This window comes from Delphinapterus leucas, chromosome 19 (assembly GCF_059928025.1).
Source record: "Delphinapterus leucas isolate spDelLeu-1000000601 "Yukka" chromosome 19, BTC_Dleu_Yukka2, whole genome shotgun sequence".
Classification (NCBI taxonomy): domain Eukaryota; kingdom Metazoa; phylum Chordata; class Mammalia; order Artiodactyla; family Monodontidae; genus Delphinapterus; species Delphinapterus leucas.
The window spans coordinates 50,439,221-50,491,818 of NC_143147.1; the positions used below are offsets into that span (position 1 = coordinate 50,439,221).

At 55.3% G+C, this 52,598-nt stretch overlaps 4 protein-coding genes across 6 annotated transcripts; all 4 read right to left on the reverse strand.

Annotated features, from left to right (window-relative positions):
- Positions 1 to 2,021: 2,021 nt before the first annotated feature.
- KRT36 (keratin 36) lies at positions 2,022 to 5,909 on the reverse strand. Its single transcript, XM_022558242.3, has 7 exons — positions 5,359 to 5,909; positions 4,570 to 4,652; positions 4,153 to 4,309; positions 3,430 to 3,591; positions 3,203 to 3,328; positions 2,814 to 3,035; positions 2,022 to 2,426 (listed from the first exon to the last, which is right to left on the reverse strand). The coding sequence occupies exons 1-7, from the start codon at positions 5,815 to 5,817 to the stop codon at positions 2,256 to 2,258; spliced, it is 1,380 nt and encodes a 459-aa protein (XP_022413950.3). The 5' UTR covers positions 5,818 to 5,909; the 3' UTR covers positions 2,022 to 2,255.
- A 12,085-nt stretch (positions 5,910 to 17,994) lies between these two features.
- LOC111166317 (keratin, type I cytoskeletal 13) lies at positions 17,995 to 22,625 on the reverse strand. Of its 2 annotated transcripts, XM_022557909.3 has the most exons (8): positions 22,053 to 22,625; positions 20,875 to 20,957; positions 20,176 to 20,332; positions 19,828 to 19,989; positions 19,613 to 19,738; positions 19,299 to 19,519; positions 18,685 to 18,707; positions 17,995 to 18,337 (listed from the first exon to the last, which is right to left on the reverse strand). In XM_022557909.3, exons 1-8 carry the CDS (start codon positions 22,548 to 22,550, stop codon positions 18,255 to 18,257), a joined length of 1,353 nt encoding a protein of 450 aa, XP_022413617.2. In that variant the 5' UTR covers positions 22,551 to 22,625; the 3' UTR covers positions 17,995 to 18,254. The 2 variants fall into 2 exon arrangements, with proteins under 2 accessions (XP_022413617.2, XP_089757368.1); XM_089901242.1 differs by lacking the exon at positions 18,685 to 18,707.
- A 7,092-nt stretch (positions 22,626 to 29,717) lies between these two features.
- LOC111166410 (keratin, type I cytoskeletal 15) lies at positions 29,718 to 34,695 on the reverse strand. 2 transcript variants are annotated; one of them, XM_022558076.3, is made up of 8 exons: positions 34,015 to 34,675; positions 33,105 to 33,187; positions 32,865 to 33,021; positions 32,229 to 32,390; positions 32,018 to 32,143; positions 31,620 to 31,840; positions 31,143 to 31,168; positions 29,718 to 30,452 (listed from the first exon to the last, which is right to left on the reverse strand). In XM_022558076.3, exons 1-8 carry the CDS (start codon positions 34,474 to 34,476, stop codon positions 30,358 to 30,360), a joined length of 1,332 nt encoding a protein of 443 aa, XP_022413784.3. In that variant the 5' UTR covers positions 34,477 to 34,675; the 3' UTR covers positions 29,718 to 30,357. The 2 variants fall into 2 exon arrangements, with proteins under 2 accessions (XP_022413784.3, XP_089757366.1); XM_089901240.1 differs by lacking the exons at positions 29,718 to 30,452; positions 31,143 to 31,168 and having other exon boundaries at positions 31,175 to 31,840; positions 34,015 to 34,695.
- A 5,017-nt stretch (positions 34,696 to 39,712) lies between these two features.
- On the reverse strand, positions 39,713 to 43,354 carry LOC111166411 (keratin, type I cytoskeletal 19). Its single transcript, XM_022558077.3, has 6 exons — positions 42,920 to 43,354; positions 41,305 to 41,387; positions 40,921 to 41,077; positions 40,453 to 40,614; positions 40,215 to 40,340; positions 39,713 to 40,083 (listed from the first exon to the last, which is right to left on the reverse strand). Exons 1-6 carry the CDS (start codon positions 43,337 to 43,339, stop codon positions 39,829 to 39,831), a joined length of 1,203 nt encoding a protein of 400 aa, XP_022413785.1. The 5' UTR covers positions 43,340 to 43,354; the 3' UTR covers positions 39,713 to 39,828.
- Positions 43,355 to 52,598: the final 9,244 nt, after the last annotated feature.

Consider the following 52,598-nt stretch of genomic DNA (forward strand, 5'->3'; position numbering starts at 1 on the left):
CTTTGCGACCACCTAGAGGGGTGGGATAGGGATGGTGGGAGGGAGATGCAAGAGGGAGGGGATACGGGGATATACGTGTGCATATAGCTGATTCACTTTGTTATACAACAGAAACTAACACAAGACTGTAAAGCAATTATACTCCAATAAAGATGTTAAAAAAAAAAAAAAGAGCAGGGGTTCCTGAACCAACACAGATGCTCTGAACAACTGGATAAAAAGGTAGAGAAAGCTGCATAAATAAAGCACCTACCACACACAGGCTGTTTGAATGCGTGTGATGAGGCTGTGAATGCACTCCGCAAGCTGTAGAATGCACATAAACAGGGAACACACCGTGTGGTTCGAGGAGCTGACAGCGTGATTGTCAGGTCACAAGCCTGCACCACCTGTCTGCTGTTTCCACGCAGGAGCCAGGCAGCTGGAACAGTGGCCAGAACAGAGGCTCAGCCCACTGCCCAGCCCCTGGCTATTTCTATGGAGCAGCACCCTGGGGTGTGGTGCGCTCTGCGCATGCCCGGCCTCCCACCTCTCGTCTGAACCTCTGCCAGAGCCGGAGCTGCAGACCTCAGACCCCAGAGCAAGAGTGCGGAGCACAGAGAGCGGCAGGGCAGGGCTGAGACCAAGTGGACTGGCCCTGCTGCCCGGCCTCTTGCCCCAAAGCCAAGCAGGTCTGAGGTTGAGCCCTTTGGGCTCAGCTCTGAGGGTGCTGCTGGAGGGCAGTATTGGCCCCGCCAGCGTCCTGCCGTGTAACCAAGCAAAGAGCTTGAGCCCACCTGCTGGGCTTTCCCATTCCCCACTCTCCGCCCTGGGACTCTTCATTTAATACCAGCGCTCATAGCTACCACTTCCGGGCACTGTGCACACATTGGAGCCTCCCCCACCCCCATTTTACAGATGCACCAGCTGGACCAGAGAGGTCACGTGATGTGGTTAGGGTGCACAGCCAGCCCGAGCACTTCTTCCCCTAAGGTCCAAGATGTGTTTGCTGCACCTCTGGCTTGCCAAGCAGGTTGAAGATTCATGTTTAGCACCAACTACCTGGTGACATAGACAGAACCAGGTCTTTCCCATGGGTCTTGGACTCAAGTAAGAGCCCAGAGGTAGAGAAAAGAGGGAAGGGGGTCGGGGAGAGACAGAGACAGAGAATCTGTGTGCTGGGAAGAGTGCCCGAGTTAGAGTCAGAAGAGCTGAGCAATGGCCTCATCCCTACCACTCACCGCTGTGTGGCCTGGGGCAAGTCACTGCCCTCTCTGGGCCTATATTCTCAACTGAAGAATGAGGTAGGGGGACAAAGGAGGCACGGGGCCCTCAGACTTCTCACAGGCCATTCTTCTCTGATCAGAGGGGCGTCCAGGTTGAGCCATGCCCAGATGAGCATGGCTCAGCCAGTGGAATCTGAGGCACTCTGAACTTTGCTCCACAGTGAGGTCTGGCTGTCCCCTCCCCCTTCCCCACTTCACTGTCCCTGCCGCCCTTCACTTCAGCCCTGTGTCCAGTGTTAGGGACGTGGGTTCACCCAACCTTCCCACCTGCATCTCCCAGCTCACATAACTCCCCTCCCTGGAGTGGTTGGCCCAGGCTGGCTGCTTGGAGTTTGCCTCTCTGGGTGGCACCCCCTCTCCTAAACTGTCCCCAGTGTCAGGCCTGGAGGTGGTCAGTGAGGTGACAGGAGCTGGACAAGGGAGGAGAAACTGAAGGGAAGAGAGAACCACCAGACCAGGCAGGGCTACCGAGGAGGACGGCTTGGGAGACTTTGCCTCTCCTGGGGCCGCCCCAGGTGGTCCCCATGGGCAGAGTCAAGCATGTAGGTTATGGCCAGCAGCCATCGGATTAGGTCAGCGTCTGTTCTCATGGACCAGGCCCTAGGGTATCCCTGTTATGAAATAGTTTGAATCATTCTGTCACATCTTACCACTCAGAGCCAGAGGAGACAGACCTGAAACCAAAATCCACACCTCCGCAGCAAGCCCAGATCAAACACCCCCAGTAACTAACCACAGAAGATCGACAGAGGCAAGTTTGCTTTGCCAAGAGAACACACTTTATTGGGTAAATTTCCAGGGAAACGTAGCTTTACAAAGCATAGAAGCAGTAAAGGTCAGAAACACAGTCCAAGAAGTATTTTAGGTAGAAAAATCTGTTGAGCAGGGAGTGCCTCTAGGGAAGGGAGGGGGGGATCTTTTAGAGCCGGGACCCAGAGGGGTGTCCTCCTTCCTGTGGGCCAGGGCCTGCCCCTTGGGCTGGGCAGCTGGTTACAGCGGCTGCACGTGCTTCCTGCTGGAAATGACTTTCCCATCTCTGATCTCCTCCGTGATGGTGCAGATCTGGGTGCTGATCTGGGGAGCCGGGGTGCAGGGCACACTTGAGATGTAAGGAACTCTAACGGCAGGCTTGCATTCCGTGGCACAAGGGTGGGCAGGCAGCTTGAGGAAATGAGATCATACCAGGGTGTTTGGCATTGGCCATTGGGCTGACATTTGCGTTAAACGTAAACAGGGGTCAAGTGAGACAGGTGGGTGACAATGACAAAGGGCTCAGACAGTGCCTCTGAAATCCCCAAGGGCTGCAGGGATGAAGACCAGAAACTCCCAGCCAAAAACAATGGTTGGAGAAGCACCATGAATGGGGCTGACTTGTCCCCCTGCAAAAGCCCAAAGCCCAGGGCTGGAAGGAATCTCTCTGAAGATGCTTTGATCAATCCCCCTTCATCTGTGCAATAAACACTCTAGGACTGATGCCCTCACCGTGGCACTGAGGGTTGGGCCCAGGTGAGCCCTTTCCACAAGCCGGGACCTCCGGAACCCACTCACCTGCAGTCTTTCTCCCTCCAGCAGGCAGCGGTAGGTGGCGATCTCTGACTCCAGGCGGGCCTTGACGTCCAGGAGGACCTGGTACTCCTGACTCTGCCGCCCCTGGTCACAGCGGATCTCAGACAACTGAGCCTCCACGTTGCAGATCAGGCACTGCATCTGAGCCAGCTGGGAGCTGTAGCGGGCCTCGGTCTCCGCCCGGGTGGATTCCAGGGAATTCCTCTGCAATGGGAAAGAGGAAGCACTCCCAATGTGAGGGAATCCCACCCAGAGACCCACAGCCCTGGGTATCTGGGTACCACTTGCGATCACACCCCGTGATAACCGAGGCTGGTGGATCAGGGTACCTGCCACGAGCTTGGCCAGCCACTCAGGCAGGGGCCACTCACCATGTTGTGCTGGGCCTGCAGCTCGATTTCCAGGGCACTGACGGTGCGTCCCAGCTCAATGATCTCTCTCTGGCAGCATTGCAGCTGCTCCGAGCCGGACACCACTTGCTGGTTCAGCTTGTCAGTCTGAAAAGCATGAGAGGACCCAGAGCATGGTCAGAGCAAGTGAAGCTACTGTCAAGGGTGACCCCTCCCCAGGAGCTTGTCCTGGGCTGGCCCGACCCCACCTGGGTGTTGAACCAGGCCTCCAAGTCTCTGCGGTTATTTTCCACGAGGGCCTCATACTGGCATCTCATCTCATCCAGGATCTTGCTGAGATCCACTGGCGGGGCAGCATCCACCTCCACGTTCAGCCTGTCTCCGAGTTGGCATTGAAGTGTGTTGACTTCCTGCAGAAAGGAGGCAAGATGGCATAAGGCTGTGAAAAGGATGCTGGATGAGGGTTCGACTGACCTGGGTAAAAACCCTCCTCCTTCAGTTGCCAGCTGTGTGACATTAAGCAGGATACTTAACCTCTCTGAGCTTCAGCCTCCTCGTGCACCTCTACCTGCCTCCTCAGAGGATTTGGGAGAGTAAAGTGAGACAATGCAAACACCAGGCAAATAGAATCATTATCAGGCACTACCTTCCAAATGGAGATTTAGTGTCATGGGCAGGAGTCTGGGATCTGTGTGACATTAGGCAAGTGACTTAACCTCTCTGTGCCTCGGTTTTCTCATCTGTAAAGTGGAGCTTGTAATAGTATATGACTCCTGGGAGTATCGTGAGAATGACATGAAGTGAGAATGAAATGCAAAGTGCTTCGTATAGTTCCTGGCACACAGTGGGCCATCAGTAAATGTCAGCTGGGGTTACTGTGGAGGTGGTTGTCATAGTTGTTACACCCAAGGGTCAGCAGTGGCTCCCTGCTGGATGGAAAACATCGAGAGGGTGCGTGGCATCAACCTCACCTCCTCATGGTTCTTCTTGAGGCATATCAGCTCCTCCTTCAGGGACTCCACCTGCATCTCCAGGTCGGCCTTGCACAGAGCCAGTTCGTCCAGCACCCTGCACAGTCCATTGGTGTCAGCCTCCACCAGCTGCCGCATGCCCAGCTCCGTCTCATACCTGCACGCACAGAGCCCTGCTGAGTCTACAGCAAAGCAGCCATGCACAGGCAGGGCCCACTGCCCTGCTGACCAGCTGCAGTGGCTGATTTGGGGTCAGCATCACTGTGGTCCTTTCCCTTGACCCGAAAGGGATCCAGGAGCGATGCCACATTTCCCACGTACAGCTCCATCTGGCCTCACTCCCACCCACCAGCTCTCAGAGGCGGGGGACAGAGGCAAGGGAGCAACACAGAAACATTCCTAGATCAGGCCACTCACTTGGTTCGGAAGTCGTCAGCAGCCAGCTTAACATTGTCAATTTGCAGGACCAGCCTGGCATTGTCAGTCTTGCTCAGCAGGATCTGGGGAACAGGGGGTGTCCCATGAGCTGGGGAAGGCCCAGCAGTGTGGGGACAGGTGGGGAGGGGACAGCCCAACTTTCGGATGCCATGCTTCTAAGTACCACCAGCACCTTTGGCAGTTCCAGCCCTGAACATCCTGAGCCCAGGTGTAGAAGGAGCATCATTCCCGGGAGGGGCATCACAGGGATGTCAGTGGCCCTCAGTCCTGACATCCGCAGCCCCGAAGTGGCCCAGTGGGTGAGTGGAGAGGTGAGTGGAGAGAACCAGGCCGAGCTGGATTCAGGTTCTGCATCCAACACCAACAGGCTATGGGATCTCGGGCAAGTTGCTGCACCTCCCTAAAATTCAACTTCTGCATCTGTTAGATGGATCCAGTAATATCTATCTCTTTAAGATGAGGAATAAACAAGCGAAAGGATAGGAAGTTGTCAGGCACAGTGCTTGTGTCCAGTAGGGGCTTGGTGCATGTGACTGCCCTATCTATAGCTGAGACAGCGGAGGGAGGGGAGGAATGGCTGGATTGGAGGGGAGGTTACAAGCAGCAGAGAGGTCTGGGTCCCCCAAGAAACCAAGACCCTAGAGAGAAAAGCTGGCCCTGATAGGAGAGAGAATCCCCTAAGAGCTACAGTCCCATCTGTAGTGGGACAAGACAGACCCCTCCCAGGGTTTGGGCTGCTGGGCTGGAGAAGGGCCAGGTCCCAGTTACCTTCTGCTGGAGCTCCTCAATGGTCTTGAAGCAGGACAGGTAGTCTGGGCTGATGTACGGGATCTGAGACTTGTACCACTCCCTGATGCGGCTCTCCAGCTCTGCGTTGCCCTGCTCCAGCTGGCGCACCTTCTCCAGGTAGCTGGCCAGCCGGCCGTTCAGGAACTGCATGGTCTCCTTCTCGTTGCCATTGAAGGAGCCCTCGCAGAACCAGCCCCCGCTCCCAGTAAAGCCGGAGGAGTGGAACCCAGAGGACAGGCAGGAACGAGGCAAGCAGCTCCCAAGGCCGGAGAGGCCCAGCCTGACAGAGGAGGCTGACCCCCCAACACCAGAAAGGCCAGGAAACCTGCAGGATCCCACAGAGCGGACACAGGACACCTGAGAGACACCACCTGTGGTGCCACAGAGGCCTTTGATGGACCCAGAGGAGAAGATCGGCGAGCAGAGCTGGGTGGCCATGGTGCTAGCCGAGGAGGTTGCAGCTTAGCAAGGAGCTCAGGTTCTGACTCTCATGGCCTCTCTGGGGCATTTATATACACTTTCCGTGGGGTGTTGCCATGTTACTCTTGGGAAAGCCTGTTCCTATTCCAGGAAGTTAGTCTCGTTAAAATGTGATTTTTTGCTACCCATCCAAATTCCTTGCCTTATAAAAAAAAAAAAAAATAGTTTGCTAAGTCAGGACTCTAAGCTGTTGTCATTTCCTAGCAGAATATGAATTTTATTGCCTCCTCAAAGTTCTTGCACCAGATCCCATGAATCAGAAGTGGCCTCACAAATGACATTTGGCACCTGCCCTGTCTGCATGCTTTTCCCGAGGAGCCAGGTATTTGTCACCTCTGTCCACTACCCCAACCCCCCTCGTAGCTGCTCACCTCTGCCTGGGCTCCTGGGATGGTGAGAAGGGAGCAAAGGGAACTAAAATTCATGGAGCAATCATCATGGCCAGGCTCGTAGTTATTTCATTCACACCTCACAACAGTCCTGAGAGGTGCCCAGTATTATTTCCCTTTCACCAGTGTGGAGACTGAAGCTGAGAATGGTAGAAAGAAAAAGAAAGAAAGAAAAGAAAGAAAGAAAGAAAGAAAGAAAGAAAGAAAGAAAGAAAGAAAGAAAGAAAGGGAAGGAAGGAAGGAAGGAAGGAAGAGAAAGAAAGAAAAGAAAGAAAGAAAGGAAGGAAGGAAGAGAGAGAGAGAGAAAGAAGGGAGGGAGGGGCAGGGAGAAAAAGAAAGAAAGAGGGAGGGAAAGCTTGCTCGAGATGAACAGACAGCGAGTACAGATCTTGGATCTGAAACCAGGACTCTCGGACCCCAAATCCCATGCCCTTGTCCCACTGCTTCCACCATACAACCAAGGTCAAGTGCAGGCACCCAGAATTTCGAGACAGGAGACCTAGGTTCAAACCCTGGCTCTGTGATGATGTACCCTGTGATGCTGAGCACATCACTCCCTCCCAGGCATCCTCAGGGTCCTCGCTGGGACAGTACAGGTCATCAGCCTGCCCCGCCTGCTTCACACAGATGCGAGGAGAGTCAAACCAGGCCAGAAGTAAAAGTGTTTTAAAACCCATCGGGTGCCGTAGAAAAGTTGGTTGGGCTAAGAGGACAGCCTTTGATGATGGTTTACGGCTGTGGCTGGCAAAGGGTCGTGGCTGCTTTGGAGGGAAGTTTCCTTTGTGACCCCCAATTTCCTGAACCTAAGAGGGTAAAACCAGGACCCTGGACACCCCACGGGTGCCTAAACAGGTTACAGAATCAGTCAATGCAGCAGACCCTTTGGACAGGGAAGGGAGGAACAGATGACACACTGCCAGAGAGTTAAGCAAGCCAGGAGGAGAGCCTGAGAATTAAGGACCAAAGGTAAATTCCGTCTTCCACCCTCAAAGTGGGTTTTCCCAAGGCTTGAGCAACCTGCTCACTTTTCGCCCACACAGACACACACAGCAAGGCTGGCATTTACAGAAGCATGTATGTGCTTCTGAAGTTGTAATTTACCAACCTTTTAAAACGCATTATAGGGCTTCCCCGCTGGCACAGTGGTTGAGGATCCGCCTGCCAGTGCAGGGGACACGGGTTTGAGCCCTGGTCCGGGAAGATCCCACATGCTGTGGAGCAACTAAGCCCGTGCGCCACAACAACTGAGCCTGTGCTCTAGAGCCCATGAGCCACAACTACTGAGCCTGCGAGCCACAACTACTGAAGCCCCCGTGCCTAGAGCCCGTGCTCCACAATGAGAGAAGCCACTGCAATGAGAAGCCGGCGCGCCGCAATGAAGAGTAGCCCCCGCTCGCCGCAACTAGAGAAAAGCCCGTGCGCAGCAACGAAGACCCAACACAGCCAAAAATAAATAAATTAATTAATTAAAAAAAAAAAAACACACACACATTATAAACTTCTCTCTGAAATTACTCAGGAGGGTTGGCTGTGGTGCACACACCTCGCCCAGTTCAGTGGACACCTCAACAGGATGCCCGAGAGCCACCTGATGGGCTCCCCGGGGTGCACAAGCCGTGCGGTCCCTCCTAAGACGGACAGCCGGGGCATCAGGCCTCCAGAGCTCCGCTACCTCAGCAATGGTTCCTTATGGCTGCCCATCCTCCCTGCTCTCCCTGCAGGGCCTAGGATGGGGCTGTCCTGAGGCTTCTCAACCTCGGCCCTGTGGACATCGCAGACTATGTAATTCCCTGCGCAGGGGCTCCCTGTGCATCGTGAAGTGTCAGCAGCACCCCTGAACTTTACCGCCAGATGCCCGTAGCAACCTCCTCCCCCAGGCGTGACAACCAAAAATGTCTCCAGAAGCTGCCCAATGTCCCCTGGGTGGCCCACTGGGCCATCAGGACAGGGAGATCTCTTGTAAGCGCCTCCTTTGTTTTCTAGGACAACTAGTAAAGAGTCTGGCTGTCACTGTAGGGCCCATTCAGGCAAGTCCTTAATGCACCCATGATCCAACTCACTTCATTTGTGACACAACATGCTCGCCCTGAGGGTACCACCTCCTATGCCCCTGACACGGCTCTTCTCTCTTTGGGGTCTCTGGCTGCTGGAATCTGAAGTTAACGTTCTCATTTTCTTTCTTTTTTTTTTTTAATCCCTCCGCTTGTGCAATCTGTATCTGAAGCTGATTCTAAGTTTCTCTCAGGGCAATTGAGTGAGCAGCTGTCTGCTGCTTCGGCTGTGTCCCGTCACTCAGTACGTACCTCCAGAGGGCCACTGTGGGCCAGAGTCCAGACAGGTGTCTCCAAGTCTGTGAAGAGAGGCACGTACCTCTTCTGGAGCGAGTGACAAGCTGGCCAGAGAAGGTCTTTCGGTCGCCCTTGATCCCCTGCCTTTCTCCATGGTGTAGACTGCAAGGCCACCTGTTGGAGGGAAGTGTGGTAGGGGGGCCTCATGGGAGAAATTCCTCTGCTCTCTTTCACCTCAGAAGCCTGGACCATCACAGGATGAACTGAGGCCCGAGAGGAACAAATGCTCTTCCTGTATCAGAGGAGAGAACCCAGGTTTCATAGGGCTGCTCACCTCCCGAGGCAGCTCAGCCCACACCCACCCATGGTGGCCCTGGAGAAAATCCACCTGCTCAGCGTTAAGTACGTCAGGGGTACCCAGGCATCAGGTTTTATTTCAAAATAGGGTCCTATTCTGAGACCATCCTTTCTAACATGAATCAAAAGTACACTGGGCTAAGAGTCAGGGGACCTGGACTCCAGGCCGACCTCTGCCTCACTCTGTTTGAGCCTCAACTTCTCTGGGCCCCAGGGCCCCATTCTGAACAGGAAGGGCCTGGACAGGGGGAGCTCAAGGCCCTTGCATCTCAGACATAGGATTTAAGGCCCAAATGTTTCCCATGGAGCCGGCCAGGAGTCACCTGGACGTGTCTGTGACTCACTCACCATCAGCCACTGTCCCTTCTCTGTCACTGACCACAGGACAAAGTGGAGTTATGGAGGTTCAGCCTGTGACACGGTTGGGTTTTCTCTTCTTTGCGGTCCCCATGGAACTCAGTCTCCCTTTGCCTCTAGGCCTACTGTATGGCTGTTAGCATAACGCCATCTTGGGCCCTTCTCGTTCCTCCTGTCCTTCTGCTGACCCTACCCAGCGCTGTGCTGGGCAGTAAATCACTTCTCTGTCATCAAGGACTTTGTAGTTAATAGATATTGTCTAATAATCATTAGGACCGGGTGGCCTCTGTGCTCTGTTAGTCCCCAAACAACGATGAAGACCTTCCATGACATATTCCCGGCATCCATGAGACTAGTTACCCATTCACAAATCTTGACTCAGGAATGCACGTTCCGTCTCCAAGCTCCTATCCCCATACCCTAAGTTAACTATAAAGTTGTCCCAATGGCGCCTCGGTGGTACGGAGTACAGCTGCAGGTGCTTCCAGATCGCTGTCAGCCCCATCCCACCCTGTGAGTAATAAACTGATCCCATGGATTAGATGGAGCTGTCTGCCTCGCTTTTTGGTCTCAAGATGCCTTCTCAGTTCAGTGGGCACTTATCCTTCCTGCTATCCTCTGACATCCTCCAACACCTGCACACCAGGAAAACGCAACCTCTCGGCTTCCTCCCAGCCTCCCTCCATAGGCAGAGGCCACATGAGTCCACCTCCCAAGGCTGGTCCCTAGAAGGGTCCATTTGGAGGTGCAGTGTCACCAGGACATTAGTCAGTCATCCCAGCATGTCCAGGCTGAAATGATATCTCTGGCCAACTGAGCCAACTAAGACTTGGCTTTGCAGAAGAAGGGCTTAGAAAGTATCGGGCAGGACAGCAGGGGCCCTGGGCCTGGACTCAGCCAGACCTTGGTTCGAGCTCCTTAATTCCTTCAAGCCTCCATTTTCCCAAAAGTTGAGTGGAGCTTATAATGCCATATCCACAGGATTGTGACAACTAAGTTGAAACGTGCTTGACAAACAGGAGCTCACTTCACAGATTTAAGAGATCAAAACTCTTCTTAATGGAGTTCCCTGGTGGTTAGGATGCCAGGTTTTCACTGCTGTGGCCCGGGTTCAATCCCTGGTTGGGAAACTGAGATCCCATGAGTCGCATGGCGCAGCCAAAAAAAAAATCTTCTTACAGCCCTCTGAGCCCCAGCTGAATGCTATTTCCAGGGCACAAACTGCTCACCCAGGTTTCATGGGGTGCTGATCTGGATACCTAACCCAGCCGTGCAAGGAAAGACAGCTGCTCAAAGAGGTTGTAGCTGGGACTGTGTCCAGAACTGCAGGGGCCCTAGACTGTATCCAGGACTCTCTGGACTCTGACCTTTACTGTAGAAGCTCCTAAAAGTTCCCTGACCCCATCTATTGCAGACACAGGTGCCAGCTTGGGGGCTACAGAGCTGACAGGATGCTCTCTGACCACCATGACCTCAGCTTGGGGGGCAGGGGGAAGAGGGAGGATGCTGCTGCAGGAACAGAAAACACTCTTGCTTTCCCCAAGGCCACCTTGGAAAGTCACCAAGTTCAAAGTCAACGGCTGAGTTCGCGACTCCTTCTTTGGTAAAAATAGGTCTCCACCCTCAAATGAGCTTCCATTTGAAAGCCAAGGTTCTCCGTGGGCAAAGACCCAAGAAGTCAAGCCTGAGTCTTCTCTACCCAGCTCTGAGCTGTCTCCCTTCGATGTCGAAGGCTTCAGGCACCGCCTGTCACAGTGTGCCCAAGGAGCCCTGCTCCTCTGATCTGTGGTCAGAGTGTGCCAGCACCCACAGTGCCCCAGTGGCACTGGCAGAAGCAAATAGTGGACCATGGGGCAGCCAGATCACCTACGACTGGGCAGCAAGGGTAACAAGACCATTCAAAAAGCCCAATAGGGGATTCCCCTGGTGGCACAGTGGTTGGGAGTCCACGTGCCGATGCAGGGGACACGGGTTCGTGCCCCAGTCCGGGGAGATCCCACATGCCACAGAGCAGCTGGGCCCGTGAGATCTAAGAAGGGCTGACCCCGTCTGTGTCTTAAACTTTTTAGACTCCTACCCACAACCCACCCAGAACAAGGGAGACCCACACTGATCTCATTCCCCTCAACACTCGTGCTTTTTCCTTGTAACAAAGAATTTGTTCAAGCAACAAATCACTCAGGATTCCCGGCCCCTCCCTGAACAGCAGGGTTACTACATACTCTGTGTCAAACAACCACATCAAAACTCCTACCAGATCTCCTGCCAGCTGATGCTAGATTTTAGTACAGACAGGCAGGAACAGGTCCACAAAGTTGAAGGAAGCATTATGGCAGGGGAAAAAAAATCTTCAATTATGACATTTCGAGCCGCCGATTTAATGTGTCCAAAGAATCAGAGAAAGGTCTTGCTTATTTGGTTTTGATGGTGGAAAACTCAGGGCGGTTTGCAAACCTGCTGAGGGTAGGGTTGCCAGATTTAGCAAATAAACATACACGCAACATTTGGGACATATGTATACTAAAAGCTTATTCATGTGTATTTGCAACTCCAATTTAACTAGGCGTCCTGCCTTTTCTCTGGTAATCCTCACTAAGGAGCATCACTGTTGGAGAACTTTGGCCAAACAAGACACAGCTGTTCCTTCCCTCCTTCCCCTGTGACTTGTCACCATGACTGGCTGGTCTCAGGAACAGGTATAATGGGCTTCCCTTGGGAAATCGCAACTTTCCATCCTTTGTCCCCTGATCTCAGTGGCTGCCGTTTTTGCCCCCACAGGCCCTGTGAGCAGTATTCAGAATAGTGCTAAGGTGTCCTTTCTGTCTCCTGGACACCTCAGTGACGTTCCACCCCAATGGTAGCTGCCTTCAGCGGGGTGACTCAGTCCTTCCTCGGCAAGATTTGGCAAGTCCCTCTCGCCTCCGTTTCCTGGTCCCCCGGCCTGTGCCCCCAACTTGCGCCTAACCCCTGCTGTCGCCAGGCCTCACCAGCCTCAGGGCAGTCTGAGTGCACACACTAATTGACCATGGAGGTCTTCCCCACTCCCTGGCTGCCCCTCTACAGGGCCCAGAGCCAGTGCTAGGGGCCTCAGGAGAGCAACGAGGTGACCACGGCCCTTGGCTTCTCCCAAGACTCTAGGGCTCTGCCAGGTTCCTGAGCATCGAGTTTCTCAATGTGCTGCTCCGTCGATGGTCCTGAATCCCCACTGGGCCAGGACCTGACTCTAATTAGGCCTCGAAACTCCCCCTTTACCAGGCCCAGAATCACCCTGGAACCCTCATCTCCCCCCAAATATAAAGGTACTATCTCTCGCCCTGGGGTATGGTTTTGGCAATTGTCCAGGGCTGCAGGATTCTGCCCCAGACTGTTCTTGCCATTGGGGTGGCCCAGAGAGCTACCCTGAGCCCAATCGTAAGCCGTACCTCTCCAGTTCTCTCACACCAAGCTCCACGCTCTGCATCCTAGGGCCACTTCTGTCTCGCCTACAGGCCAGCTCTTCCTGCACAGCTGCACTGGCTGACCGCTCCTGTCTGTCTGGAAGAGTCCAGGACCTCCTGCTCTGGTCCACTCGGTTGCTAACTACCCCCCCCCCAGCTTTTATGGAGAATTCCAGAGCCGTCACTGCTCTCCCTGATGTTCTTAGAGAACCTGTGGTTTGTGGGAGACGCACAGACCCGCTGGGAGAAGAAGCTGGTGCCTCAGTCTCCCATGTCCCCTTGATTCAGGTACCACTTAACTGGACCACAGAACAAGTTCCCCAAACACCCTGTTTGATTGGATTCCATCGTCTGCATTTACAGGGGCTGGTGTTGCAGTCGACCTCACTCTCTTCCTGCTAACGACATTTTGTCTGCAAAACAGACTATGGGCTCCAGGCAGTAATTAACCAGGATTTATACTGGGGGTTCTACTTTCAAACTCATCTGAGATGAGTTGGATGAAAGAAGCCACAGAGTTATTATGGCTGTTCATCAAAGTGGGCCAGAAAGAGTGAATACCAGCTCCTTGCCAACTCCCCCAAATCCCCACCCCCTCCTACAGGTGCCCGCACACCTGCTCCCTCCCAAGCGCTGCAGGAGGGTGGAGAGGCTGATGTGCTCAGCTCTTTGAGAGCCCCCAAGGACAAGCTGCTCAGAAGGATGCGGTCTGCATACCCTGCTCCTCTCCAGCCCCCAACAGCTCCAGGAACACCATCTAACAGGGGGCAGGTCCCAGCCACCCCGAGATGCACTGTCCCAGGCCAGGAGGGAAGAAGGGCACAGCCACTGACATGGGGAAGCTGGGACAGTACGTGGACCACAGCCCTCCTGTGACATCTCTTCCTCTCTTCCCTCAAGTGAGATTCCCCTTACTAGGAAGCCCCAGGCACCCTCATCATACTCAGGGTCTTCTGTGGACCCTCGAGGCTGCTCCCCAAAACAGAGGGACAACAGGCACCCGAGGGGTCTCGGGGCTGCAACCCCGCCCTTAGCCATGGCCTGCTGCCCAGCTGCCCCACTCAAGGCTGGGGACTGGACAGGGTCTCATGTCGGGACCAGGTTTAGTACCCTGTCCCTCCACTCCATGTCACAGCAAGTGGCTAAAATGCCACTGACATGCTTTCTGGAGTGAGCCCGCCCCCTGCAGGGCCCAGGCAGGACACACAACCCCATTAGGGAAAGCAGAGGTGCACTGGTCCATCCACCCAGGGTGGAGCCTTTGGGAGAGGGAGGCACCTCGTGCCTGGCGTGAGGAAGAGGCTGACTGTGCAGCCAGGAGTCACACAGCAATCAGCCACCTTCGTGCAGCACTGCCGGGAGGAGGCACATCCCTCCCAAGCCCTGAGGCACTGGGATGCTATGGGCACATTCCACGGTGACGACTTTGTCCCCTAAGCATTGGGGCTTAAGTGAGAGCCCGCTTCTGCCGCAGTTTCCAGAGCTGAAACTTTGGCTTTGACCGAGGGCCAGCCACAGTCCTGGAAAGCGCGTTGGAATGTGGGTCCCGGCTCTCCTGCCGGGCAGGTCTCTCAACCAGTCTGAGCCTCAATCTCCAGATGTGTAAAATGGGTGCAACAGTGCCAACTCGGGGTTGTTGTAAAGATGAAATGAAATAAAGAATAAAAAAGAGCCCTAGGGCTTCCCTGGTGGTGCAGTGGTTGAGAGTCCACCTGCCGATGCAGGGGACGTGGGTTCGTGCCCCGGTCCGGAAGGATCCCACATGCTGCGGAGCGGCTGGGCCCGTGAGCCATGGCCGCTAAGCCTGCGCGTCCGGAGCCTGTGCTCCGCAATGGGAGAGGCCACAACAGTGAGAGGCCCGTGTACTGCAAAAAAAAAAAAAAAAGAGCCCTAGACAAATGCTGAACACGTTACTTTCCCCTTTATTGGCAAACCCTCTATTTTGGCATTTTTGCATTAACTGGCAACCATTGACATAGAGGTTAGTCAGCCTCCATGGACAGGGCTGTTCCTCACAGCCCTGGGAAGCAGGGGTGTTGAGCCTGGGGGAGGGGTGGGGCACGTGGGCACCTGGCCAACCCCAGGGAGGGACAGTATTGACCAAGCAGGACTGATAAAGCCGCCCTCCCTTGAATGGTCGCCCCATGCAGATGACTGAGGGGATGAAAAGAGTCCTGGATAGAAAGAGCAGATTGCCCTCCCCTCCCCCAAGCCTCTCCCACATCTCAGACCAGAGCCCTGAGGTCACCACCCCTGTCCAGCTCAGGAAGTCTCCCGGATTAGCTTTGAGAGAAACACCCACCCCCATCCCCCACCCCAGGGTCCCCTCCAGGCCTCCTCGGGATTCCTGATAGGGCCACAGAGATCCTCGGGCGGAACGCAGCTTCTCGGGTATCCTCCCCGGGGTCTGGGTGAAAGGGTCCCAGGCCAGAGCCCCTACCAGGCCCGGGGTGCATCTCATTTCACTGCTCCACATGGGCAACTAACCCCACACACCACCAAGCCCCCCAGCACTGGTTCGGAAAAGGAGGGGCCTGCTCCCTACACAGCCTTGGCCTGGGTCTCGGGAAGAGGGGCTGCTCCAAGCCCAGAAAGGCCTGGGAGGGCCATGCACCAGCCCTGGGGCTCAGCTCTCAGGACCTCCTCCAGCCCAGTCCCCTCCCTCACGTCTACAGGACAGTGTGCTTGTCTACCTCTTTCATTACCCAGAGTTTGTCTTCCTTGTCAGCTCTCATTGCTCCATCCAACACATTTACTGAGCTCCTTCAACAGCCTAGTTAGGAGGATGGTGATGAGGACAAACGATCCCTGCCCTGAAGGTAAAAGGACAACAAAGCTTAATTTACTGAGCACTTAATACGAGCCTGGACTGTTCTAAGCGTTTGACTTTCATAACTTCCGAGGGAGGTGGTACTTAGCAGGTAGGAAAGTGAGCCCACAGGGTTCAGTGGTTTGGCCAGCGTTACAGATGGAATCAGTGGCAGAGATGGGACACACTCCAGGATAGCGCGGCTCCAGAGCCTGTGGCCATCGCGCCCTGCCCTCCAATAATGGCCATGACGGCCATCAGTACAGGGGGCCTTGAGGACATACCGGGGAGGGTGGGAGTGGTAGGGAAAGAGCAGAGATCTGTGGCAGAATGTGAACCCTGAACTGAGCTTTGAAGATGGCAATAATTTATTGTTGCGGGTGTCACCTCCTACCGCCCGCCAGTCTGTGAACTCCCTAAAGAGAGAGGCTGAGTTTTTGCACATCTCTTTCTCTCCAGGATCCAATACAGTGTCTGATACACGGTGCACTCAATTAACAGCTACTGATGAAATAGATTAACAAAAAAAGTAACCGGGTTTGGGAGTGGAGGTCATGTCCTCTTTGTCTTTGATCTCTGAGCTCCTAGCACAGCTCTGGGCATGTGGATGACAACTGAGCCGCACCTCGTTCCTCAGTGGGGGGTGGGATCTGGGATGAGTGGATGGTGACACCTTTCCCCTGGCTTAGCACGATGGGCGGGTCACTTCTGAGCGACCACTGTGGACTAAACCAACTGCCCAGTGCCCAGGCAGGCTTGGGGTGGAGAAAGATGAAGGAGGGCAGTGGCGATGCGGACAGGGGGGTGGGAGGGGGAGGGGAAATGAGGAAGGGGCAGGGAATGGGCAAGAGTGGCAGAACCCCCCTACCCTCTGGCCTACTACCCTGTGACAAAACTCAGATGGCATCCGAGGGGCACTCCCCCAGTTCATTCACTGGTGTCTCCCCTCAGTAAGCACTGGCTGAGCCCCAGCAGTCGGCTGGACGCAGCCCGGCTCCCTCAGTACACACAGTCTACGAGTCTACGGTCAATACCCGGGCAGGAGGGCACAGATGTGCCAACACCTGAGTGCACCCCACTCTCTCTGGGTGCCACAGAGGAGGGGGTGTCCATCTCAGTCGGAGTGTTGAATAAAAATCTGGTGGTCTCCAATAAAACAAAGAGAATAGGAGAGGAAGCTAGAGGAAGCTCAGATCGAACGGAGGTCACTCATTGAACAAGGGCCTGAGGGGTCCAGCCATGTGGCTGGCTCACTGAGAACAGTTTGGAGTTGCAGGACCTCTGGGTGGGCGGGGAGAAGCCAGTGTAGAATTAGGGCCAGAGAGAGGCCGGAAGTAGCCAGACCCCGGTGGCCTCTTGGCTGGTGAGGAGTCTGGACTTTCCTCAGTGGCCTGTGGGGAGCTTTTGCAGCATCTCTAAGCCAGGAGGACTTTCCGTTTCCAGCAATGGCCCTGGCTGGCGTGTGAAGCACGGATAAAGGGGAAGCTCAAACTGGAGGCAGGGAGGCCAGGGAGGCCACAGAGGCCATGGCAACCTGCCCAGCAAGTTAAGACATTGAGGACATGAGCATCCACGGGATGGACTTGTGAGGGGGGGTGAAGGAGAGACAGAACCAAGAGGAACCAAGGCTCCTGGCTTGGATTCCTGGGTCCTCTGGGATGGAGGACCAGGAAGGCCCAGATCTGGGAGAAGGAGGGATGCTCCTTCAGATGAGTGGATCTGAGGAGGTGATGGCCGGCTCATTTGGGCATGTGAGACTGGAACAGAGGAGAGCGACCTCGATGAAGAGTCATCAGGACATACTGGTAATTGTGACCATGGATATGTCCCAGATGGCCCAAGGAGGGGCGGGGCGAAGAAGCAAAAGAGAAGACTGCCTACGTCAGAATCCAGGGGACCCGTCCCCGTGAGGAGTAAGCAGAGCCAGAGGAGGCTGCACGTGTAAGCTGGGATGTCCAGAGAAGCAGGGGGAACAGGGGTCCAGGGGGGAGGCGGGGAGGAGGGTCACCATCAGCCCAGGCTGAGGTCACTCCTTGAGTCGTGCATCTGGTCACTGAGTGGCTTGGAATGGCAGGACCTTGGGGCAAGCAGAGGGGTGGGGGGACTGCAGGTGAGGGCGTCCAAAGGAAGCTGTCTCCGCAGAAAGCAGGAAGGCAGTAGCTGGGGCTGGAGTAATTGTCCTAGGCCTCTTTCTCCCCACACCAGCTCTGCACTAGCCCCTTGCATTCTGCCGCAAGCCCTCTGTACCTCTTTCCCGCATGTCCATGTTTGCAGGGCGCCATCACCCGTGAGCCACCTGTGGCCCTGTGTTTGTCATTATCGACCCCGTGGCTGACGGTCGGCCCAGGTGCCTTGTGTCCCTCCCATCTGGGAGCTCTCTGGGCCGGGCCTCGTCAGGGTGGGCCGTTCAGCCCGATCTCACCCACCCACCTCCCCCCACCGCCCCCAGTCAGGGTCTTGGCAGGTGCCACCCTAAAAAACCAAGCCAGAATCAAAAATACATTTGCAAGAAAGTGGGAAACTTTATTGAATTAGCTTTTCTTTTTAGTAGAGAAGCTGAGGAATCAGAGGAGGCAGGTCAGGGGGAAGAGAAAGCAGACCCAGAGAGAAGGGCGGGAAGTGGCTGCCCTTGGGAGGGTGCGGGCTGAGAGCAGAGTGGCCGAGCCTCGGGTCCTGCAGTCCCTCCTTTGCTCCTGCAGGGAACCGTCAGCTCTCTCCTCTGGGCACTGAAGACAGAGCGAGGGGCTGCCCGGCAGATTTAAGGCCTATTTTTTTCTGAAACGCGGCGAGTGGAGGTGGTGCCGCTAGTAGAGATGGTGCTGCCTTGGCTGCTGATGGTTCCTGGGCAATGGAAGAGGCAAAAGAACTTCAGGCTGGAGAAGACCCAACTCAGGCCAGCTCAGACCCCCCAGGAGGGCCCCAAACCCCTAGTCAGTCTGGTGGCGTGGTGGGTAGTTGATGGGGACTCTGTGTTATTGTCTGGGGGACTGCCTCCATGACAGCCCCGTCTGTGGGGCTGTGGGGACAGAGCCACCTATTTTGAAAGGAAAACAGAGGAGCAGGTGACCACTTCTGCTCCAGTACCATTCCCCGCTCCCTACACTGGGGAACCCAGCGCTGCCGCCCAGCCCGCCCACAGGGCCGTAAGCAGGAGTCTCATCACCTCTCCCACTAGGTTATTTCCTTACCTCCTTTGGGGAAGCCGGGAAGCCTGGGAGAAAGGAGAGAGGCAGCCATGAGCGGAAGGCAACTGAGGACAGCCGCCTACCTGTCCTCAGATGGAGTCTCTCAGATCATCACTTTGAGCCCCTGAGTTGGGCTCTTTTCCCAGCTGTGCCCCCAGCCCACAGAGCAGCAGCGTCAGGCGACTCCCAGGCCTGTGCTGTCTGTCTGTGAAGCCTCAGGAGGAGATATTAGGCATTCGCTGGGTGTTTTGTCCTCCCTGTGCTGCACTCGACCCCTCCCCTCCCTTGATCCCACAAGGATGGCCTGACCCCCACAGATAGTCTGAAGGCAGTTAAATCTCTATTTTAACAGCTCTGCTGGGCTGCCCTGAATCCAAGCTAACACTTTTCCAATATGAGATATCTTCTCCATAGTCCCTAGTCCTGCCAGTCTAACCTGGAGGCCCGAATTAAAAAGTTAACGGAAATGCCCCTACGGTCTGATGCCAGAAGACAAGAAGGAAGCGCTGGTCCTGGATCCTGGTCCAGGCTGTTGAAGCTCAGACAGGTGTCCTTTCCTCCCAGACACAAGGGCCTGACAGCCCAGGGTCCTGCAGTCAATTTCCCACATGACCTACTTGGCGTCCTGGCCCTCCAGCAGGCTGCGGTAGGTGGCGATCTCCTGCTCCAGCCGCGCCTTGATGTCCAGCAGCATCTTGTACTCCTGGCTCTGGCACTCCATCTCACTGCGGAGCTCGCTCAGCTGGGCCTCGATGCTGCTGATGAAGCCCTGGATCTGCTGCAGCTGCAGGGCGTAGCGGCACTCGGTCTCCGCCAGCGTGCTCTCCAGCCCGGCTTTCTGGTGGGGCAGCAGAGGAGAAGGTCAGAGGGGAGCCGGGCCAGGGGGAGGGGCCTAGAGGGGGCAGCCGCTGGGCAGGGGCAGCAGGTGTACCATGCTCAGCTGGGACTGCAGCTCAATCTCCAGACCCTGGAGCGTACGCCTGAGCTCCGTGATCTCCGTCTTACTGGTCTGGATAATGGCAGTGCTGGAAGACACCTCCTTGGTCAGCTCTTCACTCTGGAATTCAAGCAGGACCAAGGTGATGGAAGAGCCCATCTGGAGGGCCCGAGCACCCCCCGGCTCAGCGAGGTTAGAGGGCCAGCTACCTTGCTGTTGAACCATTCCTCGGCATCCCGGCGGTTCTTCTCCGCCATGGCCTCGTACTGCTCCCTCATCTCTGCCAGCACGCGGCTTAGGTCAATGCCTGGGGTGGCGTCCATCTCCACACTGACCTGGCCGACCACCTGGTTTCTGAGCTCCTTCATCTCCTGTAGGGATGGAAAAGGAAGATGCATGAAGCTCCTCAGCCTGGCCCTCCTCGGCTCTGAATGCTACTGGAATGTTCTGGAAAGTGCTTCCAGGTCCCACAGTGGAGGGCTGAGCCTGGCAGCGGCAGAGGGCTCCCCTCATCACTGAAGGTGATTCAGCCATGGCAAGCACAGCCCACCTCTCACCTCCTCGTGGTTTTTCTTCAGGTAGGCCAGCTCCTCGTTCAGGCTCTCGATCTGCATCTCCAGGTCGGTCTTCATCAGGGTCAGTTCGTCCAGCACCCTGCGTAGGCCGTTGATGTCGGCCTCCACGCTCTGGCGCAGGGCCAGCTCGTTCTCATACCTAAAGGATTTTTAAATTGAAAAAACAACATAGAAGGCTTCCCTGGTGGCGCGGTAGTTGAGAGTCCGCCTGCCGATGCAGGGGACACGGGTTTGTGCCCTGGTCCGGGAAGATCACACATGCCGCGGAGCAGCTGGACCCGTGAGCCATGGCCGCTGAGCCTGCACGTCCGGAGCCTGTGCTCCGCAACGGGAGACGCCACAGCAGTGAGAGGCCCGTGTACCGCGAAAAAAAAAAAAAAACACACATAGAAATGGTATTAGGAGTTTGGGTTTTTGAGCACAAGTCACTCATTCCCCTTACTTAGCCCTGCAATAAACTTTTCTCTGCTCCAATAAAAAAAGGAAGGAAGGAAGGCAGGGAGGGAGGGAGGAAGGAAGGAAGGAAGGAAGAAATGGTATTAGACACTCCACTACCCCTGCATTGGACTCTGCTACTTCCGCAAGACCTTCACTCCTGGGATGCTCTGGTTACATTGTTCAGAGGGGCATTTGTCTAAAACTATAACTGCTGGGAAAGGGGAATGAGGGAAATAAACTCACTTGAGCCTGAAGTCGTCGGCAGCCAGCCTGGAGTTGTCAATCTCCAGAATGATCCGGTTGTTGTCAATGGTGGCCGCCAAGATCTGCAAAATACAGAAGGTAACCAACCGCTGGAGGGTCCACAAGCTTGGGGAGCAGGACTGAGAAAACACGGGCAGGACGGGTGGCCATGAGACTCTGCCTCTTCTCTGCCCCTGCGAGCTGGGACAGGGCACTCCTCTCTGGGCCTCAGTTCCTCTTCTGTAAAGTGAGAGACAGGACGACGGGTCCCCTTGGTTTGTTCTGTCACTCCATCATTCTATGTCTGGTCATGGTGGGAAAGATCGGGATGTACATTTCAGGGGAACGACCCCACCAAGAACATCTGTGGTTAGTCACATCTCTGCAGCGTCAGACTGGCAACCTCTCGTGGCCGCTGTCTTGAGGGCCTTTCTTCTCCTTAAGATCAGGACAGAATCAGCCTGGCCCCCCACAGTTCATAATAACATCACCGGAGCTGGCCTCCCCTCTGAGCAGGGTGGAATTCCAACAAATATTCCCATCCATTTGAATTTCTCTTCTAAACTTTTGTTAGACATTTAAACCAAAGCATTTAGAATCCACCCCACATAGCTGGGACTCAGCCCAGGCAGATGGATTTCTATTCCAACAAGCTGACATCACAAGGTGATGGACAGGCCTTAACGGAGAGAATCTCAGCTTAGCACTGCCTAAGCCTCTGCCTGCATCTCCCCTACCTGGTCGCTGCCAATTGAGAATGCCAGTTTAAAGGAGGCCCCTAGAAAATAGTGTTCCCAAACCAATGAATGAACATGCATTCCTTTCTCTGTTGGTTTTAGCCATTCTTAGTGGCTTTGAAAACTTCCAAGTAACCCAGCACAGCTTCCAAATGACCCAGTGGGTTAGGATTATAGAGATCAAGTCAGTAATAACATAACTAGAAAGCAGCAAAAAATGTTGGCATGAGTAAGAACAATAAAAATGAATAATGGGAGAGAACGCGTAGCCTGAGAAAACCCATCAGGAAAAGAGATGCAGTAAAAGACTAGATTTTCCCCCAGAGAAAGGGTAAGAATTCTGCCCACACTGCATCTTCTGGTCCCTGGGGACCCTGCTTTTCCTGGCCATTGCGTCTCTGCCCTGCTCAGAGGAACCCTCCTCGACCTGCAAGGACTCACCTTGTCCCGGAGGTCCTCGATGGTCTTGAAGTAGGAGCTGTAGTCCTGCTCCGGGCTGGTTGGGCTCTTCTTCAGATGCCAGTCGCGGATCTTCACCTCCAGGTCAGCGTTGGCCTCCTCCAGGGTGTGCACCTTCTCCAGGTAGGAGGCCAGGCGGCTGTTGAGGTTCTGCATGGTGATCTTCTCGTTGCCAGAGAGGAGGCCGCCATCGCCACCACTGAGGCTGACGCCAAGGCCACCACCATATCCTCCACCGAAGTCACCAAAGCCACCACCAAAACACCCACCAAAGCTGCCACCTCCAAGGCCACCTCCAAAGCCTCCACCCAAACCACTACCAGCCCCTCCACCAAAGCCGCAGCTTATGCCACCCCCAAAGCCCCCAGCTGATCCCCCAGAGCAAAACCGGGTTGAGCCGCTAGAGATACTGCGACCTCCTCCCAGCTTGCAGGAGCCACCCCCATAGCTAGCGGAGGAATTCTGCAGGAAACAGCTCATGGTGAGAGTGAGATGGGCAGAGAGCACTGGTGCGGTAGGATCTTGGCTTGGCCTGGCTGAGGACTGTGGCTCTTCCCCAGAGTGGATGCCTTTTATACACCTTCCAGGGGGTTGGACGGTTGCCCCATCTTCTCTCCTCCCTTCCCCACCCTCTGACTGGTGCCAACTGCACGTCTGTTTCCCACAAGCTCATTACCTCTGTTCTCCAGGGTGGGTTGTGCCATGGGGGGAGGGGGCATTTTTTTTTTCTTAATCCTTAACAAAAGTGATGATTCAGAGGGAACAGTGTTCTACTTGAGACTACCCTTTGAAAACTGAATTCTGTCTCACCTCTCCACTTAGGGAACTCACTCCCATCGGCCCCACCCAATGTTACAACCGGGACTGAGCTGCACCAGTCTGCCAGGGAGCCTCTGCAGAGGAAGGGTGGCTGCAAAGTGGCCCCGTGTTGTCACTTCAGCCCTCTGCCTCCCTTCTTCCTGTTTCTAAAAGGTCTGACTGGAATGTTCTGCGTCTTTCTCAGCATTTCATCTACTCCAGCGCTCCCAGCAACAATGACGAGTTTTGCTTGGTCCTGTAGAATCAACAATCTTGAAGGCTTTTAGGCTGAGAAAAAATGGCTCCAAGACCATCAGGTAAAGTCATGGCGGCGAGGGACCTTAGGGACCGTCCAACACAGTCTCCTCAGCTGGGGAAACTGAGGCATAGAAAGAGCAAGTGGCCCTGCACATTATAATAGCTAACACCCTGAGATCCCTCACCATATGCGGGCACTGGGCTAAGAAATCTATATTGACTGCCTCATTTAATCTTTGCAACAGCCCAATAAGGTGAGTACTCCTATTATTCCCATTTTACACAGGAGGAAACTGAGCCTCAAGGGCAGAGTCAGGACTGAAACCCAAGTCTGGTCCTGTCTACACTAGGCTCAATTTTTTAGGCATTTTTTCCTACAGTAAAATGGACAAACCATAAGCATCCAGCTTAATGCATTTTTACCCACGTATGAAAATTTAAGCATGTGTTTACTTGTGTAACCACCACCCAGAACATTTCTAGCACCCCATAAAGCTCATTGCACCTTTTCCCAGTCAATCGCCCCCCATACACCCCGTGCCCCTAACATACACATAATTCCAACTCTGTCACCATAGATCAATTCGGATGTTCTCAGTCACGGGCTATTTTGCTCCCCAAGGGACATTTGATAGTGTCTGGAGACATTCTGGTTGTCACAACTGGGGGATGCTACTGGGATCTGGAGGATAGACACCAGAGATGCGGCTAAATATCCTACTTTGCACGGGACAGCCCCTGCCCCAAAGAATTCTCCAGCCCAGAAGGTCAGTAGTGTCGAGGTCAAAAAGCCCTAGGTCAGCCTGGCCCATGGGTTTAATTACTCCATTATAGCAGCCACAGAGCCATAGCCACGTCCAGAAAGGAAGTCTTTCTAGCCCCCCAACCACATGACACCTGCCTCAGCTTGTGAGTGTTTGACCAAGAGGCCACACAGAGGATGTGACCCAGAGCCTGGGGCCAGGGTCTCTGCCGACGAGCCTGGGATGTGACTGAAACTCAGGGTCTGCTTAGGAAGCCAGCGGAGGAGGCCTCACCACTCAGGCTGAAAGAAAAAAGAAACGGGCCTTGAGCTGGCCTCTCAGAAGCCCGGGAGAGAAGGAGAGGTTCCAGGGCTGCGAATGCAGGACACTGGACTTGGGCTCAAAGCCTCTACTCACCAAGGGGGCCAAGGTTGCCGTGAATGGCCTCCAGGGAGCTGCCCGCCCACAGCAGCCTGAGGGGCTGGGTGGGATAGGCCAGGAGCTGCAGTGAGATGACACAGGCTTGAGGTTGTCCTGGAAGCCCCTTCGCTGATTCAGCAAGACCAGAAACGAGGGCTCGGAGTCAGGGCTTTCTTGGCCTCTGTTTTCTATGGGTAGGGAAGTGAGCCTGCATCTCCCCCAGTGGGTGTCAGTGCCAGGGAGAGAGCCAGGCCGGGATGCGGTGCTCTAAGACCACGGGGAGGCCAGGGACTCAGGCTGACCCCGGACCCTGCCCTGCCCTCCTGCCCAAACTGATGGCTCAGCTCTCTCTCTCTGAAAACGTGTGATTCAGCCCAAAGCAGGAGCCCTCCAAGAAGGTAATTAATGGAACCTGCCAGACCTGGAATGACAATCCTCCTGGGGCTGAAGAGCAAGTTTAGCCAACGCCTCTTAGAGGAACAATAACCACAGATCCTCCAAAGCCCCACGGTGGCCAGGACATGCCTCCCTCACGGGGTCAGGGCACGGCCCCTCTGCACCCGTCCCAAGCAGGGTATGTGATGCCTTGGCATGGGAATGCCTTCCTCTGACTCAAAGTGAACCCCAGGGCCCATGGGGCAGGGGGACACATGCCAGTGCTACTGAAGGGAGCTAGGTAGAGACCCATCCTGGGGACCCCATTTCTCCTCTCCCAGCCCTTGTCCAAACGGGGCAGGACAGAGTGCTGGGGCTGAGGCACTGCCCACACGTCTAAAGCTTCCTTCTTTGCGTTCTGGCAAAATCACCTGTGCTATAACGTTTCCAGGGAAGGGGAGGGAAAGCCCCATTATGAGTGACCCCTGCAGAGGAAGCTGAGCTTAACAGGTTGTCACGCAACAACAGGAGAGGGGTTTTATTCGCCCCATTTTATAGATGAGGCAGCTGAGGTTCAGGGAAGATAAGTCACTCGTCCAAGGTCACCATAACCTGGCATCTGGCTCTCTCTACCCCACCAGTTGGTGTCTTGGAGCCTTGCTGCAAACTTGGTGTCTGATCTCTGAGGGTTCCATTCTGTATGTGTTAAAAGATAATAAAATACCACTAGCTAACATTTGTGAATACTGTGTGAGACACTCTACATGCATGTAGAGTGGTCCTTGAAACAACTCTGCTATTGTTATTGTATCCTTTTTCCAGATGAGGAAACGAAGGCCCAGAGAGGTTAACTACATCGCCCAAACTTGAGTATGTCAGAGCCAAGATTCAAACCTCTGGCTCTAGGGTCTGCACCCTTAACAACTGCCTGGTCAATCCCTTTCAGGCTAGTGTTAGCACTGTCCCATTCAGAGGGCCTTCTCTCTTGTCCTCTCCATTCTCAGGCCTCCTGTCACCCAAGACCCAGCTGGTGGATGGGCCTGCATCCCACAGTGGTTAGGCCTGTGCAGCTGTTGGTCTGATGGTCAGCCTGTCTGGCCTCATGTGAGCTCCAAAGCTCGGGGGCTCAATGCAAAATGTCAAAGCCTAAATTGTCCTAGGAAATTCCCCGTCCAACTCCTTCATTTCACACGTGGGAAAAACTGAGACCCAGAAGGCCAAGGCCCAGCGCAGCGGGAAGGGAAGAGTTTTGCATGGATCTCTAGCTCTACCACTGATTCATTGTACACATGGTGTACATATGGGGGTACATATGGTGATTCATTGTGGGCCTTACGTTGAAATGGCTTCTAAGTTTCCTTCAGCAAAGCCCTCTGAGGCTCTAGTTCTCAAAAATTTATCCAGAGTCACCAGATTTTTCATCTGCAAAGTTGAGGCCTAGACCTCATCCCCCAGCTCCTAACCCAGCATTCCTTGCTTGAATCTTGGATCAGGCTCCTCCCTCCTTCCCTCTCTCCCTGGACAACAGGGGGCCTGGAGCCCAGGCTGGCTGACCGCCTCCCAAAGGGTCCTAAGGCTCCCTCACAGGGGAGGGGTCTCTTGTGAAAGGCAGACCCACCCCAGACGGTGGACCCGGGCCCTCTGTCAGCCCTCCACCCTCAGAGACACCTGCTTGACACAGCAATCCCCAGGAGCCTTCTCCAGACTAGCCTCAAGGCCTCAGGGCTTCACGTTTCTACATAATCAGCTTTCTAAAATCCCTTTTATACCACCAGGGTTCCCCAGAAATGCCAGCAAAGGCTTTGAATTAGGTGGACCTGTTTCAACCCTACTTCTGCCACAGACTGGCTGTGTGACCTTGGGAAAGTTACTCAACCTTTCAGTGCCTCGGTGACTGCAACTGTAAAATAGGCATTAGAGGAGTTAGTATTTGAGAAGCACCTGACCCACAGGAGCTCCCGGCAGGCGGAAGGTTACTCTTCCCTCCCTGTTACAAGTGAGGAAATGCGAGCTTCTCGTTGTTAGATGACCCGGCGGAGAATTCTTCTGGGCCTCCTCCATCCAGTGCCAGCCCATTGCTTTGCCTCCCTCTCTGGTTTCTGCAGCCAGCACGGCACCCACAGCAACCAGACATGTGACACTTGGTGGCATTCCTGTCTTATTTCCCCCACTCAGTCTTACATTTCCTGAAGATAAGGGCTTTGTCCTCCAAATACTGCTCCTGGCACAGGGGAGCTCTGGCTAACCGTCCAAGAAGCTGTTTCAGAGACACGCTGTCTGCTGGCTTTAGGTGAGAAGGAATATCTAGCAGGAATGGTATCGAGTGGGGTCACCCCAGCTGCAAATCTCATGGGAAAAGCTGCCACCTCCTTATTTCCCCTCGTGTCGCCAGCTGCCCACGGAGGGACAGGTGACCCCCATGTGGGCACGTACCCAAGACATTAGCGAATGTCCAGAGCCATGTCTAAGGCAAGAAAGAGCAAAAGAGAAGAAAGTTCATGCATTCGTGTGACAGCTATTTATTGAGCTACTCCTCTGAGGACTCAGCAGTGCAGGGAGCAGACACAGCCCCTGCTGTCACAGGCCAGGCTCCCTTCTGAGGTCCCAGGACGCAGAGCAGCCCATAGACAACCTCGAGATCAGCTCATCCAGTCAGACACCTCCATTTAAAGATGTGGAAACTGAGACCCGGAGGAGAACAGGGACCAAAGTCCTCAGGGAGAGAGGGGTGGGCACGCCCCACGCCTGCTCTGGGAAAGCCAGCCTGAACACAGCACACACCCCGGGGCCCTAATCCTTAGTCCCAAAGCTGCCCTCTCTGTGGGGAAGAGAGAGGCCTGCTGCCTGCTTCCCGGATTGGCTGGAAACCCAGCCCCACCTCCATCCAGGGGCAGGAAGTGGGCTGTCTCTGCCCCCGAAGATGATTTAAGGGCTCAGCCAGGCATGAGCTATCCCTAGGTGTGGGCTTCTCACTCCACGGTCAGACAGGGGACGGGACTTGGCAAGTTCCAAGGGCTTCTCTGATAGCCTGTCCCTGAATCCCAGCAGAGCAGGAATGGGAACTCAGGGGAGATAGAAGCAGCCTCCCCTTCCCACCCCCACAGCTCAGGGTCTGGCCCGGAGAGAAGGCTCACTGGATGAGGGCTGAGCCCCCATGCCACCCTGCGCCTTTGCAGACGTGGTTATTTCTGCAAGCAAAGAAGACTCTTCGGTGGCTGTTTAGAGGCCTGAGACCTCTCAACAGAGGCCCGGAAGTCGGCGAGGCACGAGCAGCAGCCTGGCCGCAGTGGGGTCGGAGAGTTCCCAAAAGGAGCCTGGCTGAGCCCAGGATGTTGGGGACGTGGAACCTGGTGCTCTGGGCTTGAACCACAGCGTGAGAGACCAAGGTGGCATGTGACGACAATCTTTCTGACTGTAATGGCTGTGTGACACTTGAACAGGATGCCCCTAGAGGTTAAGAAATGGGTTTCAGACCATCACACCCTCTAAGGAAGGTGTTGTCAGCTTCTGTCACCCTTATGGCATCCAGGGAAAAAGCAAAGGTCTGGAATCAGAGAGACCGTCCCAAACCCAGTTTCACTATTTCCTAGTTTATGGCTTCATTCAAGTGACTGAGCTTCCCTGGCCCTCTGTTTCCTCTTCTGACAACTGCCTCTGAAGTCTGACCCCACAGCTTCAAAAGCTGTCTGGAGAATAAATGAGATGCCATCCATTGAATGCCCTGCCCAGAGCCTGGCAGTGTGCTGACACTTAATAAATTCCGTTTCCTTCCTCCGGCCCCAGGGAAATCGGGCCTCAAAGTGTGTACTCAGGAGACACATTCTAGATTAAATCTCCCCCAGAAAGAACAGATGCCACCTTCTCTCCAGCCACTGCTGCTGGGTGAGGAGTTGTACCCAGCGAGACCTAGGGGCTCCCTCTCAGAGGGCCTGGCCCTCCTCCCAAATGATCTGATTCTAAGGAGAACCGCGGCACCTCCTACCTGCTCTTCCCAGCAGAACAAAGAAACCGGTTCTCCCTCTCCCCACAATCCTCGCCCGAGCCCAGCCCAGCCATGGCACCCAGAGTTCTCCACTTCCTCATTCCCTGCCCTCTATCAGGAGCTACGAATCCCAAAGGAAACAGCCCCAAACCAGAAGCGACAAATCAGGTGTGCGTGGATACCGCTGCTGTAATGAGCCCTCAGGTGGAGACTGGTGACTGGAGAGCAGGAGCAGGATTTAGACAGAGAAGGGCAAGTAGGGGTTGGTGTTGCTTTGGACTTAAGCTTGGAGAAATCAGGGAGGACTTCCTGGAGCTGGTGTTTTTCCCTCTGGGCACTTTCAGTGCTTTGTGAGGAGATGACAGCTTCGCGGGGGATGGGGGCCAGCTTTGCAGGGGGGCAGAGAGGGGAACTGGCTCAGCCGCTCTGGAGGTCAGGTGTGCCTGGCTGGAAAAGAGGGGAGGTTCAGGGGTACATATGGTGAGGGCCAGAAGCAAGGAGGAAGGTCCTGTCAATGAGCTGTGAAGAACCAGGGCCTGGGGTCCCAGAACAAGCCCTGGTCTTGGAGTTATACAGGTGTGGGGCCCAGCCCCAGCCCTGCTGCTTACTACCCATCCACGAGGCCTCTGGGCAAGTCATCAGCCTGACCTCCTCATCTGTAAGCTTCTCTAAGTTCCTTCATCTCTAAGATGGAATAATAAATCCTGACCACCGGCAGTTGGTTAAATGAGACCCATAGGTGGGTGCGCCTAGCACAGTGCCAACCACAGAGTGGTGAACCAGAGCCATCGATTCAGTCAACCATCCAACAAGTGATTAGCCCATGTGTCCAGCCCTGTGCTAAGGACAACACACTGCTCTAAGGAACCCCGCCTCCTGCTTCTGTGATCACTAAATGGGGTAAGCAAGACAGCAAGTCATCTGAGCCACCTGATTTGTCCCAGGCGCCCCAGGTAACCCAAAGAGTGACCACGCAGGGACGAGTTCAAAGTCAGGGGGAGATGGCAGCGTGTGGGCCCTGGGCTTCCTCAGAGGCCACCAACAAGAAAAACTGGACATACTCCCAAGAGATACTTGCAAAAGGAAAAGCAATTCTTTATTGCATGGACATGGTACAAACCATGAGCTGGTTACACAATACAGCTGCTTCTTGCACCTCCCTGCTGTAAGGGAGGTGGGAAAGCTGAAGCGGGGTCTGGGAAAGCATGTGAAGCACCCAACTAGGAGATGAGGGACCCCTTGAGCTGGACCCTCTGAAGGCAGTGCCTGGAGTTTGCTTTTCTTTTTTTTTTTTTTCTTTATTTATTATTATTATTATTATTTGGCTGTGTTGGGTCTTCATTGCTGCTCGCGGGCTTTCTCTAGTTGCAGCGAGTGGGGGGCTGCTCTTGGTTGCAGTGCGAGGGCTTCTGATTGCAGTGGCTTCTCTTGTTGCGGAGCACAGGCTCTAGGCGCACAGGCTTTGGTAGTTGTGGCTCGTGGGCTCTAGGGCGCAGGCTCAGTAGTTGTGGCTCGCGGGCTTAGTTGCTCCACGGCATGTGGGATCTTCCTGGACCAGGGCTCGAACCCGTGTCCCCTGCACTGGCAGGTGGATTGTTAACCACTGTGCCACCAGGGAAGCCCGAGTTTGCTTTTCTGGTCCCTCCGGCCAGCTGTCCACTCAGCCTGGGGAGGGTGGGGATGACGGGGGTGTCTCTCCTGCGCTGGGTACTTAGATGTCTCTCTTTTGAGAAGAAACCAACTTCCCATCCACTGACTCCTCAACATTGATGAGGACTTTGCCGCTGCCACCACCTCCCAGGGAGGCTGTAGAAAGAAGAGACAAGCTTTAGAGTGGGAGACTCTCCCTGTCCTCCCTCCCAAGGGGCCAGGACCTTGGCTGAGCTCTGGGAGAACTGCACAGCACCCCTGATAATGGCCATTGGCCAATCCTCCCAGAGTTGCCAGGAGGACTGGTGCTGAATCACTCATGGAGATTGGCGGCGGCAGCGGCAGGTATGCTGTGCAGTGAGCAAGAATGTCAGGGCTTTTAAGCTGTACATAAACAGAAATTAATCATGGGCATCTCACCATAAGTGCATGAAGGTGGGGCGGGTGGGGGGGGAGGCGGGGGAGGGGGAGCCGGGGGAGGCTATACCCTGGACAAAGCTTACTCATCCTGGAAGGTTCTCAGTAAATCTTCAATCCCAATCCTACCAGCGCTGATAGAGGGGTCCCACTGGGGAAGAGGTACCTACTGGAATGGGCATGTCCCCACCCTACTGGGATGCTTGGCCTCTTTCACCTTCCTCCCCATTCCAAGAAGAATTGTGGCTTCAATAGCTTCCCTCTCCCCTCAACTCAGGAAGAGCTAAGTCTCTTGGACTTCTCTGGCAGTTCAGTGGTTAAGTCTCCACACTTCCACTGCAGGGGGCACGGGTTCAATCCCTGGTCGGGGAACTAAGATCCCGCATGCCGCCCAGTGTGGCCAGAAAAAATAAGAGTGAAGCCTCTTACCTTCTCTGGTACCAATGCCAGCCATCCTGAAAGAGAGGGGGCAGCAGATGTAAGCAACGGACAAAAACTCAGGTCTGCCTACAGGAGGCCCCGGGAGACAGCTAAGCCGTCCTCTCCAGCCCTCACACCACCCTCACTCCCACATCTGACTTCTCGAAAGCCTGGGACATCCTGAGAGCCACCCCCAAGCACACAGATTCTGATCTATGATAACACTCCATCTATTTCATGCTGGAAATGGAGCCAGCATTAAATCCAAGACCACGAGCCCAACTGCTATCATTTACAGAAGGTACACAGGTCCAGAGAGGTGACAGGACCTGCCCATGGTAGCGGCCAAAGATTAGAGCGCAGAGTCCAGAACCTCTTACTCCTTGTTCTGTTCTCTTTTCACTGTAGACGCTGCACTTAAGATGACTCTCCCCACTCAACCACAACCGGCCCCTCCCTCGCTGCCCCCTGCACCCGAGCCCCTGCCTGGCGTCCTGGCCCTCCAGCAGGCTGCGGTAGGTGGCGATCTCCTGCTCCAGCCGCGCCTTGATGTCCAGCAGCATCTTGTACTCCTGGTTCTGGCACTCCATCTCACGTCGGAGCTCGCTCAGCTGGGCCTCGATGCTGTTGGTGAAGCCCTGGATCTGCTGCAGCTGCAGGGCGTAGCGGCACTCGGTCTCCGCCAGCGTGCTCTCCAGCCCGGCTTTCTGGTGGGGCAGCAGACCAACAGACATCACATCAGGCTAGACAGGAAGCCGCCGAGGGCCTGGGGAGAGAGGCTGAATGGATGGCAAGGAACAGCCCCAAAGGGAGCTCGGGAACACCAAGGCTTACATAGCCACGGAGGGTGGGAGAGGCTGGGGTGGGTGGGGTGGGAGCCAGACCTTGCTGAGTTGGGACTGCAGCTCCATCTCCAGCCCCTGCACCGTGCGTCTCAGGTCTACGATCTCCGTCTTGCTGGTCTGGATCATCTCTGTGTTGGAGGCCACCTCCTTATTCAGCTCCTCTGTCTGTAGGTCATGCACAAGACAAGTGAGCTCCACGGGCCTCCCAGGAGCTCAGGGAGCTGGAGCGGGGCTGGCAGGTCAGGCCCACCTTGCTGAAGAACCAGGCCTCGGCATCCCGGCGGTTCTTCTCCGCCATGGCCTCGTACTGCTCCCTCATCTCCGCCAGCACGCGGGTCAGGTCCACGCCCGGTGCTGCGTCCATCTCCACGTTGACCTGGCCGGCCAGCTGGTTGCTGAACTCCTTCATCTCCTGCAGGGTGGGTGGGGCCCATTCAGAGACAGAGGGCGGAAGCCAGAGCTGAGTCTGGGGTCCCAGTGCCAATCCCGGCTCCATCCCTAACTCACCACGTGACGTTGGCTCTGCCCCGTACCCATCCCGGGCCCCTGTTTCCCACTGTACGTGAAGACTTTTGATCGCACGAGCCCCTCAGCACTAAGGGTCCCTCCTCCTCTCTAGGTCCTGCCGAGGGAGGACCTCAAGACAGTAGGGCCTTTGTGTCAGCTCATGAAGCAAATCAGGACAGCAGTACCCACTGGCCACCTGGCCTGGCTATGGATCAGAGGAGACAAGGGGTCTGGGTCGACAGTGCCCCTTCCTCTCCATGGGAACACCTGTGTTGGGGGGCGTGCATATCTGAACCACGAAGCCCTTCCCCCAACTATGAGGAGGCCCCAGAGGCCCCACTCTGCCTCCCATCAGCCCCAGCCACTGCCTGGCTCTCACTTCCTCGTGGTTCTTCCGGAGGTAGGCCAGCTCCTCGTTCAGGCTCTCAGTCTGCAGCTCCAGGTCGGCTCTGGCCAGGGTCAGCTCGTCCAGCACCCTGCGGAGGCCGTTGATGTCGGCCTCCATGCTCTGGCGCAGGGCCAGCTCGTTCTCATACCTGGAAAGGAAGAGGGAACCCAAGTGAGGAAGGGTGAGGGGTCTGGGCCACTTGGGTTGGGAGAGGGGGCAGAGGGAACATACTTGAGTCTGAAGTCATCCGCAGCTAGCCTGGAGTTGTCAATCTCCAGGCTAACCCGGGAGTTGTCGATGGTGGCCGCCAGGATCTGCAAGATACAGGGAGCTGGTGTCTAGAGGACCCCTCCCTCTTCCCTGCTGCTCTCCCTGCCCTGCACCCCAGGCGGGACCCCTCACTAAACATCTCCCCTCTGACACCAGCAACGGAAGCCTGTAGGGCCCCGGGGCAGAGTCCAGGCCAACACTTGGTCTGCCCCAAGCCACCCTCCTCGTCTCCAGAACATGAAAGACCAAGGAGCCAGGGTTGCAGAGAACCCCCTGTGGAAAGTGCCTGGCCTGGAGACGGTGCCCTCTTGGGGGTACTCCACCAGCCTCCCCTGTAGACAACTCACGGTCGCCGGCCTCCTGCACACCTTAACACAGCCATGCATCTACAGGACATTCCAGTCAGGGGGAAACTGGGGGGCAGCTGCAGAAACTGGTGCAGGTGAGTGAAGGGTGAGTGAGTGGCTGGGAGAGCCCATACCCAGTTCCAGGTCTCCTAAGGTCCAACAGTGCTTTTGCCACCCAAGACATTCGAAGGGTGAGGCAGGCAGTGCTGGTGTTCTGGACTCCTAGAACCAGAGGTTCATCTCTACACCTCCGTTCTTGCAAAAAACCCAAAGGAACGCTCTAGGCAGAGCCCTGCAGGGTGTGAACACTGCTCTCACCTCGGCCCCTACTGGTCGAGACCAGCGTGCCAGGATCCCCAGCACTGCCAGGTTGAGCAGATGTTTGCGGGCATCCACACCTGGAACGCATTCCCCATGCTCCAAGTTTGCCGAGGTTACACATCATTACCTGGGAAGGCAAGGATTTCCCCCAGGCGGCTGGCACCAGCCACCTGCTCCCCTCTCCCTGACGCCCGAGGACTCACCTTGTCTCGGAGTTCTTCGATGGTCTTGAAGTAGGGGCTGTAGTCGTGCTCCGGGCTGGTTGGGCTCTGCTTCTGGTACCAGTCGCGGATCTTCACCTCCAGGTCAGCATTGGCCTCCTCCAGGGCGCGCACCTTCTCCAGGTAGGAGGCCAGGCGGTCGTTGAGATTCTGCATGGTGAGCTTCTCGTTGCCAGAGAGGAGGCCGCCACCGCCGAAGTCACCAAAGCCACCACCAAAGCCTCCACCCAAACCACTACCAGCCCCTCCACTGAAGCCACCCCCATAGCCCCCTGCTGACCCCGAGGAGACAAACCTGGCAGAAGAATCTGAGATACTGCGGCTCCCACCTCCCCCATAGAGACTCCTCCCACCAAAGCCAACTCCCCCAGCCATGAGGGAACCCCCCCAGGTCGAGCCACCCCCAAAGGTGGAGGAAGAAGTCTGCAGAAATGTGGTGCTCATGGCCAGGCAGCAGCCCTGAGCCCTCAGCAGCACAAGCAAAGCTGGCAGGAGGCGTGAGCTGGGCTGAAACCCGAGGTCTGCACCTGTCACCCCCAGCCCCAGGCTCCTTATATACCCCTCCCAGGGTGTTGTGGGGCCATGTCTCCTCCCCCAAAGGGAAGCCAACTCCTTCTGCCTTCCTGACAAACACAGCCACCTGCACACCTCCACGTGGCTGGTTTGGGGTTTTTCTTTTCTTTCTATTTTTTTAATGCAACAAAAGAGATGATTCAGAATGAATGGTGTTTTGCCCCGGGCCATGGTTTTAACACTTGGATTACAGGTTCATCTCTACTCTCCAGGAGAAAACCGAAAGAAGCAAACTCGCATCACGTCTGCCAGGCCTCCGCCTGCACTCTTAGAGGCTCAGGCCAGCTCCACATTCCGCTGGACTTCTCTGCTGCCCGCAGGTGGCCGGCTCCCTGCTCTCAGTTCGAGAATCCACTTTTCATCGCTGCCCTGTGCAGTCCCTCTCACAGACCCCATGTGCGAGCCTGCAGGCTCTGGGCATTGGCGGGCAGAGGTACACAGAGGAATGCAGGGCCCACAGGGATAGGCTGAGGACAGGAGAGGGATCCTGAGTCAAGTTCCAGCTGAGGTGACCAGAGGGGCCAGCATCTGTCACTTCCCTGATGCTCCAAATGGACCCCTCTCCTCCTCTCCTCTCCCACCCCCAGTTCCCCTCCTTCTTCTCCAGCTCCCCCACACTGGCCCTCAGCCCCATGGCACTGGCATTCTCACAAAAGCCAGCGGGCTCAGGGCTGACAAGGGGCTGATTGATAATCCCACCGCCTGCCAACTACATGTCACTGAACCTTTGCTTGCTCCTGGGACAAGTTGGGGCAAACCTCTGCAGATAAGACGGGAGCAAGTTCCAGAAAGCCCCTGCTTTCTCCAGGGAGAGGCAAGTCGCTGCACAGCGGCGCTAGATTAACCCTGTTTGTCCCATCAAGCACCGTGAAGCTGAGGAGGGATCCGATCCAGAAAGCTGTATGTGCCTGAGCACCGTGAGGGGTGGGGGGATAGAGAGGCCCGCAGGGCAGGCTGGAAGACACCTCGGAGATCTTGAAGGTCGAGGCACCGCTTCAGAGAGCAGGATGCTGAGGCCAAAGAGGGGAGTCCAACACTCAGGAGAGCCCTCTTCTCCGCCGCCAGCTCAGGGGCCCGTGTTCCGGGGATACCTGATACCTGTGGGCAGTGCCACCGGAGGTGTGGCCTGGCCCTCTGGCTTTGGCTACGGGGTTTAGAGAGAGCCAGGGGCGGGGAAGTGAGCAAGACCAGGCTGGAGGGTCAGGAGGAGGACTCCTGGACCACAGCTGCAGCACCGTGAAGCTGATGGAGCTCTGGATTCCCTGGGACCTGGCTTCAAGCCTGGCTCTACCCATCACTGCTTGGAAAACCTTGGACACGGTACCATTCAAGTCTCAGTTTCCTTGTGGCAACGGGCACTCTCAGCTCCCACTTACGGGGAAGCCCTGAGGCCCAAAAGCCCCCATCCTGCCTCCTCCTTGCTCCCCGTCTTCTGAGGCACCGGATGGTGGGGTGCATGTCCAATACTTAGGACTCCCAAGTAGCATCACCTGCGGGGACTTTTTTTTTGTCCTTGGGCATCAGATCTGCCCTGTGAGTGACCGTCACAGTCTGCCATATTCTTCCGTAACCAGCACCTACTGGGCAATGCAGGTCATTGTTATTATTGCTCTAATAACAGTAAATTCTTACTTCCACCGCATCCTTCACAGTTTACAGTGCACTTCTGCATCCATGCCTCCTCTGTTCCTCACAGCTAAGAAGATGATCCCTGCCCCTATTTCAGAAGGAATGAAATTGCAGCTCAGAGAGGGAAGTGATTTGTATAAGTGGCACAGCTAGTAAGAGGGCATCGCCGGGACTCACTGGGTCCTCTGACCGTCCCCCCCGCCCACACTCAAACAGGAGACAGGAAAAGAAGATGTTCCCCTCCCCAGACTCCAGATTCCTGCACCTGAGCTGGGGTAGTGGAGTATTCCTGGTACGTGGGGGTGGGCTTCTCCTCACCCAGCATCACAGTGAGCCAGCCTCTGAGTGCTGGGCCCAGACAGTGAGGTATTGTCTCGTGGATGGGAGGATACTGTCCTTTCCTCTGAAAGAAAAATAATCAAACTCAGATCAGCCATAGCTCATTAAAGCCTCTGCAGACATTACGGCCCCAGCAATTACCCCGGGAAAAATTATGTGGCATCACCCCGGGGTGAGGGAGGGCTGGACCCCAGCCAGCCTCTCTCTGCACCCTGACTCCCCTCCAGCAGCCCCTCAAGGGGGCTTTCCCTACGCTCTCAGGCCCAGGCCAGGCAGCAGCTGCCCCAGTCACAAATCCCTGGTTTCGGTCCAAACAGTTCCTATGAGCTCAAGGCCTGGGTGGCCGGAGCCTATTCACTAGCGCCAGAAGGTGATGGCTGGGCAAGGGTGGAGACCAAGCTCCATTTGGCTCCAGCCCAGACTGCAGACCTGGGCCCTGCCCCAGGCAGCCCGCCCGGGATGCTGTGCCAGTTTCTGTCCTTTGCCCACTGCAGGCAGACAGGCTGTCCCAGAGCCAGCCTTCCCTCCTAGGGATGGGACGATGCAGCCCAGTGGAAAGAGCCTGAGCTGGACTCCACCTCTGGGTGTGGCTCAACATCTCCGAGCCAGGTTCCTGACTTAAAATTGGGCCATTTTCCCACTTACATGAGATACTAAGAAGAGTCAAAATCATAGAGACAGAAAGTGTAATGGTGGTTGCCAGGGGTGGGGAGAGAGAATGAGGAGTTATGGATTAATGGGGATAAAGTTTCCGTTTTACAAGATAGAAAGAGTTATGAGGATGGAGGGTGATGCTTGCACGACATGCTTGCACAACAATGTGAGTGCACAGGACTGCCACAGAACTGTGCACCGAGAAATGTGTAAGATGGTAATGTTTATGTTATGTGTATTTTACCACAATAAAAAAATTTAAAAAAAAAACACACTGACCCCATTAACACTGGCCCCAGCTACAGGGCCACAGTGAGCATTCAGTGTCACAGGGGGAGTGGGGACCTCCATAGATGTTAGAATCTCCTCTGCTCCCCAGGGAGATGCCAGGGTCAGAGAGAGGGCATACCCTGGGACCTGGAGAATTCCTCATTTCTCATTTATTAGTTACATGGCGTTGAGTAATCAAGCCTCCTCTCTCCGAGCCTCAGTCTACCAATTGGAAAAATGGAAATAACTCTGGCCCAGTCTGACTCACGGGGATGGAGCAAGATGACAGACCGGAAATGCTTGCAAACTGAAGTGGTCAAGATGACCAGCAGGGCTGCCCCCCCCCAAATCCCCTCCCCCTTCCTCTCGCTCCCTTTCCTCTATCCCAGCTGCTCCTGTCAACACAGTACCCCTAGTTTCAGCTCCCAGACTGAGACAGAAAAGTGTCCACACACACACACACACACACACACACACACACGCGCGCGCACCTGCACACAAAGGAAAGCTTTATTCCTGACACCCAGACCTGAGACCCAGTCACCAGCCCCACCTGTATGGGGCCCAGACCCCGCCTCACAGCCACATTCCAGGGGCCTCTGGGGCACAGAAGAGGGTTTCAGCTGTGACAACAGAGGCTTTCACGAACAGGGGACAAATATCTGGGCACTCCCAGCCTGGGACTGGGGGTGCAGCCAGGCCTCTGGCCTCTAGCTCCAAGGCCTCCTAAGTCAAGTGGGAGAGTGAGTCTGTAGGTGCTGACGGCCAGAGCGGAATAACTGGGGACGTGGCAGAAGGGGCTCCTGGCCCAGGGCTGCGGCAGGGGAAGCGGGAAGAGCTGGGCTCGGGGGTCACCAGCCTGTGATTTGGAGTAAGCTAATGAGCCTACCAAGCTTCATGGAAAATGGCGAAAAAAGCACCCCCTTCAGGATGAACACCAGGTATGGCGGGGTCCTGAGCCTCCTTAGCGCAGTGCTGAGCACAGGTGGCAGAGCGTCCATCTGTCCGCCTAGAGACCTTCCGCCTCACTCAGCCCCCTCCCTCACAGGGTCGGCCGCTGTCACAGACAGATCCACGGGGCCTGAACAGACCCACTCAGCCTGAACCTCTCTGCTGGGGGAAGTGGGACATATTTACCTTTAATTGGCCTCTGTTCTTGGCAGCTAAGCTGTAAATCACAGGGACAGGACCATACCAACCCAAGAGCAGAGTTGTACCCGGAAGCTGGGAATTGCATTCCTTTGGGGGCCCGGGACGGGCCCCAGGCAAGCCAGTTTGGGGGTCTCTGTGGGAGGTCTGGGTCACAGCTGGGTCCTATTCCAGGCTCTGAGCCCAGGTGTGGGCTGGTGGGCGTAAGGGGCTTACGCGGGGCTGCCAGGGGATGGATGGAGGTGTCAGTGCATGCGCACACACACCCCACCGAGGGCGCCCTCTCCAGCCCTGTTCTGAGCTGGTGCCCGCCCCCTGACCCCAAAGCCCCAGTTTCTCCTTAAGTTAGGTGGAAAATCCTGTCAGGAGGAACTGCCTCAGGGGATCCCAGTCCTAGGCCTTCACACACAGCAAGACTGGAATGTACAGAGGAAATGGCACAAGCAGTGTCATCCTAGGAGATGGGGTGCAGGGGTGGCACTGTGGGTTAAGAATCAGGAAATGTAATTCTGGCCCTAGCTCTGCCACGTAGTTGCTATGTGGCCTTGCTCAAGTTACTTAACCTCTCTGAGCCTGCTTCCTACTCTATAGGATACAACTCACTACCTTTCAGGGTTGTTTGATTAAATAGCACTTAGTAGGTGCTCAGTAAACATTAATTACAGATACACAAACACAAACCAACCCTAGGGGTGAGTTCAGTGGAAAGAAAACTAAATCTGGAAGCAAAAACCAGTTTCAAATCCCACCTTTGCCATGTGTTAGAACAGTTATATATACAACAACCCACTTCGCCTCTCTGAGCCTTAGTTTATCCCTCTGTAAAATGGGAGCAATGCTTATTAAACATCCTTGTTTTAGGGAACAGGTGAGATACAGGAAGACCTCTGCAAAGGAATTACTGTAACAGCTGGAGTTTGTGAGCACCCTCCCTCCCCTTTCCGGGGAAAGCGTGGACTCTGGTCCAAATGAAACCTAAACAATAAAACCTAAACAGTGCCAAGGCCTGGCCCCCCCCCCACCATGGGCTGAAATAACAAACTCAACGTCCTTCCTCCCTTGGGCCATAAAGTTTTATTGGAAGATCGGGGGAGAGCCAGGGATAAGGGTCCCTCCCCTCCCATGCCCCTACCCAGGGGAATCCCTCTGCAGCAGGGTAGGAAGGCCAGGAGGCTGCCAGACTCAGAGGACCTTCGGGGTGGACAGGTTGTTGTAGTAGGCGTCCTGGCCCTCCAGCAGGTTTCGGTAGGTGGCGATCTCCTGCTCCAGCCCGGACTTGATGTCCATTAGGTGCTGGTACTCCTGGTTCTGCCGCTCGGTGTCGGCACGCACATCGCTCAGCTGGGCTTCGACACCACTGATCAGCGCCTGGATCTGCGCCAGCTGGGCTCCAAAGCGAGCCTCCGTTTCGGCCAGCGTGTCTCCCAGGGCAGCTTTCTGAGGGCAGGGAGAGGGAAGGAGACTCAGCAGAGCCTGGTGCCCAGCGACGGCATGGGCCCAGCCACCATCCAGGCTGCCCGAGGCCGCAAGGACACGAGTGTGCATCCCACAGGGCAGAAGGCACATACCATGCTGAGCTGAGACTGCAGCTCGATCTCCAGACCCTGGAGGGTACGCCGCAGGTCGGTGACCTCTGTCTTGCTGATCTGCAGCTGTTCCGTGTGGCCAGCGACCTCCCTGTTCAGCTCCTCAGTCTGCAGTGAGAGGAGGCAGAGGGAGTAAGCGCTGAGGCAGACCCTTGCCTGGGAGCATTAAGCCCACTCTCCTTGCCACCTCCCCAAGGGGCACCTGCCTCCCCCTCCATACCTGGCTGGTGAACCAGGCCTCAGCATCCTTCCGGTTCTTCTCAGCCATGACCTCATATTGGCTTCTCATGTCACTCAGGATCTTGGCTAGGTCGATGCCCGGGGCGGAGTCCACCTCCACGCTGACCTGACCACCCACCTGGCCCTTCAGGACACTGATTTCCTAGAAAGATACAACAGAGATGGGCATGTCAGGGCCCAGAGCCTGCGGGGCCTGAGCCAGGTCACTCCCCCATCCCCCAGGCCATAGGGGTCTGGTTTTCAGGTGCAGACCTAGGAGCCAGCGCTGGGGTACAGATGGGGTCACCACCATCCCCTGCTGGAACCCTTGGGAGCCACATGACACACTCAGGGCCAGGTCAAGGGTGCAGCAGATGTGGCCACGGTCAGAGGATACAGGATAAAGAAAAGTGTCCTCAGCTCTGGGAAGCTGGGCGGAGATGGATGGGAAGCCCAGCTTGAAACCCACCTCCTCGTGATTCTTCTTCAGGTAGGCCAGCTCCTCCTTGAGGTTCTCGATCTGCATCTCCAGGTCGGTCCTGGCCAGGGTCAGCTCGTCCAGCACCCTGCGTAGGCCGTTGATGTCGGCCTCCACGCTCACGCGCAGGGCGTGCTCCGTCTCAAACCTTTTGGAGGAAATAGTTGCTGTCAGGCCAGCATTTCCTCTGCACCTCTGAAGACTTCCCCACCTCCCCTGGGTTCAGGGGCCCATGGGGGATGGGGTGTGCTTCAGACCAGCTGGGGTGGGTGAGAGCAGAGTCCATTTCCCCCACGGCACTGAGCCCCATAAGTGCCTGAGATTGCCCCCCTCCCCTGCCCTGGCTTCTGCAGCCCCCAAGGCACAGACACTCACTTGGTTCGAAAGTCATCTGCAGCCAAACGGGCATTGTCGATCTGCAGGACTATCTTGGAATTCTCAATGGTGGCACCAAGAATCTGGAAGGCGGAAGGCAGGAGGTTGGCACCAGTTCGTACATGGGCACTGTCCACCCACTTTCTTCCCAGAGGAGAGAGAAGAGCAAAGGAGTATGCGTGCCTGTGTGCCTCCACCGCCTGGAGACCAAAGCCTCAGCCACCCCAGGCTGCCCATCAGCCTGCTCCCTGGGAGGCCTTGGAATGGGTCCAGGCCCAGGAGCTGGAGCGGGAGAAACTACCGCCAGGGAGGCTGAGCCAGGGGGAAATGGGAAGGGCAGGGAGGTAAGCCTGGGGGGAAAAGTCTCCACGACCTGCACCCAGGAAAACTATAAATGCTCATAGGGAGGCAACTTCTAGTGATCCGCAAACCAGATGCAGGGAGCACAGGGGCGGGCTGTGGTCTGACCTGTGGTCTGACCCCCACTCAAAGCACCTTCTGCCTTCGGGGAAGGGAAAGCGCTCTGTCGAGCATCTATTATGTGCTGACACTTTGTGCCTCCTCTTTGAGGCAAAGTGTATTCCCTTGTGTAGGTCACAGTTTATAAAGTTTGAAAGCACTATGCTCGTTGTTTACATCTCTAGCTCTCCCTCATCTACGGGTCTGGTCTAGGCCCCTGGCACCCAGCACCACGCCAGGCACAGGGTGGGCCCTGGCCTACGCTGCGGGGACTGTGCGTTTGGAGACCCAACGTGTGAGGCTGTTAAATGTCCCACTGGCTTCTGAAACATTTCTTCGGGACCGAGATCCCAGCTCTGAGCTGTTCCCTGTGGGCAGAGACCAAGCCCCACCCTGAAGGACCCTGAGGGCCTCCCAGCAAGAGGCTGTAGCTGGGACTTGGGGTCTTCACCCACACGGCACGGGGCCTCTCCACAGAGGTCTTCACAAGCTCAGCATTCGTCTCTCCTTCACCCAGTCCGGGGACCACAGCATACGTCCCTCCTTGCCCAGGGGCCAGAGTTAGCCTCGCCCATTCTTCCTAGAGCTCCTCTAAGTCCCCAGTGGCCCCCTGGGCGGGGGAGGGGCTTCAGCCTCAGCGTGATGGAAACCAGACCCGCCCGGCGGGAGACAAGGAATGCAGAGGGCCTCACACCGGGGGCAGCAGAAGGCAGGTCTGGCCTGGCGAGAACCAGATTCCTCCCTGGCCAAACTCTTGCATTTCCCTGTTGCACAGCGACTCAGGTCCAGACCTCAGGACAGCGACTCAGGTCCAGACCTCAGGGCAGCCCACAGCGCGCCCCATCTCTTCCCCCTCCTTCCTCCCCCCTTTCCCAGGCCTAGCCGACCGGCGCGCCTTCTTCCTCCCGCCCTCCAGTCCCCCACATTAACCCGCTCCCCCCCACCAGGCCTCCACTTCCTGCCCCGTGGTCCTGCCCCTCCTCACCGGCCGGCTTCCCTCCGCCCCACCCTGCGGGCCCTCCCCCATCCTAACCCTCGCTCCCGCCCCGGCCGGGAGGTGGCTCTGGCGCCCGCCGGCCCCGCCTCGGGCCTCACCCGCCCCGCGGGGCTGGGTATACGCGGCAGGTGCACTTCCCGCGGCCGGGCCGCCTCCCACCTGGTCCCGCAGGGCCTCGATGGTCTTGAAGTAGTGGCTGTAGTCGCGGGCGGGCCCGGGCCCCTGCTTCTGGTACCAGTCGCGGATCTTCACCTCCAAGTCGCCGTTGGCCTCCTCCAGGGCGCGCACCTTCTCCAGGTAGGAGGCCAGGCGGTCGTTGAGGTTCTGCATGGTGAACTTCTCGTTGCCCGCCAGCAGCCCGTCGGAGCCGGCCAGGGCGCCCGCATAGCCGCCGCCGTAGCCCCCGGAGGAGGACGAGGACACGAAGCGGGCGGAGGACACCGACACGCCGCGGCCACCCGAGCCCCCGTGGATGCTGGGCGCGCGGAAGGCGCCTCCCGCCCCGAAGCGCGTGGAGCCGCTGCCCAGACCCCCGAAGGAAGAGGTGGCCGACGACTGGCGATAGCTGTAGGAAGTCATGGCGAAGGAGGACGCGGGCGACACCGGTCGGAGTGGCTGCAGTCGGCAAGAGGAGTGGCAAGGCCCTCACCTGGCGCCTTTTATGCCCGGGGTTGGGCGGGGGAGGGGGGACGGTGTCGGGCGGATTTCTGAGGGCCCAGGAATTTGCAGGCTCCTGAGTGCAAATACGGGCGCTCTCCCCATTGGTCAGTTCCTGGCGGCTCTGCTTCCGACTCTCCCCTCCCTGGGACCAGAGGCTCCTGCCCTCCGGAGAGCTGCCCCACACCAGCCCACTCCGATGCCCAGCCACACACCCCGCTGGCACACTCGTTCGGATCTTCACCCCCATCACACGTACACTTAGACATCCCCGCAATTCACATGCTGGCCCTCCCCCATTAAGATCACCCAGAGTTTGACACCCCCCAGGAATTACAGTTTTTCTGAGAGTACACGCCGAGACGTCAGCCCCCCACCCCGTGATCCCTCACTCAGAGTCCCCCCATCACATTCTGAGCCCCTTCCTTGTGATCAAAATTAACCCCCCCAAAGTACATTCACCTGATTCCTACGCCCCACTGGGAGTTACAGTCTCTCAGAACCTGCCCCTTGGGGATCACCCACACCCTGACCCCCGCCTCAGTCCCCCACATGAGGTGCTCTGAGGTGCAACTTCCCAGGCCTCCTGAGACAAAGCCGCCCCACCCTGCTGTGGCCATACAAAGCCCCAAGGTGACAATAGGCTCCTGGGAACAGCTGCTGGGAGGGGTTCTGCAGCGGGACTGTAAAAGGCACCTTCAGAATCCCGAGCTCAAGCCAGAGATCCACCTGGGAGCTGAACCCCCGACTCAGTACTCTCACCAACCATCCACCCACGCCCACCCCCAACCAGGACAACCCTCTACCCTCCAACCCCAAAAGCATGCATTCGTCACAGACTTACTGAAGTGATGCTGTAGTGAGGCATCTGAGCCTAAGGGAAGTGGGTAACTCGCCCATGAGACTTTTTTTTTTTTGCGGTACGCGGGCCCCTCACTGTTGCGGCCTCTCCCGTTGCGGAGCACAGGCTCCGGACGCGCAGGCTCAGCGGCCATGGCTCACGGACCCAGCCGCTCCGCAGCATGTGGGATCCTCCCGGACCGGGGCACGAACCCACGTCCCCTGCATCGGCAGGTGGACTCTCAACCACTGCGCCACCAGGGAAGCCCCGCCCATGAGACTTTTAGCACCTGCCGCCCAGAGACAGGATGGAATCCCTCCCCCCTTGTGAGCATCTCCAAGGAGGGTGTCAGAGGCTGAATCCTCCTGTGGTTAACAGTCCCGTCCTAGTACATGGATGAATGACCGGATTGCTAGGGAGGCGCCCACACGCAACGTGGAGAGTTTCGATAACAGAGGAAGGGGTCCCTCCGCTCCACACACAGCCCCCAGCCCCGTTCTTCATCCAGCTCAGTAACTCCACCCACCTTTATGATCGCCTTGGAGGCCCCCCTGCCAGACACTGCAGGGCCCTGAAGCAGCCTCAGCCCAGTTCCTGTCCACAGGGACCTCACACCTCCTCAGAACTGTCCCCACATTTCCTTTGCATCCTTATGTCAGAGCAGCCACCCAATCTCAGGACAGAGGCCCGGTGCCCTTTTGACAGGGTGGTAGGGAGATGGGTCAGTTACTCTCAGTTTCCTGTGAAATCTTAGGCCTCCTCTCTGCATATTATCACCTGGGTCACCTGTGGCTAAATGAAGACTTGTCCCCAGCCTCTGAAACCTGTCCCCAATAAAGTGTCTTCTGGCCACCAATTGATCCAGGAACAGGGGCACCAAACTCCCCCTACACACACACACACACACACACACACACACACACACACACCCATAACCCACCAGGAGCAGCCCCAAGCCACTAGGAAAGCCAGCCTGAGGCTGTTCAAACTAGTGAATCAGACCTGCAAGTGGGTCCTGGGGCTCCAAGGGGGAAGAAGATTCAAGGCTGGCCCTGAAAGCAGGGTGTGGCTGGGCTTTCACAAAGGTTGTAGCTGCCAGGGCTGATCTGACGTGAGTCACTATTTGGCCTTAAGGAGGAGGCCTGCTCCTGGTAGGGGAAGGGGGAGATGGGCCAGATAGTTGCTAGCACACCAAGCCCCAGCTGGAACCTCTGCTTCTGTGGCCTGATAGGAGAGTCCGGGAAGGGACTTTGCATTAGGAAACAAAGAATAGGACCAGCAGTTCTCCTCCAGATTAACTTCAGAAGAGCTTAGAGTCCCAGCCCCCTACCCCAAAGCCATAAGAACAATTGACTGCAGGGAAGTACCATTTACAAAGCCTTTTCAGATCTCATTGGATCCCCAAAGCAGCCCAGTGGAAAAGGTATTCTTATGCCCATTTTACAGATGAGGAAACAGAAGCTTCGAGAGGGACAGCCAGGAGTGTCAGATTCTGGCTTCCAGCCTCTTAACCCTCAGCCCCATGGCCTGGGGCCCTGAGCACAACAGAGCCTGCACTCTCCCTTCCAAGGAAGTCCCAGCTCCAAAATGACTCCTTTGAGTCTCTTCCCCTCAAATCCTAGGCTAACCCCAAAGACAGTCCCCTGCTCCCACTCTCTGGCCAGAACAATGCCTAGCACCTTCCACCATGAGTTGTGTGGCTTTTAAACACTTCTCTGGCACATCAAGAACTCAAGAGAACAAACTGTAAAGTCTGCCCCCCACCGCCCCACCCCCAGACGGAACTGAGGAATCAAGCTGCGGTAAACAGGTAAACAGACCGCCCACGAGCAGAGTCCTTGATCTGCCTCTGGCTGAGTGAGGGCAAGAACCTGTAGAACCTGATCGGAGTAGCTCCTTTCCCAAGTCCTGATCTCCAGCCTGGGGACCCACAGTCTGCAGAGGAGGGGCACACAGGGTCAGGAGTGATGAAAAGGGAATGTTTGAGCATGAAAGGATCCCAGAGAGGAAACTGCCCAGCCTTCCCCGACTTGTTGCTGCAGAGCCGCAGCCCCACGACATCCTTGTGGGAAAGGGGGGGCCGCTGTCAGATAGGATCAGAAACACTGCTGTCCCCACTCCCTTTTGGAAATTCACAATGCATGGTACTAAAGGCTGTGAAAACCTCAGTCCTTCATTTGTAAAAGAGGGATAATAATCATAATAACAATCTAGTTCCTGGAGTTGTTTCAGTGGTTAGATGGGTGCTAATGAGGTAGACAGTGATGTACTATTTAGTAACAATGTAACACAATAAATACATATCATTTGATTGTATATAGTGTATTATATACATGTAAGCATTATATTAAGTATTATTATTTAACTTCATTTAATCAGCAATTCCAAAATATACTGGACCATGGCGTCTTTTGTCAGGTAATGCCTATTAATAATCCATATATCACAAGAAAAGCTGATCCAGTCCGAGGAAGCTCAGAGAGGTAAAGTGGCTCTCCTGAGGTCACATGGCTAACTTGTGTCCAAGTCCTGAGGCCAACGGTTCTCTCTGCATCTCCACCTGGACCCACCCTAGAAGCTTCTTACACTAGAGCAAATGCAGATTGCGGTTCCCAGAGGGGAGGGATTCAAGGTAGGGGAGTTTTCATCATCCCTGAGGAAATGAAATAGTGGTTGGGGACCACTGGAAAGAAGTGAGAGTCCTAGTCCCTGGGTAGAACGAAATGGTGTGACTATGACAATAAGGGCGACGATGATAATAATGATGACAGCCAGCATCTACTGGGCCAGCCTCTAGGTTAAACACCTTGTATACATTATCTCAACTAATCCTGTGACTTAAAGTATTATCATCCCCATTTTATAGACCAAAAAACTGAGGCTCAAAAAGGTTACTAACTTGACCAAAGTCACACAAGTAAATAGTGGACCCAGGATTCAAGCCCAGATCTTTAACTCCCTAAAGCTGTAGTCCCAACCACTAACGCTGTCCCTCCTCTCATGAGTTGGGGGTTAAGGTGATTTCTTCCACTGGTCTGGAGAAAGGGTCATCAAGTTGGGAAAGGCATAGTGTCACCTGCCAAAGTCCCAACTTGTCCTCCCTGCTTGGATACACAAGTATCTGTTTGGTCAGTCAGTGGGTCATACAAACAAGATTCAAAGTTCAGCCTTGAAGAGGAGATGGGCTCATGTATATAAACAGAAGTCATAAGCTGGAGGACAGAAAGGAAAAGGATGCAAGACTTCGTGAACTTGCCTGTCATGTAAATTGGTAACCCTTCCCTAAGCAACATCCCCTTCCTAAGGACCATCAGCACAAGATGCTCAGCTATCAACACTTTCTCACTCGCTCCTCCATTCAGCAAAAGTGTATCAAGTCCTATCCCCTATTTGCCAGGCAAGATGCTAGATGCTGGGATACAGAAGTAAATACAAGCCTTTCCTGCCTCTAAGAAGCTGACAGTCTGGCAGGGGATTATAGAGACATTTCGTTTTGATTAAATGTGGTAGATTGAATACCCACATTCATTTTTGCACCTTCCTAAAACCCTGTTAAGCTGACAGTAAAGGACTATTTTAAAAGAATAAAAGAAGAGACAACAGAAGATGATAAATGGCCACAAAAAATTTTAAAGCTCGGAAATGGTAACTAAAAGCAGACAACAGGAAGCTGAGACCTAGGGCTCGGGAGCATAGGGAAGGGACAGAGGAGGGGAGGGCAGGAAATTCACAGAAGCAAGAAGATTCTCAACACAAAACCCAGAAGCTCGGGAATTGGGGCACCAGGGACCCTGAAAGGAGAATTAGAAGATGGGACTGTGAACAGGGCTAGCTAGAAGTTTCTATAAACAGCACCAAGTTAACTGGAAAGAATAGATGTACACAGATATGTATAACTGAATCACTCTGCTGTACGCCTGAAACTAACACAACATTGTTAATCAACTATACTCCAATATAAAATTAAAATTAAAAAATAAAGTAGGAGTTGGGAAATTATGACCCATGGGCAAAAAAAAAACCCCAAAACCCAGCACCAATTTCCCCTCCCAGCCCAACCAAGGGCAACAAGGAGAAGATGGGAGATTCACTCTTCCCCATTAGACTGGAAAATTACAAAGTTTGATAACGTCAAGTGCTGGGGAAGATGTGGGCAAATGAACTCCCACAGACACATTAGTGGGAGGCAGGTTGCAGCCACCACTTTGCAGGGCGATTTGTCTGTGTCTTTCTTTAAAAAATTCCACACACCTTGCAAGTCCCAGTTCCACTCTTCTGCATTTACCCCAAAGAACCCTTGTTCATATATTCAGGGAGGCATATAAAAAGATACTCTCTGAAGCATCGTTTGTAATAAAGGAAAGACGGAAACAACAACAGGTAGGGAGACAGTTGAGTAAACTATGTAACATTCACATGGCGGGAGAAGAATTAAACAGAATGAGTCGTGTACAATATTTAGTCACGTGAAGAATCTTAAAGAACCAGTTGCTGGGTAAAATAAAAGCAGCGGGAGAGCAATACATATAATTAATGCTGACATACACTTAAAAGATGATATTTCTACAAGTACATATGAATATTCACGTAAGCACATAAATAAGGAAGGAAACACACCAGACTGACAACAGAGATTTCCTTGGAGAGAAGCTGATTGAAGGATAGTAGTCAGGGGAACCCAGGCTTGTCTCTGCTATTCTAATTTTTTTTTTTTTTTTTTTTTGCGGTACGCGGGCCCCTCACTGTTGTGGCCTCTCCCGTTGCGGAGCACAGGCTCCGGACGCGCAGGCTCAGCGGCCATGGCTCATGGGCCCAGCCACTCCGCGGCATGTGGGATCTTCCCGGACTGGGACACGAACTCGTGTCCCCTGCATCGGCTGGTGGACTCTCAACCACTGCGCCACCAGAGAAGTCCTGCTATTCTAATTTTTACAACAAGAATGTATTTACGTATTACTAGTTAATTAAAAATGATGAATTGCTAATTAAAAATAATTTCTTAGGAAACACTATATGATGGACATTTAGAACTGGCCATATTTAATCCAGTAAATCCCTCTTCCCCTCCCTGTACCCACAACACAGACCTCTGTGTCCCCACTTATACACTCTGACATTCTAGTCTTGGGTTAGGAAAGGAGAGAGGAAGTTTTGGAAAGAGGAGCAGTAGATGTGGGGAGAAAAGAGCCCCCTGCAAAAGGTTTCTAGGCTCCTGCCCCTACCCCTGGGTCCTTTGCTCTGATTTCCCTCTTTATGAAGCAAGAAGGTGAGAAGGGAAAAGAAGAGAAGGTGACAGAACTTTTCTTTCCTTTTTTCTTTTTTTTTTTTTGGCCACACCACGTGGCATGCAGCATCTTAGTTCCCTACCGGGGATCGAACCCACGCCCCCTGCAGTGGAAGCACGGGAAGTCCCATGACAGAACATTTCAAGAGGGACTTGGAAAGAGTCTGGGTGCAGGAGGGCTCCTTCAGCTCAGATGACTTGGACCCAGGGGCGGGGGGGGGGCGAGGTCCCTTCTGTTCTGGTTCCCCAAGGATCGGAAGCCTTAGGAATATCTGGTGTCATCCTCTGGCAGGGACCTGGGGGTTCTCACAACGGGCAGCCAGCCTCCCCACGTAGTGCACGTGGACAGGTGGGCTGGAGCTGGAGTGACCCCGGCCTGAACCTGCAACCAGCAGCCACCTTGAGAGCACATGGGAGACATTTGTGAGGGAGTTTCTAGGGGTGCTGGAGGGAGTAGCCACTCTATGGGCCACCATTCTGAAGCTGTTGAGTCAGGCTTCCCTGGTGGCACAGTGGTTAAGAATCGGCCTGCTAATGCAGGGGAGACGGGTTCGAGCCCTGGTCTGGGAAGATCCCACATGCTGCGGAGCAACTAAGCCCGTGCGCCACAACTACGGAGCCTGCACTCTAGAGCCCGCGAGCCACAACTACTGAGCCCACGTGCCGCATCTACTGAAGCCCATGTGCTCTAGAGCCCATGCTCTGCAACAAAAGAAGCCACTGCCATGAGAAGCCCACGCACTGCAACAAAGAGTAGCCCTTGCTCGCCGCAACTAGAGAAAGCCCACGCTCAGCAATGAAGACCCAACACAGCCAAAAAAAATCATAAATAAAAATAAATTTATTTTTTTAAAAAAATATATATATATAACTATTGAACCAGTAGGCATGTGGACCTCATACAAATCAGTATAATCGGGTGTGTGGGTGCTGGGAATTCCCACGCAGCAGCGGGCAGGCGGGGAGGGGGGCAAAGGGAGGGAGCCCTCATTTCTGCCTGGGAGCAAGATGTTTCACAGAGGCACCACCCTTGAGCAAGAGGCTGAAAGACCTGTTGGTGTTTATCAGGCAGAAGGTTCTGGGAGAGTGGGATCGCTGGGGCCAACTCGGGAGCCATTGGACATTCAGTTCAGTTGGGGGCATGTGGGGGAGGGGCGAAGCCAGGGGAGAAATCACAGGGGCTGTAACTCGCAGCCAAAGGGTTGATTTATCCTGAAGACAGTGGAAAGTCATTTCAACCAGGGATGTGATGTGGTCAATTTCATGGTTTAGAAATTGCCGTGGGTTCCACGTGTTGAATGGGTTGGTAGGATGAGCGAGGCATGGCCAGGGGTGGGGAGACCAGGTTAGGTCTGTTGAGATAGAACCCGTTGGGGTTAAAGAGGGCCTGGACTTAGTCCCAGGATTGATGATGTAGAGTAAAGGATGGAGACAAGAAATGGCTGGTCGTGCTATGGAGCAGCTTGCTCAGGCCAGGTGAGTGGTGTCACGGGGACCGAGGCTCTGTGGCAACTCAAGTGACCCAGTGCGGCTGTCACTTCCCACAAGTGGGAACCCAGGGAAGGTGGAACACAGCAGGCTGACCCAGGATGACCCCAGGTGTTCCTCTTAGAGTCCCCAGGGGAGGAAAAACCAGCCTGACAGGAAAGGGACCAAGCATGGGGGAGGGGAGGGAGCGCTGAGTCCTGGGGAACTGCCTCAGGTCCAGACCAGTGGGGGAGGGAGAGGGTCAGCCTCCCCCAAAGTGCCACATTCCACGCCCCAGGGAGACAGGACTGGCCTCTCCCTGCCCCGCCCCTCCCACAGGGCTGAGTGTACGTGACTAGCTCCTCTCCATACAGGCAGGGCCCTGGCTGGCCACTTAGCCAGGGGTACCTCTCTGCCTCTGCCCTGATTCTGGGCTACTTGGGCCCCATTCAGAGTCCTGCGCCAAACCTTGGCCCGTACCACGTGAGCTGGGGCATGGGGAGGGCCAGACACAGGACAGAGAGAAAGAAAAATGTCCCGTGTCTGCCCTGATTTCCTAGAGCCCACCGTGGTCCCCTGAGTGGACTTCTGCTAACTTCCCTCCCACCAGCATCCTCAAGGGAACCGGCGCTTCCTCCCTCAGGGGCAGAGGCTCTAGCATGTGGGATCCTTTCCATTTCAAAACTGATCTGATCCTGTGAACCCTACAGAGCCCTTGTTGACCTCCCCACAGCAGGGTTCCTGTCCGGGAACTGAAACTGTCTTCCTCAAAATCAGGTGTGGCTCCTGAACTCAAGCTATCTCAGCATTTTCACCAAACACCTGTTGTGCACCAGAGGCTGACCCTAGGCCGTGAGGGCCACATCCCTGCCCTCCAGGAGGGAAGCAGGCCCTTCCTCTGACCTGGAGCATCCTCCCTTCTCACCTGCCTCCTTTACCTGGATGCCAGTAACTCAAGTCCCTCTTTCAGCGCTCAACTTGGGCATCACCTCCCCTGGGACGTCCGCCTGATCCACTCAGGCTGGGTCAGTTTTTCCCAGCCTCCCCGGCCGCAGCCCCCGGATTCGCCCCCTCAAATGCCCTGGCTCTGTCTCCCCAGCTAGACAGAGCTTCCCCTCTGCATCTAGCCCCAGGCCAACACCTGCACTAGTAAATGCTTAATAATTATTTGCTGGAAAAGATGAAAAAAAAGGGAGAAGACCTTTTTCGTTTTCATTTGACCAATAATTACAGATCACCCTCTACGTGCCACTCACCTTCTAGACTCTGGGCTTCTAGAACAAAACATTCAAAATCTCCCTGCCCTCCTGAGCTTTCATGCTGGGCTTCTGTCAGCTTTCACACTGGCAGACAGTGTGATTCTAGGAGTGAGGGGCACACGGGGAGAAGCAAAGAAGGGAAGGAGTGAAGGGCATTGGGGGGGCATGGAAGAGAGGCCCCTGAGGAGGTAGCACATGGACAGAGACCTGAGAGAGGCAAAGGAGCCTCCAGATCCCTGGGGACCGGGCTGAGGGCACAGCAGAGGCAGACTCCCTGAGGAAGAATGCCCGGAGCTGAGAGGCATGTGCCAGGGGCAGGTGTGCAGGAGG

What these genes read in the sequence shown, in the direction of transcription:
- KRT36 (XM_022558242.3), bottom strand. Translation starts at nt 5,817, where the DNA reads ATGGCCACCCAGCTCTGCTCGCCGATCTTCTCCTCTGGGTCCATCAAA. An exon ending in TTGAGGAGCTCCAGCAGAAG is followed by an intron (nt 4,653 to 5,358) that starts GTAACTGGGACC and finishes CCTGTTCCCCAG; the next exon opens with ATCCTGCTGAGCAAGACTGA. An exon ending in TCAAGAAGAACCATGAGGAG is followed by an intron (nt 3,592 to 4,152) that starts GTGAGGTTGATG and finishes TCCTTTCTGCAG; the next exon opens with GAAGTCAACACACTTCAATG.
- LOC111166411 (XM_022558077.3), bottom strand. Translation starts at nt 43,339, where the DNA reads ATGACTTCCTACAGCTATCGCCAGTCGTCGGCCACCTCTTCCTTCGGG. An exon ending in GCAGATGACTTTCGAACCAA is followed by an intron (nt 41,078 to 41,304) that starts GTGAGTGTCTGT and finishes TTCCTCCAAAAG; the next exon opens with GTTTGAGACGGAGCACGCCC. An exon ending in TGCAGTCTCAGCTCAGCATG is followed by an intron (nt 40,084 to 40,214) that starts GTATGTGCCTTC and finishes CCCTGCCCTCAG; the next exon opens with AAAGCTGCCCTGGGAGACAC.
- LOC111166317 (XM_022557909.3), bottom strand. Translation starts at nt 22,550, where the DNA reads ATGAGCTGTTTCCTGCAGAATTCCTCCGCTAGCTATGGGGGTGGCTCC. An exon ending in AGGAATGGTTCAACAGCAAG is followed by an intron (nt 19,739 to 19,827) that starts GTAGCTGGCCCT and finishes CTTGAATTCCAG; the next exon opens with AGTGAAGAGCTGACCAAGGA. An exon ending in TGCAGTCCCAGCTGAGCATG is followed by an intron (nt 19,520 to 19,612) that starts GTACACCTGCTG and finishes CTGCCCCACCAG; the next exon opens with AAAGCCGGGCTGGAGAGCAC.
- LOC111166410 (XM_089901240.1), bottom strand. Translation starts at nt 34,476, where the DNA reads ATGAGCACCACATTTCTGCAGACTTCTTCCTCCACCTTTGGGGGTGGC. An exon ending in TCGAAGAACTCCGAGACAAG is followed by an intron (nt 33,188 to 34,014) that starts GTGAGTCCTCGG and finishes TGTATCTTGCAG; the next exon opens with ATCCTGGCGGCCACCATCGA. An exon ending in TCCGGAAGAACCACGAGGAA is followed by an intron (nt 32,391 to 32,864) that starts GTGAGAGCCAGG and finishes CCCACCCTGCAG; the next exon opens with GAGATGAAGGAGTTCAGCAA.